Consider the following 72,089-nt stretch of genomic DNA (forward strand, 5'->3'; position numbering starts at 1 on the left):
CCACACTTTTTGTCTTTGATTTGCGGGAGAAGTCGTGTCTGGACCGTCCCGCGGACCAATACAGGTCGACGTTGGATGGCTTTCACGGTCCGAACAGTGCGATCCGAACGATTGTGGGAGGTTTGCAGGTCCGCCTTGAAGATGCCCTTGGTACTCACATCTTGCACCCCTTTTTGAACTCAATTTTAGTACCAACTGAGAAGGCAACGAAAGTTCGCTGAAAAGCAACAAGTCCATCGTTTCTCGGGAGGGATAAGTAGCGTAGATATCTTCGGGTGCGGATAAAGACGGAGGGGGAAATCCTTCTTTTGCTACTCGACCAAGTTATAAAAATAAGTGCAAATCTAGCTAGGAGGTCAAGCAAGAATGGGCAGCAGGTGATCTACTAGAGTGGAAATAGCAAGCAACCTCTCCCCTCGGCTGGCGATGGACGTCCGTTCAAGCACCAAAACGGCAACCCAAGTAGTACCAGAAACAACTAAACAAGAACACAGAAGCTACTCCGTCCAAGGCCACGTCTCCGTCCAAGAAGGACTCGTAAACCCAAACCGCGGTCATGGCTACTGCATGATGCATGCGATCGATGTCGAGCCGCAGCTTCCCAACCTGCGCTGCGCTGTGGGCGGGGTGGCATGGCATGGGTCCGTGGGAGGAATATGCCGATCTATGGAGATTAGATCCGCGTTAGTTAATGCCATCGAACCACTAAACAAGCTTATCCGTCATGTCCCTCGATGCAGCTTTGGACTTTGCCGCCGACGCTGCTGGTTGATTAATATAATTAACCAAAGGTTTGGATGCTTGGTTAGCATAATTCCGTACTGCCACTTGCTTCTAGCTAGGGCTTTGGCCTTTGGGGGAGGCTACTCTGCGATGAGGAGGTTTTGAACGAACAAGCAAAAAAGCTGTCTGGATTAATATTAGGTTCTTTCCCACGGTACCTTATATTTCTTTTTTTCTTATGCGAGAATCTAATGCATCTCATCGGTGCGTTCTACTACTTTCTTTGTTTTAAATTAGTTCACTTGATCTGAACACTAGCTTTATTCTATGTCAAATTGTTTAAGTTTGATTTGACCAAATTTAAAGAAAATATATACTACCCCCGATCCATATCAGTTGTTGCTCATTTAGCATACTAAATCAGTGACAAGTAATATGGATCATAGGAGTATTAACATCTACAACACACCAAATTAGATTCATCATAAAGTAATATATTTGTAATGTTTAAATTTGATGTTGTACATAACACATCATCCCATCAAACATGCTTAGCTAAGAGGTTCCTATGTGACACAGAAAAGAAGATAAATCAAGTTAGCACTATTAATCATTTTAATGCTACGATGTCACGTAGATATTAACATGTTTTCTATGGACGTATTTTGAAAACGAACATGCAAATATCCATACGTAAGAATGGAAATATATGTAAAACATAGAAAATGTAGTTAATCCTGCAGTAAAGGAGGATATCTTTTCAAAAGGGCAAATACAATCAACTACCACTAAGGATTTCATCTTTGGATCGGAAGCAAGCAAGAGGTGGAATAGCATCAAATATAGTGAAGTTTGGTTTAGGACAACACAACTTTAAACAATTTGAAATGGAGAGAGAGTAGCATCCAATCTTCCACGATTCATAGAACAAAGATCAAGGTACATCCTGAAACAAGAACACCAAATTAAAAGGCCACAAATAGGGCGGTCTTTCAAGCGACGACAAAGCGCAACAATTTATATTCTACCTATAGTTTAAGTTTTGTTTGAAGTTCCTTATAGTCTAAGTTGATCAACTTGACGGATAGCGTCACTCCACATGCTACACACCTGCCCCTTATCATCTTCAATTCCTCGAGGTTATCAACCAAATCGAATAGGGGACAAGCACCAAACTTCAACACCATGAAACACATATCATATAGTTGTGACACATAACTTAATAAATAGCTTCTTTACCTGAGTAGGTAAAATATTGATATGCAAGGAGTAAAGCCATAGTTGATAACCTTGAAGAACACGACGTTTACTTTAGAGAGGTTCTACGATACAAACCCATAGAAAAGCTTGCAACTTCTGGGACAAAATATGGGTTACGTTTATATATGCTTCAATGTTTTCTCATATACTTAATTTAGTAAATCAATAAAATGAGATCATTTGCTCCAAGAAAGAAAAACACCCACATAGGTGAAGGTCTCTTGACCGACAGTCGGCAGCTATGAACCCCATAACTAGGATACATCAAGATCTTTCAACACACGTGAGAGTTGTTCTATAGAGCCCACGTTGTCAATGGATAACGTCGAAATATGTGGCAGGAGGTTGTTGAGCAGCATGTTGGATTGGCCATGCAATTACGCAACAATATTTACAAAGTTACTTTGACCGAGTCAAATGGCCATGCATGTCATATATCTCAATGCCAAAATCGAACGATGACTAGAGGTAGAGTCGCGGTGTCATTCTTCTCCTAAATTTTAGGGGACTGGGGAACGTTTTCTGGGAGGGAGGTCCCAGGGAACGAACTCGTAGCCGTTTGATCGAGATCACGCGGATGGCAATCTTTTTTAAGAAATTACTGGCATTTTTTGCGGTACATGACCATTTTCTCGTTCGATCGTGGTAATTTATGTGCGACTTTAGTTAAAATTGTACGGCAATTTGAGCGTTTGCTGGGAAAACACTCCCAGGGAACGCCCCTAGCTATTGATGTCCATTTTTTTTAACAAAGTACAACACAGATGCTCACATACACGTCCAATTCTGTTGGATAGATGTCCACCTATGAAAACACCGGATTATTCCTCGAAATGTACTAAACACATACTAGAGTAATAAAAAACGTACCACAGCATAAAATTGGAGTAGTATGGTTTCTGCCAAAGTTTAACACCCCAAAAGACAAGGAAAACTACTTGAGGGGGCGAACAACCGTATCTTTGGGATTGGGATAAACATGGAGGACAAGTTCTCTTATTGATCGTCGAATTAAAAAGAAGGACCAAGCTAGCTAAAGGCAGGAAGGAAGTCAGCAAGAACGGGCGGGCACGCGGGGGAAGATCAGTAGTGATCTAGAGTGGAACCGGCCAGCGATGATCGTAGTCGTACGTGCCCTAACAGCGCAGTGCCCGTCCGTTTAAGCACCAAAAACGGCAACCTGGGAAACTTAACCGAATGAAACTGATAACTGGATAAGGCTACTAGATATTTTGCAAGGAGCCAATGGTTTTTAGACAGCGCTCCATCAGCTCCAAATCAGGCCACGTCTTCGTAAACTACTCAAAGGTCAATCGACTTTTAGACCAGTCTTACCAACTACTACTAGTAAAGCCGTTTTGGTATACTTTTTTTTTATGCATAACATGGTCATTTTTTTAGTTCATAACACTGTCACTTCATTACTCAATATCAATAAAATAGGGTACAAGTACAATTAAAGGATCCCATGGAATTATCTGAGTTATCTGTTGAAGTCTATGATGCCCTTGAAGTAAAAAAAAAGTGTGTCGAGTACAAGCTAACACCAAGTTATTTCGTGTTGTTCTACCATGATTATGAGTACTAAAATTATTTACCAACATCTTAAAGTGCTAAATATTACAATAAAAATAAGGCTTGTAAAGTGATTTGACAATTTTATGAGGTGGCAGACGGAGTGACATATTGGTTAGCCTATGAGGTCGGAAACGAGGGTGCGAATAGTGGCAAAGCAACGGGTGGCCAACATGGTCGATGTGCTGTATGTCTAGAGTGGCAAGGTGGAGGACGAGTCGGGAAACGACATCGACTGCTATGGGTTAGAGTGATAGAAACCCTATACGAGAGATTGCTTGGACACATAGACGGCTTGGGCTGGCACTTTCGGTGTAATTACAAAAAAGAAAATCAGGATAATGACCATTTATGAAATATTTTATTTTCGTGAAGCTTGAGTACCAGGGGTGCACCCCTCGTAACCATTAAGGATATACAAGGCCAACTACTAGGAGAAAGGAATTTCCCATTCTACGCTTACGGTGTAGAATAGTAGTCAAAATCTAGGACCCGAATATCTAGTGAACGTCAGATTTTTAGACATGGCAAATCAATTTTTCATGGCAAATTATATTCGTTGAGGATGGCAAGTTTAGTTCGCGAGCATGGCAAATCCGTCTCAGTTCATTGATTACCAGAAAATTGCCGTGCTTGCAAACTAAATTTGACATCCTCGCGCCAAAATAATTGCCATAAAAACATGCGGTTTGCTATGCCTGAAAATCCGACATTTGATTTTTAGCATTTCCGGAAATCTATTGGTCGCGAGGGGGACAACGTGTTGGCCGGCCCAACTTTGGGTGGACAACCTAGTTATCTAGGCAGGTTTCTTTCGGTCAAACGTGATTTTTGCTAGTCATTATTTTCCCACCGGTTTTAGGTGGGTGTTTCTTTCGTTTTTTAGTTTCCCCCCATTCTCGTTTCTGGGGTTTCTTCGCTTTTGTTCTTCAAGTTTTCAACGTGTTTTCCTGTCTAAGATTTTTTTATTCAGTTTTCCCTTTGTTTTCCCCTTTTTGGGTTTTAAATTTAGGAACTTTTACAAATTCAAATACCTTTTAAGTTCATGAATTTTCTAAATGTTTCGAATATTTTTAATTCATAAACATTTTTTGAATCTCATGAACACTTTTAAAATTCGTGCACATTTACTTAAATTTTTGAACAATTTATTATATATGTGAACATCTTTTAAATCTTGAACGTCTATTCGGTACATATATTTTTATAAATTTTTTTGAATATTTATTTAAATTCATGAACACTTTTTAAATATGTGATTATTTTAATTCATAACTATTTTTAAAAGTTGTAAATATTTTCTTACAATAATATATATCCTAAATATATATAAAAACAAAGATAGTTGTTTTTTCAAATAGCCGGGAGCTGCTGGATTGAACAAACAAGGGCACAAGGCTAAAACAGGACTTTCTCGGAGCTAGGGGCAAAAATCAGTTATCTTTGGCTTGTAATTCAACGAGCCCATAAACTACGAAAATATGACTTTCTCGTGGCTGTGGGCAAAATTCAGTTATTTTTGGCTTGTGATTCTACGAGCCCAAAAACTACGAAATCATTAGTTAAGGATTACCATTTGCAAAGGTCTTCCCAACTTCCTAGACACTGACAAGTGGTGAATTGTATGCATGTCACTTATTGCAATCTGGGAGCTTTCCCCTTTTGTCGTAGATTCATTTATTCAAAATATTTTATCTCTTGAACCACACGTTCAAATATTGAATCATTTTCACTGTTGGATTTTCTCACGTCGAGATTTTTGAAACTAGATCCCATGTTAAAGCTTTTGATGAGATTTTTTTCATGGGAAATTCCAAAATCGAGAAAATCAAATTCAAAAACGAAATAAAAAACGAAAAATCCTGGTTCACGCAAGAAAAAAATATACCGAAAAAGGAAAAAGCCGAAGTCCGGAAGCACGATTGCAGTTTTTATTCTTTATTGGAAGCGCAGGCTGTGCTTTCCTTTTCTTTCGGCGAAGCACGGATTGTGCCTTTCACATAAGCTCATATTGTGCTTCTCACGGAAGCACAACTGTATTTTCTTTTCTATTCGAAAAACACACTCACAGAAGCAAATATGTGCTTCTCATGTAAGCAATTTTTTTCTTTTTTCGAGAAGCACACCGGGGAAGTAAAATTGTGCTTTTCATGGAAGAACAATCTTTTTCGAGAAACACAGATGTGCTTCGCAAAAAAAAACTCTAAAACTAGAGAAAACCAGGCAAAAACCTTGGTTGATGTGCTCCTTGGCCAAAAAAATGACTTACGGGAAACCCCAAGTGGGTAACTTTTGGTTAGTTAGTTGCTCTCCAGAAACTACTACGTACTTTTCCTTAGACAATCTCGCGAAGTTTTTATTCAACTGTCACCAAGTTTACAATGATGAACAAAAATTCATCGGGGTGGCCTAATTAAACATGACGGCCAACCCCTAAATATAAAGCATGCTTCATCAAATTGTGAGTCTTGAAATTCGAGCTCCTTAATTCATCTACAAAATTGCAAATCCCCGCAAACTAAAAAACAAAATACTATAGTGTATACAAAAGTTCAAAAGAGCTGCCCCAACACGAACGAGCCCAGTAAGGCCCAACTGAAGGCGAACCCTGGACATCGAGGAGAGGTGGACCAGGGGCGCCGCAATATCCCCGGGGAGACGCGCCGTTCCCAAGCTCCGGCGACCGCGCCGCCGGCGCCGCTGAATCACCTCTCCTCCCAGCGGTAAGCAAAGTAATAATGCCCGCGCCCTCTTCTCTCCCCTCCCTCCTTCCCCCATCTCGCCTGCTCGCTTGCGCTCTTGCCGGCGCTGCTGGCTTGCTGCCGTTGCAGTTTGCTGTTCTATTTAGCTTTCTGTCGACTTGTGTCGTTGTTTGGCTAGGGAGCGGAGAGTGGGAATGAATGACATCTCGGGGCAGTGGCATGGCAGGCAGCAAGCTTCTGTTGGGGGATTGGGAGTGGGACTGGGACTGACATCGGTCGCACATCTTAAAATTATTCAAGTCTTCAGTACTCCCCGGCCCGAAAATACTTGTCGAGAAATGAATAAAAGTAGATGTATTTATGACTAAAATATGTCTAGATACATCCATTTCTCCGACAAGTATTTCCGAACGGAGGGGTACATGCTCAATGCTGCATTTTTCTTTAATTATTTGTATATACCCGCAGTATCTCCGTAAGGTTGTTTCTAGAAATTGCCGTATCCCTATATCCGTATCTCCGTGTCCCTGCTACTACCCGGCATACTTTCATGAGTTTTAGGTGGCTGCATTCATGAATGATAAATCAACCCAATTTTCAAACAGTGATTTTCAGAAAAGATGCATCAAACCATACTTGTTCTCCACGTGAGCGACCAGTCAGTAACCAAGTCTGGAAGTATAGAGCAGGCTTGATTGTTCACTGATTGGTCACTCTTGTGGAGAACAATCGCTTGATGCATCTTCTCCAGAAAATCACCTCTGAAAATTAGGTTGTAGCCACCTAAGCTTCATCAAAGTATGCTTGCTAAATTGTAAACCTTGCTAATGTCTTGCAGTTTCTCTAAATTACTTCGAGTCTCGTTCTCATCTTAGAATCTGTACTTTATTTATGCAATTATTACAGGTTTCTTCTGTTATCCTGAAATCAGGCTGTATTCAATATTTTTGTTCTCCCGCTCGCAGGCTGTGTAGTCCACCCAGTAGATTGTGAATTGCAATTCACGAGAGGCGCATTGGCCACAATGGCTCTAACGCTTCTCCGAGGGATCAGAACACCAACCTTACTTAGAGCAAATTTCAGCCTGCTCTGTACCACCCAACGCCATCCACTAGCTCACTTCACAACTAGGGCTGAGAGTGTGCAGACCACTGAGCCCAAAGCAGTGCCCAAATCAATTCAACAGGCTACCAAGGAGGCGGCGGAGCAGAAGATACAAGGTTTTGAATCTGTTATCGGCATCGAGACCCATGTCCAGCTCTCTACCATCACAAAGGCATTTTGCTCCTGCCCAAACAACTATGGCTCCCAGCCGAACAGCACTGTTTGCCCCACCTGCATGGGCCACCCGGGGACATTGCCGGTTCTGAATGCAAAGGTTGTTGAATGTGCAGTGAAAATGAGCCTCGCTCTCAACTGCAAGATCTCCATGACATCCAAGTTTGATCGGAAGCAGTATTTCTACCCAGACCTACCCAAGGGGTACCAGATTTCGCAGTTTGACATTCCAATTGCTGAGAAGGGTTACCTTGATGTGGATATTCCAGTTGAGTTTGGTGGTGGTCACAGGCGATTTGGTGTCACAAGGGTTCATATGGAAGAAGATGCTGGCAAGCTGCTTCACTCTGAATCCGGAAGTTACTCTCAGGTTCTCCTGGTTATTCCTGGCTAAATGCCTGTTTTCCATTAAAGTTTCGTACTCTTATCAAATTCTCATGGTATTCTGTTATGCTGCAAAATCATGGAAAAAGTTGACATCCATCAGTGCAACAGTACATTTTCTAGGCCATTGCATTTATAAATGCTAAAGATGAGGAGTCATGGAATTAATTTAAGACAAACTATCTGTAACATCTTGCTATGAACTCAGAAGATCAAACAACACAGGGGATTGGGTTTCTTATGCAATTTTGCTACAGGTGGCATATATGTAGTGGGTATCATACATTCATACTTATCTATAGTTATGTGGTCATTTGGTTTATCCCTGCCTGTCATACAGAATGTAAGTACCAGTGTAATATCCAACTGAAATTCAAATGTGACACAACTTCACGAGGCAAGAGAAGGTGAACTGCACTTAATATATCAGCGTCTTTATCTCTTTGTGGCTTTGCTCAAAAGCTAACAGACACTGCACTTAATATCAGATCAGCATCAGCGTCTTTATATCTTTGTGGCTTTGGTCAAAAAGCTAAGAGACTTTCTTTCTCAAACCTAATACAAGAAGTTGGAGACAAGAAATAAAAAAAAAGTGAATTCAGCATCAAACAGTCATGTATATTGGCTAATCACACTAGTAACTACATATTTAAGGCTTAACAAGTATTTACATTCTCGTTGTCTAGGTTGACTTAAATAGAGCCGGTGTACCTTTGCTTGAGATTGTCTCAGAGCCAGATATGAGGTCAGGGATAGAGGCTGCCGAGTATGGTGCTGAGATACAAAGGCTTGTTAGGTACCTGGGAGTGGGCAATGGTAACATGGATGAAGGTTCCCTTCGCTGTGATGTAAATGTATCTGTTCGACCAATTGGACAATCGGAATTTGGTACAAAGGTAATGACCAAAACTTTAAAAGTTCCCAACTGATTGTTATTCTATATTCCATGTCAAGAACATCTTCATCAGGCTTACGATCTGATGACTCGTCAATACACAAACTTATTCAGGACCTCATATTAATATGTTAGGCCATTAAGGCCTGATTAGTTTTGACAAATTTATCAGTTTAAATGATGATTCCCCTTTATCCTTAGAAATATGATAGATGTGCCTCGATTTTTTTTCCAATACTGCATATAATTGACATTGCATGTTTACATAAGGAAGTTATTTGGTTAGCCATTCAGTGGGTGCATGAAATATTTTTGAACTTTCAGTGGTTTGGTTCTCTGTATAGAGGCTTGGACAGAAGTCCTTCATGTATGCTTGTCAATTGTGCTTGTGAAAATTGTAGACGTTTTCGTGTATATCCGAGTTACTTTCTTTGCCTTCAATAACATCGGGGCTGTTTGGTTCCTAGTCACACCTTGCCACACTTTGCCACACCTCAAGTTAGGCAAGTTTGACCAAGTTAGGTGCATGTTTGGTTCTAGCCACACCTAAGGAAAGATTCTATTTTTGAGAAATAAGCCCCACGTATACACAAAAAGTGTGGCAAGATTCCCTTGGGCAAGCCAAAGTGTGGCTAAGAATTTGAGCACCTAGGTAAGGCAGGTGTGGCAAACTGTGGCAAAATTAGTCACCAGCCAAACAGGCCGATCATGTCTTAAGAAAGTTACCAGAGTCATGGACTTCAGCTGTGTTAAGACCATTGGCACTAACCATGGAATCTTAGCAACAATGGACATTACGAAGGAGCCATTTTCCGAGAGCAAGCAGTTCCCTAGATCATTAGTTATTGATGTATCATTATAGTAAGATGGCAAAAAATTCCTCATTGTTTGTTCACTGTTACTGTATATGGCAATGTGGCATGACATTCTTCTTTCACCTCTAATTTCTGGCAGGTTGAAATAAAGAATATGAACTCATTTTCCGCAATAAGTAGGGCAATAGACTATGAGATCTCCAGACAGATTCTTCTTTACAAAGAAAGCCAGGCTGATCAAATTGTACAAGAAACCCGTCTTTGGGATGAGTCCTCTCAGGTTGTTATCTGATGTTGGTCGTTACCTTGTGCTTTCTATTTAACTTTTCCTAGAGTTTCTAAATCCATTTCTTTATCTATATTCTCAGAAAACTTTTACAATGCGAAAAAAGGAGGGACTCGCCGACTATAGATATTTTCCTGAGCCTGATCTCCCTGAAGTTGTTCTCACTGGTGAGTACATTGATGAAATTCGTAATTTGATGCCCGAGCTTCCAGAGGCAAAGCGTAGGCGCTATGAGAACATAGGACTCAGCATGCAAGATGTTATTTTCCTTGCTAATGACGATAAGGTAATCATCCTCGGTACTTCCATTTTCCCTTGTCATGGATGTGCATGTTTTGCGGAAGTATATTTGGAAGCTCCTATTTTATTCAATCAGGCTTGCTTGAGGTTCATATATTTTGTTGGATCACATGATCACCTAATGTCTTGTGTCATACATTGAAAAGTTCCTCCAGTTTCTTCTCTCCTTTCCTGACAACCCATTTCTCTATTATTTACTGCAGCTTTGGCGATCTGATCTGTGTATGTTCATCCCAGGTTGCTCATTTCTTTGATTCCACGCTCGAGCATGGCACTGATGCAAAGCTAGCTGCCAACTGGATCATGGGTGATATTACTGCTTATCTGAAGGATGAAAAGCTTTCTATTGATGAAAGTAAATTAACACCTCTGGAGCTTTCTGAAATGATTGCATACATAAAGAATGGAACTATCAGTGGGAAAATTGCCAAGGAGGTAACATTGCTTAACTAAATTCTTTTATCTATGCAAGTTAAAGCATGTTATGTGCAGTCTCTTCATTTTAGTTGCGCTACGCTGCTGCTGCACTGATTCTGGAGGACAGTACTTGATACTTGACAGTTTCTTTTGTACTCCCTCTTTTCTTTTTGCAGGGTCTATTTGATTGATTAAGACTCTTAATATTTTGTTTATGTGATACAAAATCCTAATAGTAAGTACCAAATACGAATCTAATGATATCAATTTTATGTTATATAAATTACATACTAATGAAGTATTTATTGGTCAAAGCCTTGTCTTGACCAATCAAAATATGCCCTACAAAAAGAAATGGCTGAAGGTTTCCGTAGTAGGATACTACGATTACTATGGTAGAAATAAGTTTTCAAATAGGAAAGGAGAGCAATTTCTGGTCTTTCCCCTTCTGCCTAGTACCAAAAGTGTTTGCAGGTTGCACAAGAATGAACTTTATCTTCAGTTATTCTGAAATATTTTGCATGCCTCGTGTTCTGTTACGAATATGCATTCCTCTCAGGCTTTGCCATTAGTCATAGCATTCTAAAATTGTAATACCTTCTTCCTGATTCTGCCTCTTGCAGATTGTTGTTGACCTCATTGCCAAAGGCGGAACTGTTAAGTCTGTGATAGAGGAGAAGGATTTGGTTCAGGTAAATGTGGTCACATTGGTTACTATTTGGACTTGTAGTAGTTTGAATGTTTAAAATATATAATTAATGCTGCGGCCCTGCCATTGGTTTCAAGTGTGTTGCCAACTTTTGGCTTGTAACTTCCATCGAGGAACAACCAGACAACGAGTACCTTGTTAATGAAATTGAAAGCTGAAAATTGGGCAAAAAGATTAGGTGACCTTTTGATTTCATCAGTTTTTTACACTTTTTCTGATATGTTGTGATGAGATAATTAATAGTTGTGCACAATGTAGCTGATGCTATGTCAGTGCTTTTAGTGTGTGCTTGGGTTTTCCAACTAACATTTACTACTGGGAAATGGCAGATTGCAGATCCAGCAGCAATTGAGGCCATGGTAGACCAAGTACTCACTGACAATCCGAAGCAACTTGAGCAGTATCGGGCTGGGAAAACCAAGTTGCAGGGATATTTTGCTGGCCAGGTTAGTTATTTTTGAATGTGTAGCTGTGTTCCTCTTGGTTAACCTTCGTATATGTTTCCCCTTGGGTAGCCTTCGCATATGTTTCCGCACTCACGAGAGCTGACCATATTTTGGTTCCAGGTGATGAAAGCATCAAAGGGTAAAGCAAGCCCTGTTTTATTGAACAAAATCCTGGGGGAGAAGCTGAAGGGAAGCTGTTGAGGTTTTTTTTTGGCGCATCAAGTGGTCCTTGATGACTGGAGCATCGAACGAAATCAAAACCGTGCAGCGGGAACTACATTTTGGGGGGCGAAAATATCTCCGATTCTAGTTTTTGTAGGCGTGGTCCTTGCTTTGAATTTGGGATGGATCTCGTTCCCCCTTGTTTAGAGCACGGATTTCGTAAGAAAAATAATAATCCAGTTAACATAATACTGTTTGAACTGATAATAAGAATGGAGTTGTGTGGTGTACAGATGAATTATCTGCGTAGACTTACATGTTACTATATGCCATTTTTCTATTTATTGTTTTACATCCTAGAACTTCAAATGTGAGCATTTGCATTTCGGTTGTACGCAGCTGTAAACTCTCTTTTTTTTCGGAATTTAGACCACTGCATCACCAATATTTCTTGACTGAAATAGGCTGACCTTTGTGGCAACATCCTTCAAAATTTTGCAAATGCACGGCCGGTAGGGCTGTAAGGTGTATGTGACAAATTGTACATTTAAATGAGACCAGTCAGGACTAGCCCTTCGCGTTTTATTTTTATAGAAGCAACCGTGAGCGCACAGCGGAAAAATTGTACATTTTGCTTCAGTGATTCACAAAAAGGCTGATCACTTGCTTGTCAACATCTGAATGGCGTGAACTCTTGGTATGGAGGCAATTACAGCATGCTCAACTGCAGTGTGTTGCCAAAGAAGAATAAATTGGTACATACTCCCTCAATTTGAACTACCAGACCGTCATATATTTAGGAACAGAGGGAGTAGATGAACTAAAGGTACACTACAGCATTGGCCTCTAGCCTTGGGGTTGGGGCATGCCGTCGCCTTCCTCCGGCGCCATCACCCTACGTCCTACTATGAAACCTCCTTTTGGGGCCCTATGTTTCATGCACATTGGGCGGCGCACAAATAGTTGTGGCTTCTTGATATACCACCACAAATTTTGAGTTAAACTATTGGGACATTCATGTACAGTGGAACACAAAAGAGGCGGAGAACACAACAATGCAGAGGCATTATCAAGAGTTAAACATATTCATTCCTTGATATATGGCACTGCATACCTCTATGTATAACTGAAGTAGTCAAATCTTATGGCACTGATGCCAAGCGCAAGGAGCTAATTACATAAATCTCTATCAGTACCTCCTCACGTCCAAATTATACTTTCAAACATGTCATTTTGCTTTTGAGAAAAAACATGGCATTTTCAGATGCAAAAGAAAATGGTCATAGCCAGTAACACTCCACTTGGACAGGATCTCATCACTTCCTTTCATATATATGAACTGGGAGGCCACTCCTGGGAAAGAGCTACTCATGAGAAATTGAAATTCTTGTTCCACTGGGGAGGCCTCAAGATGTGATCATTTTTGTCAAAGCATGCTATGTTTACCAGCTCAACAAATCTGAACATACACCTTACCCAGGTCTACCCCTGCCACTACCTGATTTTGTTTGGACCTTGTTGAAGGATCAACTGTTTTTCAGAACACTAGTTGTGGTAGATAGATTCACAAAATATGTTCACTTTCTCTTTATGGAACACCTTACCACGGTGAAGCAAGTTGCTGGAGTTTTCTCAGAGAATACCTTCAAACTACATGGCCTTCCTTCTGGTGTAGTCATTGATAGAGATAATATTCACCAACCACCTCTAGAAACTACTCTTCAGATCCTAGGGAGCCAAACTCCATTTCAGCACTTCATATCATCCCAAACAGATGGACAAACTGAAAGGGTGGGTGAACGGGTGCTTGGAAAATTACTTGAAGTGCATGGCTTTTGACAAACCCAAGAAATGGCATTCATGGTTGGCATTAGTTGAGGGATGGAACAACAAAAGTTTTCGCACTTCTATGAAAATGACACCTTTCTAAGCATTGCATGGGTTCCCACCTCCTATGGTAGCCGAATCTAACCTACCCGATTCTATCAATGATGATACCCACACATTACTACTACAAAACATGCGCCTAGCATCTCAAAACTATCAAGGACAACTAGTTGACAGGAGAGGGTGAAATACTATGCTGACAAAAGCATAAAAGAAAGGGACACACTTCCCTCGGCGTTCACAGGAAATTGGAACTACACTCAAGGTTTTATGGCCCATTCGGAATATTTGGGGAAAAAGTGTGGAACATATCTTGCACATTGCTTCTCCCTGAAGGATGCCAATTACACCCAACCTTCCATGTCAGTCAACTCAAGAAACATATTGGATCATATGTTGTGGCCTACACGCTCACCTCCCTCTAGAGGATGCTCAAGGGGTAATCAAGATGGAGCCACAAGCAGTGGCTGACAGGATAGTCAAGATGGAGACACAAGCAGTGGTTGATAGGAAATTAATTCCTAGACCACAAGGAGATATAAGCATCTCTGTGGTGAGTGAGGTGGTTGGTTAGCTGGGTCAGTAGATCAGTAGAACATACAAAGCATTCGCACACATTGCCTATCAAAATCTTACAGCTTCAAGTGCATGCCAGATGAAATCTGCACCTTCTGATGGGCAAGTAAACATGAAATCTTATCCTCGGAAAATAGTCAGCAACAGGGATCACATCGATGCGCTCATCACTTGCTCTAGTTTAAAACAAGGCCCAAACTCAGGGGCTGCAAGTTCAACTCCAAGAAATACAGCCACCATCAATTTTACATGTGCTATTTACACAAGGGTATAGTACTTGTGTTTTGTATGCTACCTAGTTCGAAACTGATATCTTTATGAAGACGACAACATGCAGTACCAAGATATAGAGAACAAAAGCGGACCTAAGAATCATGAGCCTTTTCTGGCCTTCTGTTCTAAAACCACCGGATTGGCCGGGTCTCCGGGCAGCTTTGGAGCCAGAATCTTCATCCCCGCTCAGAAGCCCTCCGCCGAACCGGTTCCGTGCTGCACCTGCTTCGCTGGAGCCGCTGTGAAGATTTCTCTGTATACTGTTCAACCTTTCCAGATCCTTTTCTTTGGCATGTATATCAGTGATGAGCCTTTCAGCTTGAGCCTAGGAAGTAGAAGACCAAAAGTATGTTCTAAGATATTAGGAGGGAAGAACCATGAGAAATTAACAAGATACTGCAGTTGGTAGACTGAAGAATATGAGCTCACTTGTTTAGCTGTCAACTGTTCAATGAGGCTATGTAATTGTTTCTCCAGTACCTTCTCCCTCTGGGCTGCACATGTGAGAGAGGACAACCAATTTGTACAAGACGATGTAACAGCAGGAATAATTTTTCGGTGGATATAACTGGGCATCACTTCTTAAGAAAGGAAAACCACTTAACTAGTTGTCTTTGTCACTACATCCTATGAGGATCTATTAGGTTATAATTAAAGCCTGTTCAGATTTTTATGGCTACATTAAATAACGGTGTTATCAAGTGTTTATTTTAAAACAGAGATATAAAATCCCAGCCATTTTATATCCACAAATGGATCATCTATCATCGCCACACTGAACAAAGCTCTAACACTGACAAGTACCACCATCCTTTAAGCATCATAGATTCAGATCCATGGACCTTGCAAACAGGTTAGCTGGTTGACCACCTCACAAAGTACAATGCCACAACTAAAAAAGTTCTAATCCAGCAGAAAGAAATTTGGAACCCAGCTCATCAAAATTGAACACTTCGATCACATAAGGTACATGTTTGCATGAGGCAATAATAAAACTATCTTTGTTGCACACAATTTGGTGCTTCTCATCTCAGTTTAAAAAAAGGCGCTTCCACAGATACACATGTAGCTTTAGGTGTGTTGTTTACTCTTTATTAAAAGGCACTAGCCTAAGTAACACTTGATTTAGGCATTGTGTCGTTTTGCACAATCATACATTACCAGGGATAGGTTATAAAGTATGCAAGGTAACAGCTTCAACAATCTATGCTGCCTATACTTGTGCAAGTAAAGATGAATAAAATAGAGCTGGTTAATATTCACGGGTAATGTACCAGGACTTGGATTTTTCAAAGATTCTTCTTCAACCGAGGACCATACTTTCTCCAATCTTTGTATCTTGTCTTCCAATAATTTCTGTTTAGGTGAAAAAGTCATTGACAACCGAACATGCTATTTTGATCCACAAAAGATGCTATAAAATGTCATACCAACTCCCCCTTCTTCTCTTCCAAGTCTTTAGACTTGAGATTCATCAACGATTCAGCTTCTAGCAGAGCATTTCCAGTAGCTTCCGAAGCAGCCATTGATGCTTTATGTTGAGCAGCCTCTTGCTCCATGATAGCATTGTCAACCTTTGCCTTTAAATCCAGCTCTGCAATTTCCATTTCCTGCAAATTATATTACGGTGTTATCTGTTGTGCCAGCTCCTGCACATTTTGGCTGAAACAGGGAAAACACATTCGAGAGGAGCCTGTTCATGAAGGTCCTGCTGGAACATTATTGGTTGGGAAGTGGAGATAAGAATAATTAATTTGAGTTAGATTGGATTGCTCAGGATAAAGCTCAAGACTTAGATTGTACTGCTAGAGATAGAGTTTGAAGAAGATTAAATTGCCAAAGGTAAGTTCAAGTCTTAATGGATAAGTCAGAGTCGGGCCTATAGGAAGGCTATGCATTGTATCTAATGAGATCAAGTAATAAACGATTAACTCCCACCCATGTAAAGTGGTGGATCAAGGTTCACAACAAATATGATACAATAAAGGAAGATTGTTAAATGCCAAGAATTAGAGAGGGAGAATAATTGCACTAGAGAGGCAAGGTCGAAGGCTCACTACTCCGGTATTCTTCTTTAATATCAAAAGAGTACACACTAGTCATTTATCCATAGGATGGCTCTTGATTTGAACCACATGTTGGATCCTAATTTAAACTGTCAGCCCTACTCTTTGAAATCCTATCTCCAAGATAGCAATCCTAACTATCTATTTTTTAAGAGAGAGCTGCTGCCTTGTTTGATGCTACCATATGGTCCTTGGCCCATATCACCTACAAAGGAGACTCCGGAAGGGACAAGAAAAACAGAGAGAAAATGACACAAGGGTAGAACAAGTACTTAAAAGTACAATCATATGACAATGTACCTTCAAATTACTCTGGAGCACAGCAGCCTCCATCTGCTTCTCCTGAATTTTCTGGCGGCAATCGGATATCGCCTTCTCATAGGCGGTATTTTCCTCTTGAATTTTCACCTCTCTATGCAGTGCCTACAAAAGGTGGTCAATTTACATTACAGATATCCATTGAGGAACGCGAAATTTACAAAACCATCACATCGGTTCCACTGTGAGTGGGGAACCTTGACCATAGATATCCAAAGTGATAAGAGCAGGTTAAAGAAATGATCATCACATTATCACTGTTATTATCAGCAGACCCAAACTATGAAATAGAAAATGAGATAAATGTAATCATAACAAGTATGGCTCAATCAGATTCATAATAATGGAATTAACAGCTACAGATGTTCATATACGGATTGCCCTTGTTAATCACGTACTCAAATGGGTTGTGCTAGGACGCGCTATTCTCCAGTCGAAGGTTATTCGCATAAAATCCATGTATGCAACATTGGATCTGCACGGACGCCAGAAACTGGAGTGCGGAAGAAGGACGAGCTACCTGCTCTTTGGTGGAGGAGTGGGCGTTGAGCTGGAGTGCGAGGGCGGCAGAGGAGGCGAGCGAGTGGGCGTGCAGGTGCGGCAGCCGCTGCGCCACGTTCGGCGGGGGCACGCGGGCGCGCAGGTCCTGGATCGCGCGCCGCAGCGACGATGCCCGCGCGTCCAGGTTGGCGGCGCGGAGCCGCTGCTCCGGGGTCATGGCCGCGGCGCGCTCGCGCTCGGCGGCGGCCTCGTCGTCGCTGTCGCCGGCGCCGCCGACCACGTCGGCCGCCCACGCCAGGATCCCCGCCATGGCTCCGCTCCTCCTCTGTTCTGTTCGAGGGGACGCGAAATCGGATGGACTAGAGGCTACTGTTTTTTCTCTTGCAGGTTATCGTAGTTGATTGTTCCATTTTGACTTTATTTGGGTTGGCTTGAGTTTTAACTATTTTTAGTGGTATTTTTTCATTCGTATTTTGTGTTGGGCTATCGTTGGAGACGGTATTTGTTCTGGAAGAAGAGTGAACTTGTACTAGCGTGGTTAGATCATCTACAGCCAAGCGTCTCAAACCCGTCTCATATGTCCGGGGCGAGCCGCCCGGTCACTGTTTGGTCACGATTTTTTGATCCAGATGCCCCCCTCAAACGCCCAGGCTGACCGACATCCCTCATATCCAACCCAAATATGGGGCGGATATGGGGCGCCCGAGCGTGCCCGCCACGTCGGACCTGGCCCACGTTAGCCCACCCGACCTCACATAAATTTCTCCCCATCCGCTCGCCGGACCAAACCCTAACCACTTCACTCCACTCCCCTCCGCCACCCAAATTCATCTCCGATGACTTCCGACCGTCTCCGGCATGGCAGGTAGCCGATCCGAGTCCTTCACCTCTAGATCCGTCGACCCCGAGCTCATCCCACGCGGCCCCGAGGAGGGGATAGCCGTCCGGCTTGCGCTCTGCCGCGCTCGAGAGGAGGCCCGTGCACGGCTGCGCTCGGACTCCTTCCGTCGGGAATCCATTACGTCCGCCAAATGACGCATGAATTCGGCGCTGGGCTAGCCGTAGCTGCCTCGCCGGAGGCCATGCGGTTCGTCTGGCGTCTGAACGCGCTGGCAAATGCGCAACCCCTCCGTTGGCACGTCGAGCATCGGACACACCATGGGCCTCGTCCGACGAGGCCATGGCACGACGTGCCCGCCATGCACGACACCGGTCGCGGGAGGCGACGGCAGCCCTCGCGGTGGTGAACGTTGGCGAGGCGGAGTCGCATTCTCTAGCGCTCCGTATGGCGCATCAGTCCGGGCGCCGGAACTGCATCGTGGTGGACGTCTGCGGCTCGTCCCAGGACGGATCAGTCATCGATCTGATGTCCACCGGCACCGTTAGGGTTCCAGGCTCCAACGAGGAAGAGTATGGCATGGAAGGCGACGACGCCTTGAGTCCCGTGAGTCGGCTCTTGTCCCATGCCCTACTCTACCTTGCCGGCGACCCGGACCAACACTCTGAGGAGCACAGCCGGCCGTCGGACATGGCCAGGGCGGAGCCGGGCGAGCGTAGAGTGGAACCGGACGAAGCTCCTCCTAAAGATCGCTGTGTTGCATGTAATAATATGGATTTGAGGTATCCGGATGTGGGATGCATTTTTTGAGGCGTGACAGGTCACTGTCCACGGACGTGTCCGCTGGCGTTTGAAGGATCAGATTTGCTAAGTTCGGCTGTAGATGCTCTTGTGTTCGGCTTTGATGGATGATTGTGTGAGCCCCTTGAGGGATTATATTTCACATTGAAACAGTGGAATTGCTAGTACAAAACTCGCACGGCCGTGTGAAGCTCGCCCTCGCTCACCTCGGCCCACTGCTTCGCTCGCTCGCTTAGTTTTTTTTCCTGCTCACTCCAATGCTTACTTAGAAGAGATAGACTATCGATTTTTTTATTTGAAAAAAATTGCTAAATCAAAATATGTTCATAATTTTTTAAAATATTGGATTAAGAAACTTTCCAAATGATAAAAAACATGATTTTATATATTGTTTGCAAATTTAAAATATTCAGTGATTTTAAATAGTCCTCACGAATTAAAGAATTTAGACTAAAAATGTTCGTGGACTTTTAAAATATTAACAAATTTAAAACATGGGAGTGGGTCCATATACAAGTAACAGCCCATACATAACTTTATAAGCGAGATCACAACCGACTCAAAAACCACGACGCACCAGAAGCATCGAAATCTTGGGAGCTTAGTAACTGTATAGATAGATTCATCCACTGAAATTGAAGTAATTTCGCCTTTTATTAAGTTTTTAGGGAGGGAACATATCAAGTTTTTTTAGAGTACCCATAGGCTAGCTTTATTTGTACTCCATTTTGTAAATTTTTAGGAGGAGGTATTTAAATTAATGACACGGCAGCATAACTCGGATATCAGTTTTATTATGTTTTTTGAGCTTCATGCTGCGAAACCCATTTGGAGCCGTTTGACTTAAGCTACCTAACTTTGAAGTTGTTGCCACATGTCTTTGTCTAACAATACCATATGTCCAATGAAACAGAATCGAGTGGAATGAAACATGATCATCCCAAAAATTCGGCTCGTCCAAGTGTTTGGTTCATAAAGCTAAATAAATAGATAATGGATGAAGTTTCAACTGTGAGGGTAATTCCACCAAGATATGGAACCGTCATAACACCAAAACCTTAGAACTTGTTATTTTTGCCCTCACGTAGCCTCGGTTGTGTCCCTAGCCAAGCATTTGGTCATCTCCAATCCAATTTGTCTTGCAATTGTTTACATGCCAACTTTAAGTTCTATGATATCTCCTCGCGGCGAGACGGTTGAGAGGTTTCAAGATTTTTGTGACCTTTCTATTGAAATGCAATTAGTAAGTGGAGAGGGCAGAGACTCTCATCATTGAGGAGAAGAGAAATCTAAAGCCCCCAAACATAATCCCCATGAAGAGGAAGCTAAAAATGGAGTTATCACTAGTAGAAAAAGAGGCTTCCATACGCCCCCATTAGTCCCTAAAATAATCGAACCGCGACAAAAGGGGTCTTTAGTCGCGGTTCGGGAGGAGACCCGCGACCAACTATCTGGGCCCAGCGCGCTCGGTCGACAGCTGGCGGACGGGAGGGGCTTTAGTCCCGGTTGGCCTAGCCAACCGGGACTAAAGGTCCTCAGGCTGGCCCGAAGGCCTTTAGTCGCGGTTGGCCAGGCCAACCGGGACTAAAGGCCCATCCCTATATATAGGACTCAGCTCACTTCACTTAGCCACAATTCAGAAGGGGGGTGGTGGGTTTGCTTTTGGTTCCTCCTATGCACACAAGGTGTTCGATGAAATGCCCGAGAGCATGAAACAAACATGATATGAAGTGTCCGAGCCACACTTGAGCTTTCTCATTTATTTTTCCTTCGCGATCGCGGTTAGCAACTTGAACCTTTCATGTGTCATTGATAAAATATGCATGTGTGTAGTTCATTGTTTAATTTGTATTATTTCTAGCTAGTTAGTTTAACAAATGCATGATGGTTAATTATATACTTTATATAATAAAAATGCAGATGAATCGGCAATGGATGTACGGTCCCCGACTCTCCGGCGAGTTCACTACGGGTTTGAAAGATTTCCTCGTAGTGGCAAATGCGAACAAGCAGCGAGGTTTTATTATCTGTCCATGTGTTGTCTGTAAGAATCAGAAGGGTTACTCCTCCTCAAGAGACGTTCACATGCACCTGCTTCGGCATGGTTTCATGCGAAGCTATAATTGTTGGACCAAAGCATGGAGAAAGAGGGGTTAGAATGGAAGAAGATGAAGAAGGGGATGATATCGATGACAACTATCATGATCATTTCGGTGATACTTTCATGGAGGATGATGCTGAAGGTGGGGAAGGGTTAGGTGAAGGTGAAGAAGAGGCACATGATGAGCCCGCTGATGATCTTGGTCGGACCATTGCTGATGCACGGAGACGCTGCGAAACTGACAAGGAGAGGGAGAATTTGGATCGCATGTTAGAGGATCACAAAAAGTCGTTGTATCCAGGATGCGATAATAGTCTGAAAAAGCTGGGCTGCACACTGGATTTGCTAAAATGGAAGGCACAGGAAGGTGTAGCTGACTCATCATTTGAAAATTTGCTGAAAATGTTGAAGAATATGTTTCCGAAGAATAACGAGTTGCCTGCCAGTACGTACGAAGCAAAGAAGGTTGTCTGCCCTCTAGGTTTAGAGGTTCTGAAGATACATGCATGCATTAACGACTGCATCCTCTACCGCGGTGAATACGAGAATTTGAATGAATGCCCTGTATGCACTGCATTGCGTTATAAGATCAGAGGCGATGACCCTGGTGACGATGTTGAGGGCGAGAAACCCAGGAAGAGGGTTCCTACCAAGGTGATGTGGTATGCTCCTATAATACCACGGTTGAAACGTCTGTTCAGGAACAAAAAGCATGCCAAGTCGTTGCGATGGCACAAAGAGGACCGTAAGTCCGACGGGGAGTTGAGACACACCGCTGATGGAACGCAATGGAGAAAGATCGACAGAGTGTTCAAAGATTTTGCAGCTGACGCAAGGAACATAAGATTTGGTCTAAGTACTGATGGCATGAATTCTTTTGGTGAGCAGAGCTCCAGCCATAGCACCTGGCCCGTGACTCTATGCATCTACAACCTTCCTCCTTGGTTGTGCATGAAGCGGAAGTTCATTATGATGCCAGTGCTCATCCAAGGTCCAAAGCAACCCGGGAATGACATCGATGTGTACCTAAGGCCATTAGTTGATGAACTTTTACAGTTGTGGGGCAGACCTGGTGTACGTGTCTGGGATGAGCACAAAGAAGAGGAATTTGACCTACGAGCGTTGCTTTTTGTAACCATCAACGATTGGCCCGCTCTCAGTAACCTTTCGGGACAGACAAATAAGGGATACAATGCATGCACGCACTGCTTACATGAGACTGAAAGTGTACGTTTGGGTAATTGTAAGAAGAACGTGTACCTGGGTCATCGTCGATTTCTTCCCCGAAATCATAACGTAAGAAAGAAAGGCAAGCATTTCAACGGCAAGGCAGATCACCGGCCGAAGCCTGCAGAACGTACTGGTGCTGAGATATTTGATATGGTCAAGGATTTGAAAGTCATCTTTGGAAAGGGTCCTGGCGGACAATCAGTTCCGCGGGGAGTTGACGGGCACGCACCCATGTGGAAGAAGAAATCTATATTTTGGGAGCTAGAATATTGGAAAGTCCTAGATGTCCGCTCTGCAATCGACGTGATGCATGTTACGAAGAATATTTGCGTGAACCTGCTAAGCTTCTTGGGCGTGTATGGGAAGACAAATGATACAAAGGAAGCACGGCAGGACCAGCAACTTTTGAAAGACCCAGATGACCGGCATCCGGAATGGTTTCAAGGTCGTGCCAGCTACGCTCTTACCAAAGAAGAGAAGGTCATTTTTTTTGAATGCCTGAGCAGTATGAAGGTCCCGTCTGGCTTCTCGTCGAATATAAAGGGAATAATAAACATGGCGGACAAAAAGTTCCAAAACCTGAAGTCTCACGACTGCGACGTGATTATGACGCAATTGCTTCCGATTGCTTTGAGGGGGCTCCTACCGGAAAATGTTCGAGTAGCCATTGTGAAGCTATGTGCATTCCTCAATGCAATCTCTCAAAAGGTAATCAATCCAGAAGATCTACCACGGTTACAGAACGATGTGGTCCAATGCCTTGTCAGTTTCGAGTTGGTGTTCCCACCATCCTTCTTCGATATTATGACGCACCTCCTGCTCCACCTAGTCGAAGAGATTTCCATTCTCGGTCCTGTATTTCTACACAATATGTTCCCCTTTGAGAGGTTCATGGGAGTATTAAAGAAATATGTTCGTAACCGTGCTAGGCCAGAAGGAAGCATTGTCAAGGGCTATGGGAATGAGGAGGTAATTGAGTTCTGTATTGACTATGTTCCTGACCTTAAGCCGATTGGTATTCCTCAATCGCGGCACGAGGGGAGACTAAGTGGAAAAGGCACGATCGGAAGGAAATCAACGATATGTATGGACGGTCATTCTATGACTGAAGCACACCACACAGTTCTGCAAAATTCTAGCTTGGTGGCTCCGTACTTCGAGCAACACAAGAATATTTTACGCTCGGACAACCCGGGGAAGCCTGAATCCTGGATTAGAAAGGCCCACATGGAGACTTTCGGCAGTTGGTTGCGAAAACATTTAATGAATGACAATGATGTTGGAGATCAGCTGTACATGTTGGCCAAGACACCATCTTCGACTATAACGACTTTCCAAGGGTACGAGATAAATGGGAATACATTTTACACCATCGCCCAAGATAAAAAGAGCACCAACCAAAACAGTGGTGTCCGCTTTGATGCAGCAACCGAGAATGGGAAAAAGGTCACATATTATGGTTACATAGAGGAGATATGGGAACTTGACTATGGACCCTCCTTTAAGGTCCCTTTGTTGCGGTGCAAATGGTTCAAGCTAACAGGAGGTGGGGTAAAGGTGGACGAGCAATACGGAATGACAATGGTGGATTTCAACAATCTTGGTTACCTTGACGAACAATTCGTCCTTGCCAAAGATGTCGCTCAGGTTTTTTATTTGAAGGACATGAGTAGCAAACCGAGGAAACGGAAAGATAAGAAAACGATCAGTACATCATGCGATGATCCAAAGCACCACATTGTTCTTTCAGGGAAAAGAAACATCGTGGGAGTGGAGGACAAGACAGACATGTCAGAAGATTATAATATGTTTGGTGAAATTCCGCCCTTCAAAGTGAACACTGACCCAAGCATTAAGTTAAATGACGAGGATGCTCCATGGATACGGCACAATCGTAAGCAAGCAGGGACACAAGGGAAGAATTGATGTGTAATAATTTATTGTACCAAACTTTGTTGAATGGATCATGTGAATTAAAACGTACGATGGCGAATCCGGATGATTTGTATTTGGTCGATGAACTGAATGATGTATCAAACCTTTTGCCAAACCTTCAAGGGATCGATGAACTGAATTTTTTGATATATTATTTGTATTTTTAAGATTTTAAAATGAATTAGTTTTATTTTTCTGAATTTTTTGATATATTATTTGTATTTTTAAGATTTTAAAATGAATTAATTTTATTTTCTTGAATTTTTTGATATATTATTTCTATTTCTAAGATTTTAAAATGAATTAGTTTTATTTTTCTGAATTTTTTGATATATTATTTGTATTTTTAAGATTTTAAAATGAATTAGTTTTATTTTTCTGAATTTTTTGATACATTATTTGTATTTTTAAGATTTTAAAATGAATTAGTTTTATTTTTCTGAATTTTTTGATATATTATTTGTATTTTTAAGATTTTAAAATGAATTAGTTTTATTTTATTGAATTTTTTGATATATTATTTGTATTTTTAAGATTTTAAAATGAATTAGTTTTATTTTTTTGAATTTTTTGATATATTATTTGTATTTTTAAGATTTTAAAATGAATTAGTTTTATTTTATATGAAAAAGGACCTTTAGTCGCGGTTCGTGACACGAACCGCGACTAAAGGCTCTTTCCGCGCTGGAACGAAAGCGGCGCGAAAGAACCTTTAGTCCCGGTTGGGGAGACCAACCGCGACTAAAGGGTCCCCAACCGGGACTAAAGGGTACCTTTAGTCGCGGTTGGTGTCCCCAACCGGGACTAATGCTTTGTCTATATATACAGCACTTAGTAAATTTTCCCCCACCTCCCATTCTCCTCTCGACGCCGACGTCCTGCCCCGACGCCGATCGACGCCGACGCCGCCAGGCTACTGCCCCGACGCCGATCGACGCCGACGCCCTGCCCCGACGCCGACGCCCTGCCCCCAGTGAGCTCCGACGCCCTGCACTGCCGCCCTGCCCCTGCGCGCCGCCGCCGCCGCCCTGCCCCTGCGCGCCGCCGCCGCCGCCCTTGCCCTGCACTGCCGCCGCCGCCCCTGCCCTGCCCTGCGCGCCGCCGCTGCCCCTGCCCCTGCCCCTGCCGCCGCCGCCGCCCGAAGGAAGAAGAAAGGAAGAAGAAAAGGAAAAAGAAAAGGAAGAAGAAAAGGAAAAACAAAATAAGAAAAGGAAGAAGAAAATGAAAAAGAAAAGGAAGAAGAAAAGGAAAAACAAAATAAGAAATGGAAAAAGAAAAGGAAGAAGAAAAGGAAAAAGAAAAGGAAGAAGAAAAGGAAGAAGAAAAGTAAGAAGAAAAGGAAGAAGAAAAGGAAAAAGAAAAGGAAGAAGAAAAGGAAGAAGAAAAGGAAAAAGAAAAGGAAGAAGAAAAGGAAAAACAAAATAAGAAAAGGAAAAAGAAAAGAAAAAACAAAATACTTGGCAGTGCTCAAACAAAAACTTCTATGCAAATTAGTGCTCAATAATCTTATTTTTTAATTCCTCCTCCTCTATGTCCCCTTAATCTTATTTTTTAATTCCTTTATACTTAATTAATTTTTACTACATGCAAGAGTAACATATGGCGGACGATAGAGCCGAGCCGCTTAGGGATCCGGAGGCTGAACGTTATTTAATGGGCATCATAAACAACGAGATTCCTTATGTGCCGGGCTCAGAATATGAGCAAGAAGAGGATGTAGTCTCTTCTTTTCTGAACCTTGACGGTGGAACAGACATTGTCGATGATCAAGAAGGTGAAGGAACGGACATTGTCGACGGAGGTCAACCGTCAACAAACGACGATCTCGAATTGCAAGTAGCAACCACCTCCGGCGAGGTATATATATACATTGAGCCTCTCGTGATACAAACTTACTGAAATGTGAATACATATGTATTAACGCGCGCGACTCTCTTTCTTTTTTTAGCCCTCGGCCGGATCGAGTACGACAAAGCGTGGCAAATCCAAGGCGATGAAAACAGGAGAAACATATGCCATTGATTTTGTCAGTGAAACCGGCAAGCCCCTACAGCACACCTCAAAGTTTATCAACCAATGCGGAGTCGTTGTTAGAGACAACGTCCCGATCACCATCCAGGAATGGAAGGAGCCAAAGAAGGCACGTCTTGGTTTCAGTTTTGTCGACAAGAGAACGAAAAAGGATTGCTGGAGAAAGCTTATGGAACATTTCATTCTACCTCCGGAATACAACAAAGTCGATGAATTCGGTAACGAGGTTCCGGGTGGACGTGAGAGGAGGAGGCTAGTTAAAGAGTTCGCTCTTCAGAAGATGGGCGAAGCATTCTGGAACTTCAAGAAAAATTTAACCCGTGACTATGTCAACAAGGGCAAGACTCCGGATTTCAATGGACAACATGAGAAACTGAAAGATGATTGGCCAGAATTTGTGAGGCAAAACAAATCGGAGCATTTCAAGGAAATATCGAAAAAATAAGGATAATGCGAGTAAGAAAAAGTTCCATCATATTATGGGGCCAGGAGGATACCGCCTTTCGGAGCCTAAGTGGCAGAAGATGGAGGAGGACCTGAGGGTGCGAGGAATCCCTCTAGGTACAGAGGGATGGGACCCAAGGGCCAAAAGCTGGTGGTACGGGCATGGGGGATCGCTAGACCCGGAGACAGGGGTGTGTGTTCACCGGAAGAAAAAGTTTGCTCCCACCGAAGCCCTTATTGACGCAATGACCCAAGCTCAAGAGGGCTTGATCAAATTCAACAGAGAGAAAGACGCACTGACAACAGCCCTCGGGAATGATGAACACGGAGGACGTGTACGAGGCAAAGGCAGAATTCTGTGGAAAGTAGGGTTTTCCCAGGACAATGACCCGTACTGTTACAGAAGCCGTAAGAGAAAGACGGACCGGGATGCAGATCTTTTGGCGAAGTTTGCATCGGAACTCCATGAGTTGAAGCAGACCGTGCATGAACTAGTAAAACAAATTTGGCTGCAGGGCCACATGAAGATCATGAAGCGGATCGCGGAAGCCAGCAGCGGAGAAGCAGCGTGGCTTCCACGGATGCCCCGCCTGGTGCTAATGCACCGATGATCGAGATTCGTGCACCGGAGCCTCACTACCCCGTGGATGATGTAAAGGAGATGAAAGAATGTGATCTGCATTATCCCGTGGGGAACGTTTCCACGAAGGTAGCTACCGGCAGTGCTTTACCCTGTACACCTGGAGCACTCCACCACAACAACCCCATTGCATATGGCTATGCTCGTGTCACGGTGGAAGACATAGTCCAAGAGTTTGAGGACCTGGAGATTGACAAAGCTACACCCGAAGGGGAGAGAAGACTTGGAGATGTCAAGCGCCAGATCATTCTATGGAAAAAGAAGTACATAGTGTTTCCAGGCGAGGCGCCAAGGCTAACAAGTCCACCCCCCTCCGATGGTGGTGGTAGCGGTGGTGGCGGTGGCGGTGGTCGTGGTGGTTCACCTACACCTCCTTCACGCCATTCGACGCCGTCCCCCGATCCACAACCTCCGGCGGGTAAGCAGCCGCCGCCCCCCAATCCTCCTCCGGCGGGTACGACGCCCCCCAATCCTCCTCCGGCGGGTACGACGCCCCCCAATCCACCTCCGGCGAAGAAGCAGAAGCAGGCGGACAGCAAGGAAACCCGCTCCTGGACTATTAACCCGGACCCTTATGTACCTAAGACCACAAGGGTACCGGAGCCATCACTGAAGCCTCTCCTCCCAAGGCCTTGGGAACTTAGTGAAGCTGAAACCAAATTGGCCGCGTCTGCTCATTATGAGAAATGGAAGGCGGATATGAAGGCGATAAAAGAGCCTGAGCCCAAGCAAGTATTCACTGAGAAGCAAAAGAAGTGGGCTAAGGATTTTTTGACGACACCGTCCCAAGCCGAGCTGAATATGCCTGACGACTATGGACATGAACTTCGTAGGCAAGCAAAAATATTGAAGGAGGAGAAAGAAGAAAGTAAAAAAAGCGGGAAACAAGTTGACCAGCTCGGGATGCAGAATAAACAATCAATCCCCCCGCTCATAGTGAAAGCCGGTCCAGAAGAGGACCCCGAGATCATAGCAGCTGCGGCAGCACTTGGATTGACTGTAGCGAGTGCCATGAAACAAGCGTCTGAGATGGGTTTGACTCTTCGTGCCTTCTTAGGCCTTGAGGATGCGCCAGTATGTGAGATAGCATTACAATATGTGCGGAATGGGCCTCTCGTCGAGCCTGCGCGGGAAAAGAGTCTACCACCACAAATGCGAAATCTGCTACGTTGGTACAAGCAATTCATAACATGGGCCGACAAAGAATATGTTTATGCGGATGTTACAGAGGAGCATCACACCAAACGGTACTCTGTACAAGTTCATATGAGTGAATTGTTCCAGCTGTTCAATCTGCGCGAGCTCGACAAATCTATGCTGAGTTGCTACGTTCTGTAAGTGATTTATTTCTACCTCATCTCGTTCTTCAATGCCTGCACTATATATATATATATATATATATATATATATTGTCCTAACTATATTGTTGCGTACGCTATTATGCAGATTGAAGATTTGGGAATGCAAAATAAGAAACATCCATGATGTTGGGTTCATTGACCCACATATCGTTAATGGACATGTGTTACAAAATCACCCCGAAGATGTGGAGAAAGACTTGTACAAGTTTCTTAGAAAGCATCAACTCAAAAGTCATATTATATTTCCTTACCATTTTGGGTGAGTGTTTCTCTCTTGTGCCCATTCTCTTTTGTTTACTCCATGCATGGTATGTCTAATCGATGAGTTATGCATGACTGTGCATGTAACGTGTCCGCAGGTTCCACTGGATTCTGCTAAATATTGAACTTCACACCTCCAGAGTTCTAATCATGGACTCTATGGATTCAGATCCAAAGCGTTGGGCTGACATGAGAAAAATGCTGCAAAAGTAATTATTTTCAATCATTTGAGCTCTATATCGATCGGTCTCTTTCGTTCATTTCCTAATATCAAGTAACTAATAACTCCCTTGTTCATTTAATTTTCTTTGCCCTGTAGGGTTTGGAGACGGTTCTCAGAAGAAATTGTCAGTGAATTCAAACATGAGCTAGATTTTAGAAGGTTAGTTAATGTGGATAAGCAGCCACTGGGGACCAATCTATGTGGATACTATGTTTGTGAGAACATCCGGAGACACACCTCTGAGCGGAAGGCATCGGATAGCGTGCGGAAGGCGACGGATAACTTGCGGAGGAGGCTTAGTCCAGAAGCTCGCTTCCGACCAATTCAAGATGAATTAGCAGGATTTTTCATGAGGGAAGTCATCAATCCTAAAGGAGAACACTATACCGAGGACGAAGAAATTTATATGCATACCCGAGATTGAAACTTGTTCGAAGTTGTATATGGTCATCCATCCTAATTGTGTATGGAAACTTGTTCGAAGTTGTATATGGTCACCCGAGATTGAATATATATTATATATTCCTCTTGAATTCTTCTTGTTTGAAATTTCATATGCATGTATATAGTAGCGTAGAATATGTGTACTGAAACTTCATCAAAATTAAAATAAAACACAAAATAAAATATAAAAGAAATAAAACACTACAAATTAAAAAGAAACCAGGTTTAGGGGGGCTAAAACCCTAAACCTGCGGAGGAGGCCTTTAGTCCCGGTTAGCCACGAGAACCGGGACTAAAGGTCCTCCACCCCGACGGACTCCTGGCGCCCACGTGGACGGGCCTTTAGTCGTGGTTCGTAAGAGGCGCGACTAAAGGGGGGGGCCTTTAGTCGCGCATATTTAGTCCCGGTTGCACATCCGGGATTAATGGCCTTTGCGAACCGGGACTAAAGGCCTATTCTCTACCAGTGTATTGAAAAATATCGATACGATTTTGGTGGAAACCCAACTCGGGGAGCATCACATCTGTAGAAGTTCTATTCAACACGATCATACGCCTTGGTCAGGTCGAGCTTGAAAGCCATAACACCATCCTGGACTATCTTCTTATGCTTGACATAATGCGTCATTTCATATGCCACTAATACATTGTAAGAAATGAGCCTGCTAAGGACAAAGGCACTCTGGTTGGGGAGATGATCTCATTTAGATATTTCTTTAGTCTAGCACTCAACACCTTGAAATGATCTTGCAAGGCACATTGTAGAGGCTTGTATGCTTGATTTCTACCTTCGGGGTCAAGACCATATTAGTTTCATTTTAGCCCAAGGTAGCAGCATCGTTCGGTACTTGAAGCACCTATATTTTGATTCGGGTACCACCAAAATCATGAAAACATTTGTAAAAAAGTGTCAGCATACCTTTAATCACAAGGGCCTTGAGGTCGTCGACGCCCATTGGCGCCACATGAACTTCCTCGCCTATGAAAGGTTGGCGCATGGCCTTGTTTGTATCTAGGTTCATGTGTGGCTGAACATGAGCTAAGCCCTCTGACTAAAGCAGACCCTAGTAGTAGTTAGTACATAGCTTATTCATATATGAATATGATTGCACACATGTGCCATCTTCACTTTTAGGCATGTGATTTTGTTAAGTTTCTTCGGTTCTAGGCAGCACATATGGAAGTACTTTGTGTTCAACCCCCTCCCCCGGCTTCAACCACTCCACATGCCTCCCGTAAGTACCATTTTGATTCTTAAGAGGGTCAAGTGTGAATCTAACACCTGTCCTCTATGGGTTCGGTTTGCGGAGATGGAGTAGCTAAGGCATTGGGCAAGTTCCTTGTTAGCAACACGAGTTCACTTCTCCAAATCACCCAAATAGCCATACTCCAATGGTCTGGACTAGCAGCCACATATTTTGGTCCATTAGTTGTATCTCTTGCAGACCCTCTTCTTGGAGTCGTCGCGCCTCAAAGAGTAATGAGTGGATTGTTGCTAGCGTGTCTGTAAGGGCATTTTATCCCTTAGTTGGTTTTGGTGATTGATGACAATGCTTTTGCGGACTAATCATGTGCATCAAATATTTCAGATATATTGACTAGGCACAAGATGATTGGGTTCCCCTCAAAGGCTATAGAAGACGGCGTTTCTCTTCGGTTCTTTTCGATGGTATTGAGTCGTAGGGAAGCCGTACTATTAAGAGGGGGTCCGCTTTGGAAAGGTTGGGTGGATTCATCACATACACATCGTCGCTTGCACCTCCTTTCCTCTTGCCTTTGGAGCATCCTAAGTTTTCCGTGTCTATGCAATTATAGCTTTTGTCTGCCGAACTAGGAAGTGCGGTAGTATCGCTCGTCAGAGCGGTAGTACCGCAGGACCTTGCGGTAGTACCGCCCACTGGTGCGGTAGTACCGCAAGGCCCCACGGTAGTACCGCTTCTAGTGAGCGGTAGTACTGTGGTCCCTGCTTAGTTCCGCAACTACGCGGCTGTAAGGGGCGGATGTAATTTTTTACATCCGCACCTAGCGCGGTAGTACCGCGGCTGGCTTACGGTACTACCGCGTCGGGTTTTTGCATCGACTCCAACTCTGCGGAAGTAGCCACGGATGTAATTTTTTATATCCGTGCCTTCCCATCCCTGGACAGCCCCTGCCTTGCGGTACTACCGCAAGGGGGTGCGGTAGTACCGCGCCAGCAGTACTACCGCCCTCTGCCGTAGTGCTGTGCGGCTGTTCTGGTCTCTGCTGCGTGGGCGGTAGTACCGCGGGGCTCTGCGGTAGTACCGCGTGCCCCTGCGGTAGTACCGCGCCTCAGGTGCGGTAGTACCGCGCTGCGCAGGCTGAGTTGGTGGATAACGGTTGGATTTGTTCTCCCACTATATAAGGGGTGTCTTCCTCCTCTAGTTGACCACCTCTTCCACCTCCAAGCTCCATTGTTGCTCTAAGCTCCATTTTTGCCCGATCTCCTTCCCTAGCCAATCAAACTTGTTGATTCTCTAGGGATTGGTTGAGGAGGCCCCGATCTATACTTCCACCAAGAGATATTTGAATCCCCCCACTAATCCCTTGTGAATCTTGTTACTCTTGGGTGTTGAGCACCCTAGACGGTTGAGGTCACCGTGGAGCCATAGTCCATTGTGGTGAAGCTTCGTGGTGTCGTTGGGAGCCTCCAATTAAGTTGTGGAGATTGCCCCAACCTTGTTTGTAAAGGTTCGGTCGCCGCCTTCAAGGGCACCAATAGTGGAATCACGGCATCTCGCATTGTGTGAGGGCGTGAGGAGAATACGGTGGCCCTAGTGGCTTCTTGGGGAGCATTGTGCCTCCACACCGCTCCAATGGAGACATACTTCCTCTCAAAGGGAAGGAACTTCGGTAACACATCCTCGTCTTCACCGGCTCCACTCTTGGTTATCTCGTGCCTTTACTTGTGCAAGTTTATTAGTGCCTTATCTCTTGCTTGCGTGTATGCTTATTGTTGTTGCATCATATAGTTGCTCACCTAGTTGCATATCTAGACAACCTACTTTGATGCAAAGTTTAAATTGGTAAAGAAAAGCTAAAAATTGTTAGTTGCCTATTCACCCCCCTTCAGTCAACTATATCGATCCTTTCAGTGTCCATATTATCTTCTTATGTGATAACAATAATCGGTTGATCATCCAGATGGCGAGGTTCCCGATTAATTACCTCATAAAGGGGAAAACAAGACCACAAAGTACTTGATGCCGGGGTTAGCCAATCCCTTTATGGACGTAAATATTATGGCCATGGTTGTGGTTATCCCGTGTGTTAATATTTCGTGACAAACCTAGATTCTTTAAAGTGATCAGAAACGCTTGTGGTACTTTTAATCAAGATGTTTTGCTACACTTGCATGATTTAGTTGAAATATGTGACATGCATCGATTTAAAGATGTCCATGTTAATATTGTCAAGCTTAGATTTTTTTCTTTCTCATTAAGAGCAAGAGCTAAAAAATGATTATTTGCCTAGTGGTAGTATTAATTCTTGGAAGGCATGTAAGGAAGCTTTTATTGTAAAACAATATCCTCTTGCTAATATAATACAAATGATAACCCAAGTTATGAACTTTAAGCAAAATGATCATGAACATTTAGCTCAATCTTGAAAAAGAATGAAAATTATGCTTAGACATTGCCCAAACATGAATGGTTAATGTTGCACACCTTTTCTTATGTTGGATTGAACCATATATCTAGAAATTTGTTAGATTCGTATGTAGGTGGCACCTCTATGAGCATGACTCAAGCTCAAGCAAAGCAATTTTTTGGACAATATGATGACAAACCAGGTATGGGTGCTATATGTATATGATCTTTATGGGACTTTTGTGTGGTGTGTTAAATTCTTCGCACACATACCCAATCTTCCTGACAATGTTTTTATGTACTATTTGATAATGATTTTTTTAGTTTTTTGGCAATACTATTTTTTGTTAGCAACATCAGATATGCAAGCAAAACCTAAAGCAATGTTGTTCATACCAAACTAAGTGTCCATACCAAACTTTAGCGCTATATATCTTGCCCCTAAAAAGTATTTTGTGTTGTTGGTGCTTTAATTATTCTAGCACATGGTCCCTCCCGCCCTTGGAGCCATCTACACACCCCCACGATCCGGACGTCGGCACCATCTTTAGGGTGTCTACCACCTGGAACCTAGTCTGCGGCAGCATTTGCAAGTTTTGGATCGGCCATTGGTTCGAGGGAAGACCTGTGACCAAGATCGCCCAATTTATCTTCACGCTTGCCCTCGGCATCGCCACAAGACCCGTACCATCCAGGAGGGCCTCCACCTACGCTCCTGGGTGCAGGATAACCAAGGGGCGCTGGGCCCAGCGGCCATGGTCGAATACATTGACCTCTAGCGGCAACTGCACCACATCAACCTCTCTGACGCGCCTGATACCTTAAGCTGGCGTTGTATCACATTGGCCATGTACTTAGCTAACTCGTGCTATGAGACGCTCTTCTTTGACGCTTGCGAATACCCACACTAAAAATTGACCGGAAGCCTTGGGCGCTGCTGCGCATCAAGTTCTTTCTATGGCTATCTATGCATGACTTTTGTTGGACGGGTGACCGCCTCACTCTCCACGGACTCCCTCATGAAACTACTTGTGCCCTATGGAATCAAGAGCCTGGAACCATGCAACATCTACTAGCAAGCTGCTCCTTCTCCAGGCAGGTCTGGCACAAGATTCTTGGATGGGCCAGGTCAATGGTTGACTTAACACTTGGCGACACGGCTTTCCAGTCCTAGTGGGCTACATCATGCGATCACACACCGGCATCGACTCGCAAGGGATTGGTCTCATCCTCACTCCTTGGTGGCTTTGGAAGCACCGTAACGGTTGCATCTTCGACGGCGACTGACCATCGGTCTCTACATCTCCACAACCATCAAAGACGAGGCGTGCCTCTGGGCTAAGGCCGGCGCCACCGGGCTCAAGAACATCCTACCCGAGACTTTTTTCTATTTGCTTCTCCACTCGCTAGCATGCCTTTATGTGCACATGGCTTGGTGAGCGTTTGTAACCCCAAGATGTCATTCTTCTATCAATGAAAAGATATGCAACATTTGCATATTTGCGAAAAAATCATTATTTGGTAGGGTGATGAAGCCAACATTTGAGAAAGGACTCATGAATGCGATCATCTTAGATAACTTGGGAAAACTTCTTTTGAGAGGAGAAAGACCTAGGAAGATTCTTACATTCTTCTCAGTAATAGTAACATTTCTGAATTCGTATACATTTTTTTAAGGGAATTCGTATACATTCCCAAGTTTCTAATGTAACTTTTGTTCCAACAAATTGCAAAATACAAACTTTTGAGGGATTTTCGATGATATAACACACTTACAATTTTATGCATGCCCCCCCCCCCCGCACACTCACGTATTGGTGATAGTAAGGATAGTTTTGGAACGTTCATCAGATACATTTTTTGTTGTGAACAATCATCGGCTTCTAACGAACAGTTCACACCAAATTATTAAGAAAATGAAAAGTCTAACGCCCACACGTGTGGGCGTTTGCATCTCGCCCACACACGTGGATCCGCGTCCGTTTGTTAGCGCACGAATCTTGGCATGTTTCTAGTGCCACGTAGGACTGGGCTGGTGTGTGGGCATTCACCCGGTCGCCCACACGGCCGTTTCACCACACGGGAGGGGCTGGTGTGTGGGTGTTCAACAGTTCGCCCACACGCCACTTTCCACTCACGCACAAGGGTTGGTGTGTGGGCATTTGCCATCTCGCCCACACGCCCGTCTCATCTCCCACACCCAAGTTGCCACTTGCCATGTGTTTTGCAGTGTACATGGCAACTGCCCTAGTGTGCTTTATAAGCAGGTGACAACTCTTTCTCTCTTTTTTTACCCGAACATGTCAGTTGCCATGTATTTTTGCAGGGTACACGGCAACTGTGTTGGAAATATGCCCTAGAGGCAATAATAAATAGGTTATTATTATATTTCCTTGTTCATGATAATCGTTTATTATCCATGCTAGAATTGTATTGATAGGAAACTCAGATACATGTGTGGATACATAGACAACACCATGTCCCTAGTAAGCCTCTAGTTGACTAGCTCGTTGATCAATAGATGGTTACGGTTTCCTGACCATGGACATTGGATGTCGTTGATAACGGGATCACATCATTAGGAGAATGATGTGATGGACAAGACCCCAATCCTAAGCCTAGCACAAGATCGTGTAGTTCGTTTGCTCAGAGCTTTTCTAATGTCAAGTATCATTTCCTTAGACCATGAGATTGTGCAACTCCCGGATACCGTAGGAATGCTTTGGGTGTACCAAACGTCACAACGTAACTGGGTGGCTATAAAGGTGCACTACAGGTATCTCCGAAAGTGTCTGTTGGGTTGGCACGAATCGAGACTGGGATTTGTCACTCCGTGTAAACGGAGAGGTATCTCTGGGCCCACTCGGTAGGACATCATCATAATGTGCACAATGTGACCAAGGAGTTGATCACGGGATGATGTGAGTTACGGAACGAGTAAAGAGACTTGCCGGTAACGAGATTGAACAAGGTATCGGGATACCGACGATCGAATCTCGGGCAAGTAGCATACCGATAGACAAAGGGAATTGAATACGGGATTGATTGAATCCTCGACATCGTGGTTCATCCGATGAGATCATCGTGGAACATGTGGGAACCAACATGGGTATCCAGATCCCGCTGTTGGTTATTGACCGGAGAACGTCTCGGTCATGTCTGCATGGTTCCCGAACCCGTAGGGTCTACACACTTAAGGTTCGATGACGCTAGGGTTATAGGGAATAGATATACGTGGTTACTGAATGTTGTTCGGAGTCCCGGATGAGATCCCGGACGTCACGAGGAGTTCCGGAATGGTCCGGAGGTAAAGATTTATATATGGGAAGTCCTGTTTTGGTCACCGGAAAAGTTTCGGGTGATATCGGTAATGTACCGGGACCACCGGGAGGGTCCCGGGGGTCCACCAAGTGGGGCCACCAGCCCCAGAAGGCTGCGTGGGCTAAGTGTGGGAGGGGACCAGCCCCAGGTGGGCTGGTGCGCCCCCCACCAAAGCCCAAGGCGCAGGGAGAGTGGGAGGGGGCAAACCCTAGGTCCAGATGGGCCTTAAGGCCCACCCTAGTGGCGCCCCCCTCTCTTCCCCCCTTGGCCGCCCCCCTAGATGGGATCTAGGGCTGGCCGCCACCCCTTGGGGTGGGAACCCTAGAGGGGGCGCAGCCCCCCCCCCTATATATAGTTGAGGTCTAGGGCTGCCCAACACATGAGTTTTCCTGTCTCTCTTGGCGCAGCCCTACCTCTCCTCCTCCTCCTCTCCCGCGGTGCTTGGCGAAGCCTTGCAGGATTGCCACGCTCCTCCACCACCACCACGCCGTCGTGCTGCTGCTGGATGGAGTCTTCCCCAACCTCTCCCTCTCTCCTTGCTGGATCAAGGCGTGGGAGACGTCACCGGGCTGCACGTGTGTTGAACGCGGAGGCGCCGTGGTTCGGCGCTTAGATCGGAATCAACCGCGATCTGAATCGCTACGAGTACGACTCCTTCATCCGCGTTCTTGCAACGCTTCCGCATCGCGATCTACAAGGGTATGTAGATGCACTCCCCTTCCCCTCGTTGCTAGATTACTCCATAGATTGATCTTGGTGATGCGTAGAAAATTTTGAATTTCTGCTACGTTCCCCAACAGTGGCATCATGAGCTAGGTCTATGCGTAGTTTCTATGCACGAGTAGAACACAAAGTAGTTGTGAGCGTAGATGTTGCCAATTCTTCTTGCCGCTACTAGTCTTATCTTGTTTCGGCGGCATTGTGGGATGAAGCGGCCCGGACCGACCTTACACGTACACTTACGTGAGACAGGTTCTACCGACTGACATGCACTAGTTGCATAAGGTGGCTAGCGGGTGTCTGTCTCTCCCACTTTAGTCAGAACGGATTCGACGAAAAGGGTCCTTATGAAGGGTAAATAGAAATTGGCATATCACGTTGTGGTTTTACGTAGGTAAGAAACGTTCTTGCTAGAAACCTATACAAGCCACGTAAAAACTTGCAACAACAATTAGAGGACGTCTAACTTGTTTTTGCAGCATGTGCTAAGTGATGCGATATGGCCAGAAGATGTGATGAATGATATATGTGATGTATGAGATTGATCATATTCTTGTAATAGGAATCACGACTTGCATGTCGATGAGTATGACAACCGGCAGGAGCCATAGGAGTTGTCTTTATTTTTTGTATGACCTGCGTGTCATTAAATAACGCCATGTAAATTACTTTACTTTATTGCTAGGCGCGTTAGCCATAGAAGTAGAAGTAATCGTTGGCATGACAACTTCATGAAGACACAATGATGGAGATCATGATGATGGAGATCATGGTGTCATGCCGGTGACAAAGATGATCATGGTACCCCGAAGATGGAGATCAAAGGAGCAAAATGATATTGGCCATATCATGTCACTATTTGATTGCATGTGATGTTTATCATGTTATGCATCTTATTTGCTTAGAACGACGGTAGCATAAATAAGATGATCCCTCACTAAAAATTTCAAGAGACGTGTTCCCCCTAACTGTGCACCGTTGCGAAGGTTCGTTGTTTCGAAGCATCACGTGATGATCGGGTGTGATAGATTCTAACGTTCGAATACAACGGGTGTTGACGAGCCTAGCATGTACAGACATGGCCTCGGAACACATGCGAAACACTTAGGTTGACTTGACGAGCCTAGCATGTACAGACATGGCCTCGGAACACAAGAGACCGCAAGGTCGAACATGAGTCGTATAGTAGATACGATCAACATGGAGATGTTCACCGATGATGACTAGTCCGTCTCACGTGATGATCGGACACGGCCTAGTTTGACTCGGATCATGTATCACTTAGATGACTAGAGGGATGTCTAGCTGAGTGGGAGTTCATTAAATAATCAGATGAACTTCATTATCATGAACATAGTCAAAAGGTCTTTGCAAATTATGTCATGCGCTTTAGTTCTACTGTTTAAGATATGTTCCTAGAGAAAATTTAGTTGAAAGTTGGTAGTAGCAATTATGCGGACTGGGTCCGTAAACTGAGGATTGTCCTCATTGCTGCACAGAAGGCTTATGTCCTTAATGCACCGCTCGGTGTGCTGAACCTCAGCGTCGTCTGTAGATGTTGCGAAACATCTGACATACACGTTTTGATGACTACGTGATAGTTCAGTGCGTATTGCTAACGGTTTAGAATTGTGGCACCAAAGACGGTTTTGAAACGTCGCAGAACATATGAGATGTTCCGAAGACTGAAATTGGGATTTCGGACTAGTGCCCACGTCAAGAGGTATGAGACCTCTGACAAGTTTCTTAAGCCTGCAAACTAAGGGAGAAAAGCTCAATCGTTGAGCATGTGCTCAGATTGTCTGAGTACTACAATCACTTGAATCGAGTGGGAGTTAATCTTCCAGATGAGATAGTGATGGTTCTCCATAGTCACTGCCACCAAGCTATTAGAGCTTCGTGATGAACTATAACATATCAGGGATAGATATGATGATCCTTGAGCAACTCGCGATGTTTGACACCGCGAAAGTAGAAATCAAGAAGGAGCATCAATTGTTGATGGTTAGTAAAACCACTAGTTTAAGAAGGGCAAGGGCAAAAGGGATACTTCATGAAATAGCAAGTCATTTGCTGCTCTAGTGAAGAATCCCAAGATTGAACCCAAACCCGAGACTAAGTGCTTCTGTAATGAGGGGAACAGTCACTGAAGCAGTACTACCCTAGATACTTGGTAGATGAGAAGGCACGCAAGGTCGACAGAAGTATATTGGATATACGTTATATGAATGTGTACTTTACTAGTACTCCTAGCAGCACTAGGGTATTAGATACCGGTTCGGTTGCTAAGTGTTAGTAACTCAAAATAAAAGCTGCGGAATAAACGGAGACTAGCTAAAGGTGAGATGACGATATGTGTTGGAAGTGTTTCCAAGGTTGATGTGATCAAGCATCGCATGCTCCCTCTACCATCGAGATTTGGTGTTTGCGTTGAGCATGATTGGATTATGTTTATCGCAATACGGTTATTCATTTAAGGAGAATAATGGTTACTCTGTTTATTTGAATAATACCTTCAATGGTCTTGCACCTAAAATGAATCTCGATCATAGTGATACACATGTTCGTGCCAAAAGATATAAAATAGTAATGATAGTTCCACATACTTGTGGCACTGCCATTTGAGTCATATTGGTATAGAACGCATGAAGAAGCTCCATGTAGATGGATCTTTGGACTCACTCGTTTTTTGAAAAGATTGAGACATGCGAACCATGTCTATTGGTATATATGCATGAAGAAACTCCATGCAGATGGATCGTTTGGACTCACTTGATTTTGAATCACTTGAGACATGCAAATCATACCACATGGGCAAGATGACTGAAAGTCCTCGTTTTCAGTAAGATGGAACAAGAGAGCAACTTATTGGAAGTAATACATTTTGATGTATGCAGTCCAATGAGTGCTGAGGCATGTAGTGGATATCGTTATGTTCTTACTTCACAGATGATTTGAGTAGATGCTGAGTGTATTTACTTGATGAAACACAAGTCTGAATTATTGAAAGGTTCAAGTAATTTCAGAGTGAAGTTGAAGATCGTCGTGACAAGAGGATAAAATGTCTGTGATATGATCATAGAGATGAGTATCTGAGTTACGAGTTTGGCACACAATCGAGACATTGTGGAAAGTGTTTCACAATTAATACCGCCTGGAACACCATAGTGTGATGGTGTGTCCGGACATCATAGCTGCACCCTATTGGATATGGTGCATACCATGATGTTTCTTATCGAATTACCACTATCGTTTATGGGTTAGGCATTAGAGACAACCGCATTCACTTTAAAAGGGGCACCACGCAATTCCGTTGAGGCGACACCGTTTAGAGAAACCTAAGTTGTCGTTTCTCAAAAGTTTGGGGTTGCGATGCTTATGTGAAAAAGTTTCAGGCTGATAAGCTCGAACCTAAAGCGGATAAATGCATCTTCATAGAAAACCCAAAACAGTTGGGTATACCTCCTATTTCAGATCTGGAAGCAAAAGTAATTGCTTCTAGAGACAGGTCCTTTCTCGAGGAAAAGTTTCTCTCGAAAGAATTGAGTGGGAGGATGGTGGAGACTTGATAAGGTTATTGAACCATCACTTCGACTAGTGTATAGCAGGGCACAAGAAGTTGTTTCCTGTGGCACCTACACCAATTGAAGTGGAAGCTTATGATAGTGATCATGAAACTTCGGATCAAGTCACTACCAAACCTCGTAGGACGACGAGGATGCGTGCTACTTCAGAGTGGTACGTGATAATGTCCTGAAAGTCATGTTGTTAGACAACAATGAACCTACGAGCTATGGAGAAGCGATGGTGGGCCCATATTCCGACAAATGGTTAGAAGCCATGAAATCCGAGATAAATGGATCTTTAAAGAAGACGGACATGGACGGTAATGTTACCGTCTATGAAGCTCGGCTTGTGGCTAAGAGTATTTCCACAAGTTCAAGGAGTTGACTACGATGAGATTTTTCTCATCTGTAGCGATGCTTAAGTCCGTCGGAATCATGTTAGCATTAGCTGCATTTATGAAATCTGGCAGATGGATGTCAAAACAAGTTTCCTTACCAGTTTTCGTAAGGAAAGGTTGTATGTGATACAATCAGAAGGGTTTTGTCGATCCTAAGGATGCTAAAAGGTATGCTAGCTCCAGCGATCCTTCCAAGGACTAGAGCAAGCATCTCGGAGTCAGAATATACGCTTTGATGGAGTGATCAAAGTTTTTGGGTTTATACAAAGTTTGTTAGAAACTTGTATTTACAATAAAGTGAGTGGGAGCGCTACAACATTTCTGATAAGTATATGTGAATGACATATTGTTGATCCAAAATGATGTAAAATTTCTGGAAAGCATAAAGGGTTGTTTGAAAGGAGTTTTTCAAAGGAAGACCTGGATAAAGCTGCTTACATATTGGGCATCAAGATCTATAGAGATAGACCAAGACGCCTGATGATACTTTCAAAGAACGCACACCTTGACATGATTTTGAAAGAGTTCAAAATAGATCAGCAAAGAAGGAGTTCTTGGCTGTGTTACAAGGTGTGAGTATTGAGTAAGACTCAAGACCTGACCACAGCAGAAGAGAGAGAAAGGACGAAGGTCGTCCCCTATGCTTCAGACGTAGGCTCTACAGTATGCTATGTTGTGTACCGCACATGAAGTGTGCCTTGCCATGAGTTGGTCAAGGGGTACAATAGTGATCCAGGAATGGATCACATGACAGCGGTTGAACTTATCCTTAGTATATAGTGGACTAAGGAATTTTCTCGATTATGGAGGTGAAAAGGAGTTCGTCGTAAAGGGTTACGTCGATGCGAACTTTGACACTAATCCGGATGACTCTGAGTAGTAAACCGGATTCGTATAGTAGAGCAGTTATTTGAAATGGCTCCAAGTAGCGCGTGGTAGCATCCACAAGATGACATAGATATTCGTAAAGCACACACGGATCTGAAAGGTTAAGACCCGTTGACTAATAACCTCTCTCACAAGCATAACATGATCAAACCAGAATTCATTGAGTGTTAATCACATAGTGATGTGAACTAGATTGTTGACTCTAGTAAACTCTTTGGATGTTGGTCACATGGTGATGTGACCTATGAGTGTTAATCACATGGTGATGTGAACTAGATTATTGACTCTAGTGCAAGTGGGAGACTGTTGGAAATATGCCCTAGAGGCAATAATAAATAGGTTATTATTATATTTCCTTGTTCATGATAATCGTTTATTATCCATGCTAGAATTGTATTGATAGGAAACTCAGATACATGTGTGGATACATAGACAACACCATGTCCCTAGTAAGCCTCTAGTTGACTAGCTCGTTGATCAATAGATGGTTACGGTTTCCTGACCATGGACATTGGATGTCGTTGATAACGGGATCACATCATTAGGAGAATGATGTGATGGACAAGACCCCAATCCTAAGCCTAGCACAAGATCGTGTAGTTCGTTTGCTCAGAGCTTTTCTAATGTCAAGTATCATTTCCTTAGACCATGAGATTGTGCAACTCCCGGATACCGTAGGAATGCTTTGGGTGTACCAAACGTCACAACGTAACTGGGTGGCTATAAAGGTGCACTACAGGTATCTCCGAAAGTGTCTGTTGGGTTGGCACGAATCGAGACTGAGATTTGTCACTCCGTGTAAACGGAGAGGTATCTCTGGGCCCACTCGGTAGGACATCATCATAATGTGCACAATGTGACCAAGGAGTTGATCACGAGATGATGTGAGTTACGGAACGAGTAAAGAGACTTGCCGGTAACGAGATTGAACAAGGTATCGGGATACCGACGATCGAATCTCGGGCAAGTAGCATACCGATAGACAAAGGGAATTGAATACGGGATTGATTGAATCCCAGACATCGTGGTTCATCCGATGAGATCATCGTGGAACATGTGGGAGCCAACATGGGTATCCAGATCCCGCTGTTGGTTATTGACCGGAGAACGTCTCGGTCATGTCTGCATGGTTCCCGAACCCGTAGGGTCTACACACTTAAGGTTCGATGACGCTAGGGTTATAGGGAATAGATATACGTGGTTACCGAATGTTGTTCGGAGTCCCGGATGAGATCCCGGACGTCACGAGGAGTTCCGGAATGGTCCGGAGGTAAAGATTTATATATGGGAAGTCCTGTTTTGGTCACCGGAAAAGTTTCGGGTGATATCGGTAATGTACCGGGACCACCGGGAGGGTCCCGGTGGTCCACCAAATGGGGCCACCAGCCCCAGAAGGCTGCGTGGCTAAGTGTGGGAGGGGACCAGCCCCAGGTGGGCTGGTGCGCCCCCCACCAAAGCCCAAGGCGCAGGGAGAGTGGGAGGGGGCAAACCCTAGGTCCAGATGGGCCTTAAGGCCCACCCTAGTGGCGCCCCCCTCTCTTCCCCCCTTGGCCGCCCCCCTAGATGGGATCTAGGGCTGGCCGCCACCCCTTGGGGTGGGAACCCTAGAGGGGGCGCAGCCCCCTCCCCCCTATATATAGTTGAGGTCTAGGGCTGCCCAACACATGAGTTTTCCTGTCTCTCTTGGCGCAGCCCTACCTCTCCTCCTCCTCCTCTCCCGCGGTGCTTGGCGAAGCCCTGCAGGATTGCCCCGCTCCTCCACCACCACCACGCCGTCGTGCTGCTGCTGGACGGGGTCTTCCCCAACCTCTCCCTCGCTCCTTGCTGGATCAAGGCGTGGGAGACGTCACCGGGCTGCACGTGTGTTGAACGCGGAGGCGCCGTGGTTCGGCGCTTAGATCGGAATCAACCGCGATCTGAATCGCTACGAGTACGACTCCTTCATCCGCGTTCTTGCAACGCTTCCGCATCGCGATCTACAAGGGTATGTAGATGCACTCCCCTTCCCCTCGTTGCTAGATTACTCCATAGATTGATCTTGGTGATGCGTAGAAAATTTTGAATTTCTGCTACGTTCCCCAACAAACTGCCCTAGTGTGCTTATAAGCAGATGGCAACTCTCTCTTTTTTACCCGAACATGTTGTTTTTCCATGTCTTTTTGTAGCACTACACGGCAACTGCCTAGTGTTAGTAGGTGGCAACTCCTGAGGTTTTCAAATCATGGCAACTGTAGTAAACCAGACCATACATGGCAACTGCCTAGTGGTAAACCAGACCATACATGGCAACAGCCGCAGTTGCCCAAAAATGGCATCTGGAACTTTTGACATTAGATGGCAACTGCAGTTGAGCAACCATGACAACTGTAGTTGTCCGACATGGCAACCGTAGTTTAGCGACATGGCAACTGCAGTTAAACGAACATGGACGAGGGTCTGGACCACGGCAACTGCGAGCGCGCGGTGACTGTCACGCGGGGCGTGTGGGACCACGAGGCACGAGGCCTGACGTACGGGGCGTGTGGGCGTTATCTATTTCGCCCACACGCACGCGTGTGAGAGGGACCGGTAGGAAAAAAAAAGATACGTGGGCATTACTTGTTTTGCCCACACGTAGGTGTGTGAGCTGTTCCTCTTATACACCACACACAAATGTGTGGGCAGACTCCTAACGCCCACACGTGTGGCACTTATCGGTGTCCTAAAGAAATTCTTCAGAAAGAAACCATTGCTCAATGGGTCCATCAAGCGGAAGCAGAGAGCAAGCCCTTGACGAATCCTCGGGGCCGGCAGACAAGCGCCAACGGCGTGGCCATTGGCATGCTTAGGCCGCCACCTTCGGCCATGTCAATGGCACGGCCTCCCCCGGCATCCCACTCGAAGCACTGCACGAGCGCCGCCAGCGTGAAGCCAAGAAGGTGCATGGCCAGCCCTTCCGCCGGGCACCGCCTCCGGCCGAGCCCGAACGGCAGCATGGGCGCGGCCTTGGCCATGTCGGCGTCCAAGAACCGCTCCGGCCGGAACTCCCCGGGGGAGTCCCAGGCGTCGGCGTCCCGGTTGATCGCCCACGTGTTCACGAGGATCATCGTGCCGCGCCGGACCCTGTAGCCGCCCACCGTGCAGTCCTCCATGGCCTCGTGCGCCGGGATGAGCGGGCCGACGGGGCACAGCCGGAGGCTCTCCTTCACGACGCAGTGCAGGTAGGGCAGGTTGGCCATGTCCGACTCCTCGACCAGCCGCCCCGCGCCGACGTTGGCGTCTATCTCGTCCCTCGCCTTCTGCAGCATCTCCGGGTGCTTCAGCAGCAGCGCCATCGTCCACTCGACGGTCAGCGCCGTCGTGGTCAGTCCCGGTGGTGAACATCACCTGGATTGGAATTGGGCATGAGATTAGTTGTTAGCAAAACATGATGCTACCACCAAGACGATGCTACTCACCAAGACGATGCCCTTGACGACGTTGTCGGTGTAGTACTCGGGATCGGTTTCCTGCAGCGCCAACAGCTCGTCGATGACGCTGGTCGTGTCTCCGTCGCCGCCAGCGTTGCCGCGCCTCCGTCTGTGGTCGTCGACGAGGCCTGCCACGAACGCATCACGCTTCGTCTGCAGCCTCGCGTACGCGGCGTCGATGCCGCGCAGACGGTCGACCCACCGCAGCGCCGGGAAGAAGTCCCCGACGCTGGGCGCGCCGACCACCACGTACGACTCCTCGACGAACTCCTGGAACCTGCACACGTCGCCGGCGTGCCCGTGTGCCGTCACGGCGCGCATCATCACGTTAAGCACCAGCTCGAAGATCCTAGGGCGGAGGGTGACCGTGACCCCCGCCGCGCCGCCGGCCGCCGCGTCGTGGAGCAGATTATCCACGAGGGACGTGACCTCGGCACGGCGGTCGGCCGCGCGTTCCTCGAGGCGGGGCGCCGAGAAGATATTGCCGGCGAGGAACCGGCGGAGGCCGATCGAGTAGGCGCTGTGGGAGGCCCAGGTGATCGCCGTGTAGTTGTACCCCAGGTGCTTCCCCACGAGCAGCCGCGGCCGTGCCGCCAGGGCGGCGTCGTGCACCGTGAAGCACTCCTCGGCGGCGGCGTGCGTGGACACGAGGAGCGCCGGGCGCGCCCCGAGCCTCAGCGACACGAGCGGCGCCAGGGCCCCGCCGCGGCCGTGCACCGAGGCGGCCAGCGTGGCCAGCGAGCGGTGCAGCGGCTTCTTGATCAGGTGGAGGTGGCCCAGCAGCGGGAGCGACGGTGGGCTCGGTGCGGTTCCACCATCCCTCGGCCCACGCGACGAAACAAAGTCGCGACGAGACCGGTGAGCAGGACGAGAAGGAGCAGCAGAACGCCGGCACTGTTCATGCCCGTGGCCGCATCCATGGCTAGCATTGGCATTTCCCTTGAGAAGAAGCTTCAGCGGTTGCTCTCTATATATACTGGGAGCGCGGACCTTATTTATGGCTCTTTTGATTCAAAAGAAATTTCACAGGATTTTTGGAAGCTCAGAATCTTTAAGAATATTTTCTATGCTGGTCGCTTTGAATCATATAGGAATAGGAGGTTCACTTCAACCTCTTTTTACAATTGCTTTGTTTTTCATGTCGCATCAAACACTATGCTAATCCCACGGGATTCAAGATGGCATGTCACTTTAATTCTCTATTTTTCATGTTCCTGCATTTTGAGAATCCTGTAAATTAAGGAGGGCTTTACTGTGTGAACGAAACTACTCCACGCACGACATGGAGTGACACGATCTTTGGACGACAAAAAATCAGATGGTTGGGGCGGCACTTTGCCTATTCATGGATGGTGTGATCGATAGGCTCGTTCAGGGACCGGGTAAAGGTTGTCGTCTGCATAGCATCAGTCCTATGTGAATAGAATCGTCAAAAATAAGGTTGCCCGCAAGAGTCCTTATTGTCAGTAACCGTTTTTTCCTTTCAAGAAAAGGTTTTAGTTTTTCACATATTTTAGTTTTCCACTAAAAGCCACCATTATTGCACTAAAAACTATATTGTGTTCCAGCATTGTTGTTCTTCCTCTCATGATTTAAAAGATAGATTTATTCATAAATAAAATTGCCATAGTAAATTTATGTTCCATTATGGCCAATTGTATAAAATCTTACGAAACACGCATGATACTATAAAGATTCTTACTATGTGAAGAGAACCATCCGTTCATCACTCGTCAGCTAAAATCCAGACAAAACTAGAACTATATAAGTCAAGAAACTAGAAAAAATTATTCATTTTTTTATGGAGAGAGAGAGAGAGAGATTATTGGCATGGTACTTACAGTAATTTATAGGACTCACTCGTGCTCTAGTCTTTTCTCAACCTCAACGGACTAAACTAGTAGAAATAGATTTTTATTATTTGTTCCCTAAAGAAACAAGTTTCTGTTTGTCATATTTTCTGCTAATTCTCACCATTGTTGCAGAAAAATTATGAAGTGTTCCAGCATTATTATTGCTCCACTCATGGTTTTAAAATTATAGGTCTATTGATAAATAAAATTGCCGTAGTAATTCTATTATTGCTAAATGTTGAAAAACTTACCAAACATGCATGATATTTCATAAAGATTATTACTATGTGAAGAGAATCGTCACTCTTTGGCTCAAATCCAAACAAAACTAGAACTCTAAAAGTTAACGTATAGAAACAAAAAAAATAACCAAAATAAATGGCGGACATGTAATCTCGTCGGTGTTCCTTTTTCTAGGGGGGGGGGGGGGGGGAGGGGGGAGTGTGTTATTATTGGTGTGGCACTTATAGAACTCGCTCGTGCTCTAGTCTTTCTGAATCTCGACTGACTTAACTAGTAGAAATAGGTTTGTTTGTTCTCTCCAAAAATAGGTTTTTGTTTGTCATATTATTATTATTCTACTAATACCCACCATTGTTGTAGCAAGATAAATATGAAGTGTTCTAGCATTATTGTTGCTCTAAAATTATAGATCTATTGATAAATAGTTGCCTTGGTAAATTTAGGTTCCATTATTGCCAACTTCAGACAAACTTACCAAACACGCATGATAATTCATAAATATTCTTAGGTGAAGATAATCGTTGGTTTGTCACTTGTCATCTCAAATCCAGACAAAACCAGAACTCAAAAAGTCCATGTACAAAAACTAAAAAAATAACCAAAAAAACAGGAAGCCCTGTAATCCCGGTGGTATTCAATTTTCTGAGAGAGAGAGAGACTCGTTATCGGCATGGCACTTATAGTAATTTATAGGACTCACTCGCGCTCCAGTCTATTCTGAACCTCGACAGATTAACCTTGTAGAAATAGGTTTTGTTTCTTCCCTAAAAAATAGGTTATTTTTGTCATATTTTTTTCCTGCTAATACTCACCATTGTTGCAGGAAAAAATATGAAGTGTTCCAACATTATTATTGCTCCACTCATTGTTTTAAATTGATAGGTCTATTGATAAATATAATTCCCTAGTAAATGTATATTCCATTATTGCCAATTGTAGAAAAACTTGCCAAACACGCATGATATTTCATAAAGATTCTTACAGAGCGAAGAGAGTCATCACTCGCCAGCTCAAATCCAAACAAAACTAGAACTCTAAAAGTCAAAGTACAAAAACTAGAAAATAAACAAACTTAATCAGACAAACATGTAATCCCGTCGGGGTTCCTTTTTTTAGGGGGAGAGAGTGTGTGTGTATGTGTCATTATTGATGTGGCACTATAGTAATTTAAAGGACTCACTCGCACTCCGGTCTTTTTGAACCTCGATGGAGTAAACTAGTGGAAATAGGTTTTTATTTTTTCCCTACAAAAATAGGTTTCTGTTTGTCATAATAACATTATTCAGCTAATACCCGCCATTGTTGTAGCTAAAAATATGAGGTGTCCCAGCATTATTATTGATCCACTCATGGTTTTGGAATCAGAGGTCTATTGATAAATAAATTGCTCTAATAAATTTATATTACATTATCCGAACTTTAGAAAAACTTATCAACACGCATGATACTTCATAAATACTCTTACTGTGGGAATAGAATCATCAGTTCATCACTCTCAACTCAAATCCAGACAAAATTTGAACTCTAAAACTCAACGTACAGAAACTAACAAAATAACCAAAATAAATCAGGAAGCAGAGACAGAGAGCCTCATTATTGGCATGGCACTTATAGTAGATCATAGGACTCACTTACACTCCAGTCTTTTCTGAACCTCGATGACTAAACTAGTAATAGGTTTTCGTTTGTTTCCTAAAAAATAGTTTTTTTTTCATGTTATTAGTTTTCTGCTAATACTCACCATTGTTGCGGGAAAAAGTGAAGTGCTCCAACATTATTATTGCTCCACTCATGGTTATTCAATTATAGATCCATTGATAAATAAAATTGTCCTAGTAAATTTATATTCTATTATTGCCAATTGTAGAAAAACTTACCAAACACGCATGATATTTCATAAAGATTCTTATAGTAATTCACAGGAATCACTCGCACTCCAGTCTTTCTGAACCTCGACGGACTAAACTAGTAGAAATAGGGTTTTGTTTGTTCTCCACAAAATAGGTTTTTGTTTGTCATATTATTATTATTATTTTAATACCCAGTTACCCACCATTGTTGTAGGAAAAAATATGAAAGTGTTCCAGCATTATTACTACTCTACTCATGGTTTTTAAATTATAGGTCTATTGATAAATAAAATTGCCATAGTAAATTTATATTCCACTATTGCCAATTTTAGGAAAACTTACAAAACAAGCATGATACTTCATAAAGATTCTTGCTATGTGAAGAGAATCATCACTCGTCGGCTCAAATCCAGGCAATACTAGATCTCTAAAAGTCAATGCACAGAAACTGGAAAAATAACCAAAATAAATTAAGAAGCCTTGTAATCTCGTCGGAATTCGAATTTTTATGGAGAGAGTCATTATTGGCGTGGCACTTATAGTAATTTATAAGACTCACTCACGGTCTAGTCTTTTCTGAACCTCAATGGACTAAACTATCAGAAATAGGTTTTTGTTTGTTCCTTCAAAAAATAGGTTTTGGTTTGTCATATTGTTATTTTTCTACGAATACCCACCGGTGTTGCATGACAAAATATGAAGTGTTCCAGCATTAATATTGCTCCACTCATTGTTTTTAAATTATAAGTATATTGGTAAATAAAATTGCCCTAGTAAATTGATATTCCAATATCAATTTTAGAAAAAACTTACCAAACACACATGATACTTCATAACAGATTCTTACTATGTGAATAGAATCATCATTCGTCAACTCAAATCCAAACAAAAACTCTAAAAGTCAATGTACAGAAACTTGAAAATAACCATAAAAAAGCAGGCAGCCCTGCAATCCGGTCGGTGTTTGATTTTTTTATGGAGAGAGAGCCATTATTGGTGTGGCACTTATAGTAATTTATAGGACTCACTCGTGCTCCAGTCTTTCTGAACCTTGGCTGACTAAACTAGCAGAAATAGGTTTTTGCTTGTTCCTTCAAAAAATAGGCTTTGGTTTGTCATATTATTATTTTTCTACGAATACCCACCAGTGTTGCATGAAAAAATATGAAGTGTTCTAGCATTAATATTGCTCCACTCATTGTTTTTAAATTATAAGTATATTGGTAAATAAAATTGCCCTAGTAAATTGATATTCCAATATCAATTTTAGAAAAAACTTACCAAACACACATGATACTTCATAAAAGATTCTTACTATATGAATAGAATCATCACTCGTCAGCTCAAATTCAAACAAAACTAGAACTCTAAAAGTTAATGTACAGAAACTTGAAAATAACCATAAAAAAGTAGGCAGCCCTGCAATCCGGCCGGTGTTTGATTTTTTTATGGAGAGAGAGCCATTATTGGTGTGGCACTTATAGTAATTTATAGGACTCACTCGCGCTCCAGTCTTTCTGAACCTCGACGGACCAAACTAGTATAACTCTAAAAGTCCAGTCTATGAAAACGGCAGAGAAGCTATCAAAAAACTAAAACAAATCAGGCAGCCACTCCCATCGATGTTCAAATTTTGTTTTGAAGAGAGATGCATTATTGGCTTGGATATTATAATTCTTGAGACTTACTCGCGCTCTAGTCTTTTCAAACCCCCCACAAGAGAAAATGTTCCAGCACTATTATATTGTTCCACTCGTAGCATATAATTGGTTAAAAAAATGCCCTAGTTAATTTATCTTTCTTGTTCCATTAAGACATCTATAAATATATCTGGTTGTTGCCAATTTCCGGAAAAACATGCCCCCGGGACCATTGGAACGTGGAAGAGGCACCCCATGTGGACATTTGTAATCACAAAGTCAAATGCAAGCTGAATGGATGCGTATGAATGGAAACCACCTCAAGGCTTAACTACCTACCGATCAATCATCACAATTTTCTACTAATTGCCAGCGATTATACTATCTCACACGAGTTGGATGGGCATCGTCTCGATTGATTCCCATCCGCGCTCGCGGCTCGTGTGATCCGGTGCACGCTCGCGACGGAGGGCCAAGTGCTGCCCCGGCGCCTCGACGTCAAGCCTCGCGGTTGATCGCTGAGTTGCGAGAGTTGAGCTCATTTGAAGCCCATATTGGAAGCGCGAAATTTTTTAATCCAATCCGCGAAGACCCGCCTACCTCACCAACTTCGAGCTTTGGATGGGTTGCACCTGGCTCTTTCCTGCGCGCTCCGATGTTGAGGAAGTGAGAGCCGAGAGTCCACGAATGATGCTCCGACGATCTCATAAATCTCCCAAGCTGAGATAGAAAGGGGATGGTGCCTAAAGGGATACCGTTGGCGAAGAGGATGACACTGTGATTTTACCCGGGTCCTGGCCTCCGGGTGGGTAAAGACCATACGTTTAGATGTGGAGTTTCTGCTCCACAGCTTAATTACACTCCCATTAATAGTAAAATAGAAAAAAACTGAAAAAAAAGTTGGCAACAAATATTGTTGAATGTTCTATGGACGTGCGAATTTTCGTGAATTGAAAACATTCCTAATGCTCTAGGCGAAACAACAAAAACAATGCTTCAAATAGACTAATTTTGAAAGTATTTTGCAGTGCCGATTTTGTTGTTTTTTCAAACCTCCACGAATGTGATTTCATCATGAAAATTTGCACAACGGAAACCAACTAAGCAATGTTTGTTGTATAAAAAAGATTTTTTTTTCATTTTTTTTCATTTTACTATTCACGAAGGAGCATTTAAGCTCGGGATTAGAAGAGCACTTTCCCCATACAGAGCACCATGTTTTAATTTATCTTTAACAAAATTCCAATCATGTGTCACTGACATAATGACATATGAGGCCTAGTGCCACCTCTAATTGACCCATACGGCTCTAGGGGTGTCACGCCTGATGTCAATAATAAAGGATACTTACCATGTGCAACACACACTCTTGTGGTGTTATCGGTGCATCTGCCGTCCAAATCATTCTATGAGTGTTCAAAAACTCTAAAAAGTAGATGATACATCATGCATTGTTGCGGGAATTGCTTGCAATATATTTCAATGAGGTATGGTCATATGAATATATGGATGTCAATAATATAAGAATTTTTTTGAGCTTATGATAATTTAACAATTAAAACTGAAAATACATATGATTATTGTATAGTTATAAAATACTCCCTCTATTTTTATTTACTCTTCACATTAGATTTGACTGAAATCAAACTTTGTAAAGTTTGACCAAGTTTATAAAAAACAATATAAACATTTACCATAGCAAATATATATGATGTGAAAGTACTTTCAATAATGAATCTAATGGTATTGATTTGTTATTCTATATGTTAATATTTTTATTTATAAACTTTGTTAAAGTTTACAAAGCTTGACTTTGACCAAAGCTAATACACAGACTAAATATTGAATGTGTAAATAGCATAATATAATTTAAACATTTAAGCTTTTCGCATGCATGGTTGCATGTTGAGGTGACATGTGAGATAAATATGTTAACGATAATCAACCACTTAGTTGTATAGAATAATTTAGCAAATAATTAATACTAAATCAGTGATGCTTATTTTGAGACGGAAGGAGTATATATAACATTATCTACCATGTCACAAAACATCAAAAGTAATTTGAATCAGAGCTTGAGAAACAAAAATAACAAATTCAATAGTTAACATGTTAATGGGACAACTTTATAGCCAAAACTCAAATGAGTATTATTCGTAACATGATTTGACTTTTTTGTTTCAAGGTCTAAACTGAATCTAATATTTTGTGACACATTGGGTATATGTTTTGCGTACATACAAATTTTTGTTTCAGATGTTAAAAACACTTGTCAGTGTATTTTGGACAAGATAGCACAAGGGTATTTATAGTCCAAACGACAGGTATGTATATGGCCGACATGAAACCCGAACCCATTGCTCTTCATAAATGTGTAGTCCAAAAAGGCTTGTATTATCGCCACTTTAATCACAATCAAACAACCTTAATTCCAGATGAATTTGGAGTTTGCTAATCACATGTGTCATGCGGTCACATGAAACAACCTTGGAAGCAAGTCAGGATGAAACAACCTTGGAAGCATGTCTCCCACAAAAGAAAAAGAAGATGATAAACTAAACGTGGAGGCAAAATCTGTATAAAGATGTGACCAATCTAAATATCATGAAAAATCAAGTTACTGTAAAAGGGAAATCCAAGAATTTTGTTTTTGCTTTGTGTCAGGTCAACGAGAAAATTAGTAATTAGTAATTTTAGAAGCAAACTTATCATAAGCCAAAAAAAACAAATCAAGTCAGAAATATGCATGAAAGAAAAATGTGTATAATACCGAAAAGAAATCAAGTCAGTATAAGTATACCAAACAAACTGTGAAGGCCAAGAGCATCTAGAGTAAATTGGGCTATTTCGTGTTTTCAACAGCATTCCTAAGGAGAAAAACACCCCTTTCATATATGGGAGGATATATTCATTCATGCATTGTCAAAATCAGATAAGCTTGTTGCGCAACGCAAACGTTGCGATCGTTGTAAGCTTCAAAGAATTGTGATATTCAAACTCAAGAACTGTTCAGCAACTGAAGCAACGACAATCTTTCCCTCCAGGATTACGCCTTTCACCGCCGACACCAAGGGTGCTAGGTGCTCGACATCTCCAGATTGACAGAATAAACTACTCAGTCCATGTAGCGCCTAACTTCTTTGACATAAAACTGTATCGGTCCGCAGCCTCATCAATCTGAAATTGAACCCAGGGCATGCAATAAATAAGTGAACAAGTGAAAACTAAAATGCAACTCAAGGATTTGGGAAGAGGTTTGCACAAACCAATTTCTTAGTCGGCCTGCCAGCTCCACGCCCTGACTTGCGGTCAATGCGACCAATTATTGGGTTGGTCTGCGGGCTGTTCTCAATGCTAGTGCACAAGACATGCTGCATTGTCTGTGAATAGCAAGCAAAGCAAAAGGTGTAAGAACAGTAAACACGCAAGGAAACACACTAGCTAATCATCAGATAATGCTTAGATATTCAAGATAGTTTGCAACATCCGCCATCAAACAACAACGCATACATGTGAAGGTTTGTAATTACAAGAACTTATAGTTAGGGTCTGATCATGGTTTCAGCAACAGTAGCACCTGCATATTGCTTGACAGTCTAGTTCCATGTGACAATGCACCAAATTTCTCACTGACACACTACAAATTACATGGTTGTAAAACTGATTTGTACTGTAAATGACAAATAAGAATGATGTCTACTACGCAACTTTATTCTTGTAGACACATATTGGGCCTCCAAGCGCAGAGTTTTGTAGGACAGTAGCAATTTTACCTCAAGTGGATGACCTAAGGTTTATCAATCCGCGGGAGGCGTAGGATGAAGATAGCCTCTCTCAAACAACCCTGCAACCAAATAACAGAGAGTCTCTTGTGTCCCCAACACACCAAATATAATGGTAATTTGTATAGGTGCAATAGTTCGGCAAAGAGATGGTAATAAAAGTGTAGTAATGATAGTAGATATTGGTTTTTGTAATAGTAACAATAAAAACAGCAAGGTAGCAAGTAATAAAAGTGAGCACAAACGGTATTGCAATGCTTGACAATGAGGCCTAGGGTCCGTACTTTCGCTAGTGCAATCTCTCAACAATGCTAATATAATTGGATCACATAACCATCCCTCCACGTGCAACGAAGAATCACTCCAAAGTTCTTATCTAGTGGAGAACATAAGAAGAAATTGTTTGTAGCTATTCTTTCTGATCGATCTATCCAAGAGTTCGTACTAAAATAACACCAAGTTATTCTTTCCGATCGATCTATCAAGAGTTCGTACTAAAATAACACCAAGTTATTCTTTCTGATCGATCTATCAAGAGTTCGTACTAAAATAACACTAAAGCAAATTACGATTCATAATACTCAATCCAACACAAAGAACCTCAAAGAGTGCCCCAAGATTTCTACCGGAGAAACAAAAGACGAGAACGTGCATCAACCCCTATGCATAGATTACCCCAATGTCACCTCGGGAATCCGCGAGTTGAGTGCCAAAACACATATCAAGTGAATCAATATGATACCCCATTGTCACCACGGGTATTCATAGCAAGACATACATCAAGTGCTCTCAAATCCATAAAAGTATTCAATCTGATTAAACGAAACCTCAAAGGGAAAACTCAATTCATCACAATAAGATAGAGAGGGAGAAACACCATATGATCCAACTATATTAACAGTACAAACCCTCAGCCCCGAGGGTGGACTACTCCCTCCTCATCATGTGGCCGTCGGGATGATGAAGATGGCCACCGGTGATGATTTCCCCCTCCGGCAGGGTGCCGGAACGGGGTCTAGATTGGTTTTTCGTGGCTACAGAGGCTTGCAGCGGCGGAACTTCTAATCTAGGGTTACCCCGAGGGTTTTGGAATATTTGACGATTTATTGGGCGAAGAGGGGGTACGGGAGGCCACCGAGGTGGGCATAACCCACCGGAGCGCGCCTGGGGGCCTAGGTGTGCCCTGGTGGGTTGTGCCCCCCTCGGGGCACCCCCAGGTGCTGTTCTGGCTTATTGAATGTCTTCTGGTCCATAAAAAATCCACAAAAAGTTTCGCGGTGTTTGGACTCCGTTTGATATTGATTTCTGCGATGTAAAAAACAAGCAAAAAACAACAACTGGCACTGGGCACTGGGTCAATAGGTTAGTCCCAACAAATGATATAAAGTTGCTATAAAATGATTGTAAAACATCCAAGAATGATAATATAAGAGCATGAATACTTCATAAATTATAGATACGTTGGAGACGTATCAACATCCCCAAGCTTAATTCCTACTCGTCCTCGAATAGGTAAATGATAAAAGAAGTAATTTATGAAGTGTGAATGCTAGCAAAGTGCACAAGTTTGATCAATGACAATTTCAATCACTTTTCGTAGCATCATAACAGCAATTCTTTCCTATAAAGCTTCTCATGTTAAAGTAGCAACCAATTCACATGTTAAGGTTCAAACAATGAATTCTCTTGAAACTCAACAACCTATGTTCTCAGTCACCAAGCAATTGTAATTCAACTTATTCAACAGAGTTTAAGTAAGAGCTCCACATACTCAACCATCATATAGTCTTCTATGATTGCTAACACTCACCGCATACACATGACCAAAATGTTTCAAACGGACACATAGAAAGATAAGGGCTTATAATTTCGCCTCCCAACGTATTCACCTCAAGGGTGATGTCAACAATAATAACTCATGCTACCCACATCTAACTGGATATATGTGCCTAGATCTTTCCTCACCAAATGATGCTTGCCAAAAGAGAAAAATAAAAAGGAATAGAGAGAAAAACTTTGACTCTTGCATGAAAATAAATACATAAAAGTAAAAGGTAGGCCCTTCGCAGAGGGAAGCAGAGGTTGCCATGCGCTTATTTGTTTGTATGCTCAGCCCCTTAGTGCAAAAGAACGTCACGTTATATTGCCCCTTATGACAGCAACCTTTATTATGCAGTGTGTCGCTTTTATTCTTTGCCATCACAAGTTCGTACAACGCTCAATTTTCTCTTACACTAAATGTTCTAACACATTTAGAAGCAATTTTTATTGCCTTATTTCACCGATGACAACTTACTTGAAGGATCTTGATCAATCCTTAGGTAGGTATGGTGGACTCTTGAAAATAATATTTGAGTTTAAGGGTTTTGGGGTGCACAAGTAGTATCTCTACTTGGTGCGGAATTTTTGGCTAGCAAAGATGGGGGGCAAGCACCACATGTTGAAGGATCTGTGACAAGATAACTTCTATGTGAATATGAAAAAACATAAACCATTACGTTGTCTTCCTTGTCCAACGTCAACAATTTTGGCATATAATATTTTGATGGGGGCTCACAATCACAAAAGATTTCCAAGATAGTGTATTTGCATGTGAAAGTTCTTTTCCTTATAGTAATCATTCAGGAATTGCTTGTATGACCAATATTGTGATTGTCAAGCTTCAAAAGATTTCACTTTCTAAACCCAATGTGAAGCTGCTACTAGGCATGATATGAACATATAATTTCAACTTCATGATATTCAATTCATTCAACAATTTACTCGTAGGATATAAGTGAAGCACAAGAGTAAATGACAAGGTACTCCAAAAAGATATAAGTGAAGATCAAGCGAGTAGTTAAGTAAATAGGTAGCTATTTGAGGACTCTATCTTATTTTAAAACTTTCAGATCTAAGTATTTTATTAAAACATCAAGCAAAACAAGACAAAATGACATTCCAAGAATAGCACAACTCAAGTGAAGAAGCAAAAACTTAGGCTCAACCGATACTAACCGATAATTGTTGAAGAAGAAAGGTGGGATGCCTACCGGGGCATCCCCAGGCTTAGATGCTTGAGACTTCTTGAAATATTATCTTGGGGTGCCTTGGGCATCCCCAAGCTTGAGCTTTTGTGTCTCCTTAATTCCTCTCATATCACGGCTTTCCTAAATCTCAAAAACTTCATCCACACAAAACTCAACAAGAACTCGTAAGATAAGTTAGTATAAATCAACGCAAAACCTTATCATTCTCTACTGTGGCAAATCACCAAAATTATTATTCAACATTGCATACTAAATTCCTCCGCATATTTAATACCCCTATCCTCAAATAGAATCATTAAACAAGCAAACATATGCAAACAATGCAAACATAAGAGCAATCTGCCAAAACAGTACAGTCTATAAAGAATGCAAGAGTATCAATACTTCTTTAACTCTAAAATTATGAAAATTGACCACACTGTAGAAAACTTATCAGAGCTTATTGTGCAAAAAGTTTTTATCGCATTCTGACTTTTCTCGAGAATTTTTGCAACAATGATAAACTTTCTGTTTTCAGACAGCCATATATAGACTTGCAAAATAACCATGGCAAAGGCTATACTTGACTTTTTTATTGAAATAAAATATGAAAAACATTATTCTGAATAACAGCAAGCAAATCCTAGTAAAATAAAATGATGCACCAAGCAGAACTTATCGCATGTGACGAATCAAAATATAGCTCCAAGTGAGGTTACCGATAATGTTGGAGACGAAAGAGGGGATGCCTTCCGGGGCATCCCCAAGCTTACTTGCTTGGATCTTCCTTGGATATTAACTTGTGGATCCTTGGGCATCCACAAGCTTAGGGTCTTGTCACTCCTTATTCCCCTCATATCGTTGTCTCACCCAAAACTTGAAAACTTCAATCACACCAAACTTAACGGAACTTCGTGAGATAGGTTAGTATGATGAAGAGCAAACCATTCACTTTGGTACTGTCAAAGTTCATAATTGTTCTCACACAATGATTACTGTACCCTATCATTTCTACAATTTATATTGAGCAATATAAGCCATAGAAACTAGAAAACAAGCAAACTATGCATTGAAAACAGAATCTGTCAAAAACAGAACAGTCTGTAGTAATCTGTACTCCAACCATATTTCTGCTACTCTAAAAATTCTGAAAACTTAGGACAACCTGGGAAATTTGTATGTCAATCTTGTGCAAAAAGAATCAGGATTTTATCACGCTTCTGTAAAAAATGAAAATTATTTTACTGGGCGCAAACGTTTCTATTTTTCAACAAGATCAAATCAACTATCACCATAGGCCATCCCAAAGGTCTTACTTGGCACTTCATTGAAACAAAAGCAATAAAACATGATTAACATAGTAGCTTAATCATGTTAACACACAAAAACAGTAGGGGTAAATGTTGGGTTGTCTCCCAACAAGCGCTTTTCTTTAATGCCTTTTAGCTAGGCATGATGATTTCAATGTTGCTCACATAAAAGATAAGAATTGAAACATAAAGAGAGCATCATGAATCACATGACAAGCACATTTAAGCCTAACCCACTTCCTATGCATAGGGATTTTGTGAGCAAACAACTTGTGGGAACAATAATCAACTAGCTTAGGAAGGCAAAACAAGCAAAACTTCAAGATTTTCAACATAAAGAGAGGAAACTTGATATTATTGTGATATGTAAAAGCATATGTTCCTCTCTCATAATAATTTTCAGTAGCATCATGAATGAATTCAACAATATAGATATCACATAAAGCATTCTTTTCATGATCCGCAAGCATTGAAATTTTGTTACTCTCCACATAAGTAAATTTATTCTCATCAATAGTAGTGGGAGCAAACTCAACAAAATAACTATCATGAGATTGAAAATTAAAATCATGATGACAAGTTTCATGATTATCATTATTAAATATAGCATGCATGGCATCACCATAATCATCGTAGATAGCAACTTTGTTGTCACAATCAATTGAAACCTCTTCCAAAATAGTGGATTCATCACTAAATAAAGTCATGACCTCTCCAAATCCACTTCCATCAATATAATCATCATAAATAGGAGGCATGCTATCATTATAACAAATTTGCACATCAAATCTTGGGGGACTAAAAATATAATCTTCATCAAACATAGCACCCCCAAGCTTATGGCTTTGCATATCGTTAGCATCATGGATATTCAAAGAGTTCATACAAACAACATTGCAATCAAGCTCATAATTCAAAGATTTTTTGTCAAACATTTTATAGAATTCTTCTTCTATCAATTGAGAACAATTTTCCTTTCCATCATTCTCGCAAAAGACATTATAAAGATGAATAATATGATGTAACCTCAATTCCATTTTTTTGTAGTTTTCTTTTATAAACCAAACTAGTGATAAAATAAGAAACTAAAAGTTTCAATTGCAAGATCTAAAGATATACCTTCAAGCACTCACCTCCTCGGCAACGGCACCAAAAAAGAGCTTGATGTCTACTACGCAACTTTATTCTTGTAGACATGTGTTGGGCCTCCAAGCGTAGAGTTTTGTAGGATAGTAGCAATTTTCCTTCAAGTGGATGAACTAAGGTTTATCAATCCGTGGGAGGCGTAGGTTGAAGATAGTATCTCTCAAACAACCCTACAACCAAATAACAAAGAGTCTCTTGTGTCCCCAACACACCAAATACAATGATAATTTGTATAGGTGCACTAGTTCGGCGAAGAGATGGTAATAAAAGTGTAGTAATGATAGTAGATATTGGTTTTTGTAATAGTAACAATAAAAAACAGCAAGGTAGCAAGTACCAAAAGTGGGCACAAACGGTATTGCAATGCTTAAAAATGAGGCCTAGGGTCCGTACTTTCGCTAGTGCAATCTCTCAACAATGCTAATGTAATTGGATCACATAACCATCCCTCAACATGCAATGAAGAATCACTCCAAAGTTCTTATCTAGCGGAGAACATAAGAAGAAATTGTTTGTAGCTATTCTTTCTGATCGATCTATCCAAGAGTTCGTACTAAAATAATACCAAGTTATTCTTTCCTATCGATCTATCAAGAGTTCGTACTAAAATAACACCATGTTATTTCTTTCCGATCGATCTATCAAGAGTTCGCACTAAATTAACACCAAAGAAAATTCCGATTTATAATACTCAATCCAACACAAAGAACCTCAAAGAGTGCCCCCAGATTTCTACCAGAGAAACAAAATATGAGAACGTGCATCAACCCCTATGCATAGATTACCCCAATGTCACCTTAGGAATCCGTGAGTTGAGTGGCAAAACACATATCAAGTGAATCAATATGATACCCCATTGTCACCATGGGTATTCATAGCAAGACATACATCAAGTGCTCTCAAAAAAGTATTCAATCCGATTAAACAAAATTTCAAAGGGAAAACTCAATTCATCACAACAAGATAGAGAGGGAGAAACACCATATGATCCAACTGTATTAACAAATACCGTGATACATCAAGATCGTGCCATCTCAAGAACACGAGAGTGAGAGATTAAACACATAGCTACTGGTACAAACCCTCAGCCCCGGGGGTGGACTACTCCCTCCTCACATTGGTGGCCGCCGGGATGATGAAGATGGCCACCAGTGATGATTTCCCCCTCCGGCAGGGTGCCGGAACGGGGTCTAGATTGGTTTTTCGTGGCTACAGAGGCTTGCAATGGTGGAACTTCTGATCTAGGGTTACCCCGAGGGTTTTTGGAATATTTGATGATTTATAGGGCGAAGAGGGGGTACGGGAGCCCACCGAGGTGGGCACAACCCACCGGGGCGCACCTGGGGGCCCAGGCGTGCCCTGGTGGGTTGTGCCCCCCTCGTGGCACCCCCAAGTGCTACTCTGGCCCATTGGATGTCTTCTGGTCCATAAAAAATCCAGAAAAAGTTTCGGGGTGTTTGGACTCCGTTTGATATTGATTTCCTGCGATGTAAAAAACAAGCAAAAAACAACAAGTGGCACTGGGCACTGGGTCAATAGGTTAGTCCCAAAAAATGATATAAAGTTGCTATGAAATGATTGTAAAGCATCCAAGAATGATAATATAACAACATGAATACTTCATAAATTATAGATACGTTGGAGACGTATCAAGGAACCACAACAAATTGTCTTCATTTGCATTTTCCACTGAAAAAATTATCATTAAACTACAGAACAACAATACAACCAAAGGACAATCTACATTTCTTCAAAATATGATGGTAACCTAACCTCTATGATTCAAAAGTACAGAACACCCAAAGATCCTATTAAGGGCACCCAAAACTATCAGAAAACGAGTCGAAGTAGGGATCATGCACCGCTGTTAATGTGAGGTGAGTTGTACCATTAATCGGAAATTGGAGGGATAGTTCTATTGTTGGTTAGGTTTATTTATTTTTAGATATATTCCTATACTCTATCAAAACCTGGTGTGAGAACCTATGCAATAATTTTTTCCGAGTAATATTCAATTAATCTTAGCATATTTTCCACTATCTAATGGGAGCAAGTGTGGTCTGATTCCATCAAATCTCTCCTACTTAAAAAGCTTGAAAGGTTTTGATGGTGTTATGGCCTAGGGGTGCCTCGCCTTGCTGGTTACCAGCCCAAGGCCCCCTAGGTCAGTTCCGCCCTGGGCCACATAGGAGAAGACTCTGGAAACCTTGCCATTCAAGACAAGGAAGCCAGGGCCATGGAGGACTCCCCTCCACCGACGTATCCGACTAGGTTGTGTAACCCTAGGGGCCACGGTATGTTATATAAGCTGGGGCCGAGCTAGTCGATAGATCATCATACAATCCTTCAATTTTACCTGTACTTTGTACACCCCAATCGCAGTATACACGGAGGAAGATTTGGGTTTACCTCTATCGGAGGGTTCGAACCTGGGTAAAATCGTCTCATGTTTCTCCTCCAACCTAATCACCACTGGGATACCCTACCAAGGGATCTGCCGGAATCATCTCCGACAATGGTGGCCCATTGAGATCTTGCGTGGTGAACCACGCAAGATCTGAATGGGCCACCACTGATTCAGTGATCCCATCAAACCTCTGCGTTCACCATGCAAGATCTGAATGGGCCACCACTGTCGGAGATTTCAGCGATCCCATCAAACCTCCGCGTTCACCATGCTAGATCTGAATGGGCCACCATTGTCGGAGATGGTTCCGGCAGATCCCTCAGTAGGGTACCCTAACATGGTGATTAGGTCGGAGGGGAAACATGAGACGACTTTACCCAGGTTCAGGCCCTATGATAGAGGTGCTCCTGCTCTGTGTATATTGCGATTGGGTGTACAAAGTACAGGTAAAACCAAAGGATTATATGATCCATCAACTAGCTCGGCCCCGGCTTATATAAGATACTGCGACCCCTAGGGTTACACAACCTAGTCGGCTTAGTCCGTGAAGAGGAGTCCATTGGAGGACTACTCCGGCTTCCTTGCATTGAACGGCAAGGCTTCAAGACTCTTCTCCTATGAGGCACATGGGCTGGACTGATGGCCCAGAGCAGAACCAACCTAGGGGCCCTCGGGCCGGTAACCAGCAAGGAGAGGCACCCCTGGGCCTTAACACCATCATAAGGTATTCAAAGGAGCTCTCAAGGTTGCTAGGATTGAGCGTCTCGTTCTTGCTACTGTCTATAAGTATTATTTCTGTAATTATGTCTCTAGCTCAGCTCGTTCATTGCATGTATATATAATTACCCTCACTATATTATGCATATTGAAGATCGTCGAGTGCAAAAGAGGACAAAACTATGACATTGGGTTCATTAGCCCAAATACCGTAAATGAATGGACGGTACAAAATAGAGTTGAAGATACTGAGGAAAACTTGCTAAAAGCATTCCTTTGACATCAAAACAAAAGGGAAATACTCTTTCCTTACAACTTCAAGTGAGTGTTACTGTCTTGTGCATATTCGGTTTCGCTTAGTCGAGGTTTAGTACTATAATTAATGAGTTATGCATGCGCAGGTTCCACTTTATTTTGATATCCGTTAAGCTTGACGGGGGAGTAGTAACTGTCTTAGACTCGAGACGTAAAGATCCTAAGGATTATGCGGACATGAGTGAAATGCTCCAGAAGTAAGTTCATTTGTTCATTTCCTGATATCAAGTAATCGTTTTCTTTGCCGGGCAGGGTTTGGAAAAAGTTCACCAGAATGGTTCCGGGTCTCAAGAAGGAGCTGCAATTTACACACCCAAAAGTAAGTAGTACTTGCTAGTTCCGCGCATCTCTCATTGATTCTTGTTTCATCAATACCATTATCATGCTTGATTATCAGTTTGATAGAGCTCTATTCTCGTAAAGTGATTGTGGCAGGCAGGCGGGAATAATTTATGTGGATACTACGTTTGCGAGTTCATGCGCCACTTGACCTCTAAGCGGGGCTACTCTGACAAACAATTTGAAGTATGTAAACAATATTCACAATTTTATTTTATTACGATCAATTGTGTTGAGTTTCATTCATATATATGTATTGACCCCCTTCTTTAAATTAGATGTGGTAGATGCAGGATGAACTCCTACCACATGATCGCATATGAGCAATTCAAGAGGAATTGGCGGGATTCTTTCTTGACCACGTCATACATGAAAAGGGAGAATACCATATGGAAATTCAAATGGATTTTCGGTAGATGATGTCAGGGATCGTAAGAGATGTTATATTGTATATATGTAGTAGCTTCAGATAGATGTACGGAAACTTGTTGTTCGACCAAGCACGAAGAAAGAGGTCACTTCTCTCTATATATGTTCATGATGATCTTGTGTAATTAATGGTTCCTTCATTTGCTTACTAGCTAGCGTCGAGTTCTCTCTATATGTAGTAGCTAGCATGGACCAAGCACGAAGAAAGAGAGGTCACTTCTCTCTATATGTATTAGCTAGATAACACAATATGAAACCCCTAAACCCTCCAAAACCCCTAAACCCCCCTCCTTTCAAAAAAGGGTTTTTTACATTTGTGCCCCTGGTTCCTTAGCCATACTCATTCATACGCTCTTATTTTTTTCTCACTTTTCCCCACTCCCTTGCCCGAAACCCTCAGAACTGGTCACAAACGGTGGATGACGTCGGGTCAGTGCTTTGACCGTTAACTCTGACGAGTGGGGCCGCGCTGACTGTGTCGCTTGTTGGACCTGATGAGTGGGGTCGCGTCGGACGGTGCCGTTGTTCGCCCGTTGGACTGTGGTTAGACTGTTGGGCCGTGCGCGCGCCGCAATGACAGAAGCCTGTTATGCATGCACGACATGTCCAGGTAGCCTGCTATGCATGCACGTAGCTAGCCTACCTGCACGCACCGCTGCCTGCCACCACGATGCGCTGACCGACCTCTTTCTGCACACGAGCCGCCGCGGACGCTGACCGGCCTCTTTTTCACGCGAGCCGCCACGGACGCAGGGACGGTTGCTGTTGCTAGTTCGTCTCATCTCGCATGCGTGTCTCCTCGATGTAGAGCATTGTTTCACACTTTTCGATCCACTCGCATCTATTAAATGTGGCAATTGAAACCCGTTGGCAATTAAAGTGGCATATCAATCAACGCGGCTCGTTTGAACATAGCAAATCCAAAGCGCGGCAGGTGCCACTCCCCCTCCCTTCCCCTTTCCCTATTGAAACCACCACCCCTCCACCTATTCTCCACACATCCATTTGCGCCACCCCCTTCTCTTCTTCACCCAAACCCAGAGCACTCTCAAAGCGAGGCGAGGATGTAGTACAACGGCCCCACCTTCGAGCTCCCACCGACCATGCCGGAGAGACGGTATCCGGCCGGCGTCGTCGTGGAGAGGACGCTCCACGTGTGGGCGTTCTCACGCTGGAGGGGTGCAAGGGGTTTTGCCCAGTAGTTCCTTGGTGCGGGCTTTGCCCACCTCCTGGCAGGCTCGCCGGTGATGTTTCGACTGGAGGAAGTGCGTCCAAACTCTAGGACTCCGCCGATAGGGCTCACCGTCACCTTCACCAATAGATTTGACGCGTACTACCTCCTCGGCAAGGTGTTTTGGTGTGGATGCGAATTCATCGCATTCACAACCCACAACATCTTCACAAACTTCGACTACATCTTCCCCACCCGCGACGGTATGCACAGCCTCCCCTACTACATCGGCGAGGACGACATGGAGAGGAGGAGCAGTGAAGAGGAGGCGCAGTGAATATGGTGGTGAAGGCCCGGTCTCGTGAGCTTGTCTTGCCCTAGGGTGTTAGGGCTTTTTATCTTTTATATATTTCTATCTTAATTATGTCGTTGGTTGTACCGTGAATTTTTATCTCTGTCGTGTTATCCCTAAGAACTATGTTATGCTTGCTACCCTTATTTGATATGTCATTGGTTATCTGTGTTTTGCTTGCTATTCCTATCTTATTTGAGGTGAGATATCGCTAGATGGATATGGTGCCGTACATGAGCCCTTTCGCTAAATCAATCAATGAAAGGGTATCCCTCAATGAAAACCAGCAAGTTTTGGGGTTAGCCTTGTAAAAATGGTTGGAGGGTAGCTCATTCGTCTTGTTATATTCATGGTGTGTACTTGTGTAGGTCAAGTTTAAATGGCCCATTTAGAGTAGGGTTAAGTTTTCGCACGCGCGGATAATGGACTAGTTGAAGTGTCAAAAAGGAAAGTAAAGCTAGAAAAATGAGCCATGTTGATGTTGAAAAGAAGAAGAAGAAAAGCTAATTTTTTTGAATTGTTGGTGGCCCTATTCCGTATATTGTATGAACAAAAACAACCTAATTTTTGAATAGTTTGTGGCCTATGCTATGGTTTAGGGCACCCTATGCTTTATGTAAGAAGTACGCTATGGTTGCTACTTTCTATGTTATGGATGTATGCTTGCTACGTGAGATATCGGTAGATGGATATGGTGCCGTAGCCGAGCCGTAGACATGCTCTCTAGATGGATATGGTGCCGTAGCCGAGCCCTAGACATGCTCTCTAGATGGATATGGTGGCTAATGGTGCCACCGGACTTTATTTAGACGTGGTTTCAGATGGATATCATGATCTACATAATTAAGTCTAACATGCTCTTAATAACAAAAACAAAAACAAAAAATCATGTATATAATATTTTTCTTGCAATAAAAACATGTTTATAATACCCGCATGTCAAAAAAATCAAAGTGTTGTGCCGTAGGCTATATATAGAAAGAATTGCCACTATATGTACAAATAAATTTGACATGGGCAAGTCCAACAATAAATCGATTTACCATCATGCACTATTTTTGTTCGGCATGGCAATAAATCGATTTACCATGGCAATAATCAAGGAAAAAAACAGAGCCAGCGCGTGCACTATTTTCTAGGCCTCTTTTATCTTTGTAGGCCTTCGACACTCAACGCAATGAGACGGCCCAACCAAAGCTTAGTTTCAATTTGGGCCCTAGAACTACATTTTTTTCTTCTGCGGTCGGTGTCGTCTGACGAAACTAAAAGTGTACAAAACTGACGAAACTGACATGATCCACAAATTAAGCAACACAGAGCATAGAGCACATGATCCACAAATTAAGCAACACAAAGCATAGAGCACATGATCCACAAATTTAAGCAAATCGTAGAGCACATGATCCACAAATTTAACCAAATCCTAGAGCACATGACACCACACTAATAACATCTCTAACGAGTGATGACCAGCAAGTAAGCAAATCCTAGAGCAACTACACAAAAATAAAAGGGATAAAATCCTAAAGCTATCAGATTCGCCTGCTTGTTCAATTGAATCATCTGCTTCAAGTTCTTGTTCATCTTCTTTAATTCCCCCTTCAGATCTGCATCCCCAACTGTCAGAGCAGCACTTTCAGAGACCAAATTCGTTGGTGCTAACGGCAGATTGAGCTCCCTGGTTGGGGCACCATTGAATTGAATCCGCTTAACGTAGTCATCCAGCCATTCAAAATGTGTGCATTTCTTCATGATCTGAAACGAAAACATGAACCCTAAATTCCAGATCGAAAAAGAATTAAAAGAAAATAGAAAAAGAAATCAGAGAAAAACCATGAGATCTAACCTGCCCCTCTGGCTTGCTCTCGCATTTCACGAACTCGCGCCCATAGTTGCCATTCTTGACTTCTTCAAAGTCAACCGTATCGGTGGCGCGCTGCATGGGCAGTCAGGACATCGCTCCATGGGAAGTGGGCCATACTGGGTCCATGAGGGGCGGGAGGCTGAAGTGGAGCTCGTCATATCGCCCAAAGTCACTGGAGAAGAAGAAGCAGCGGAGGAGTGGTTCCTCTCGTCGCTATAGAATAAGCAGCAGAAGAAAGGGGAGGCACAACCAACAAGTCTCGTGGATCACCTCTCGCGGATCGCCCCACGATCCAACGATGCGGAGCCATCCATGTGATCCAACGGCGCGGAGCCTGCATGCAGCCTGCCCTCGGAATTCCTTCTAGAAGACCACATCTGAGGGCTGTCGCTTGGCACTAGGGTATGATCAGACGGCTGGCGTTCGGAGCTAGGGTTAGGCGAAACCCCGCGGGGTTTAGAGGGGTTTTGAGCTGGTCAACGGGGTTTCCAAGGCTTTGACTGAGCATAACTACTTTAAAAAAAATCAAAAAAATGAAAATTCGCCGTTCGTCGTTTTATAAGACACACTAATGAGGAAAAATACTAAACTTGGTATACGTACATTTACAAAAAAAACCTAGCTAGCACGATCGAGGTCAAATTAGCACCATTAATTTAAAAAAAATCAAAAATATAAAACCTGCGCACAATGTTGTCTTCTGTGACTTGTTACCAACCAAAAATAATAAACTTTGTCTATGGACATTTTAAGGAAAAAACCTTTACACATATGAGCTATCACGTACAACGTTTCATAGAGACCAAGGAGAGGAAGTATGGTTCCCTTCGGTTTTTGAAAGTGCAACTATCCCTGGGTGGTTTTGGTAATTCCTAACAACATATAGCTCACTGAACTAATGCTATTTCAAGATGATCATTTCAGAAAGTTCAATGATTGGCATGGCATGGATTAGGAATGTGGACCCCTCAAAATGCTAAGGACACATATTGGCTCAAGCTCAAGACTCTACATTTTCATTTTAGTGATCCAAGATCACATTGAGTCCATAGGAAAAGCCAATACTATTAAAAGGGGATGAGGTGTTGCTTAATGGCTTGCTTACTCAAAATGCTTAGTGATATGCTCCAATAGCCCTCAACCGCTTTCTCATATCCACATATGTCCCAAACCAAAAGTCAAACTCGGCCCTACCGATTTGATCTATCTGGCGCCATCGAGTTCATTTGACATAGCCACTGCCAGAAACCCTAGTCACTTCGGTCTCACCGATAGGGATCTCGGTCTCACCGAGATGGGATTGCAAACTCTCTGTTTCCCTTCGTAACGTTTCAGTCCAACCGAGATGAGCGATCGGTCCCACCGAGTTCGCAATGCAAACTCTTTGTTTCCCTTTCGTAACGTTTCGGTCTCACCAAAATGAGCGAATCGGTCCCACCGAGTTTGCCTGACCAACTCTTTGTTTGCCTATTACAGAAATTGGTCCTACCGAGTTTATGTGATCGGTCTCACCGAGATTACGTTATGCCCTAACCCTAATGAAATCGGTCCCACCGAGTTGACATGTCGGTCCCACCGAAAAGCCTAACGTTCACATTTTGAACTAAATTAGTCTGACCGAGTTTTATGATTCGGTCCCACCGAGTTTGGTAAATTGTGTGTAACGGTTAGATTTTGCATGGAGGCTATAAATACCCCTCCACCCACTCTTCATTCATGGTGAGAGCCATCAGAACGTGCCTACACTTCCAGCATACATTTTCTGAGAGAGAACCACCTACTCATGTGTTGAGACCAAGATATTCCATTCCAACCACAAGAATCTTGATCTCTAGCCTTCCCCAAGTTGCTTTCCACTCAAATCATCTTTCCACCAAATCCAAATCTGTGAGAGAGAGTTGAGTGTTGGGGAGACTATCATTTGAAGCACAAGAGCAAGGAGTTCATCATCAACACACCATCTATTACCTTTTGGAGAGTGGTGTCTCCCAGATTGGTTAGGTGTCACTTGGGAGCCTCCGACAAGATTGTGGAGTTGAACCAAGGAGTTTGTACGGGCAAGGAGATCGCGTACTTCGTGAAGATCTATCCTAGTGAGGCAAGTCCTTCGTGGGCGATGGCCATGGTGGGATAGGTAAGGTTGCTTCTTCGTGGACCCTTCATGGATGAAGCCCTCCGTGGACTCGCGCAGCCGTTACCCTTCGTGGGTTGAAGTCATCAACGTGGATGTACGATAGCATCACCTATCGGAACCACGCCAAAAATCTCCGTGTCTACATTGCATTTGCTCCCTTCAAACTCCTCCCTTTACCTTCATATGCAAGTGTTTTACATTCCGCTGCTATACTCTTAGATTTGCATGTGTAGGTTGATTGCTTGACTTGTGCTAAGTTGCTAAAATCCGCTAAGACTTAAAATTGGGAAAAGGCTAGATTTTTATTTGGTCAAGTAGTCTAATCACCCTAGGAGAGTATAGCGTCTAGTGGTATCAGAGCTTTGGTCTCCATTTGCCTTGATTTCCATAGCTTTTGGTGATCATAGCCTTGGTTTCTCAACCTAGGAGAGTATGGTGTCTAGCGAGGGAAATTATCACTGTAGAGGTCCTTACTTTGATGGTACTAATTTTGCTAGTTGGAAGCATAAGATGAAAATGCATATTCTTGGACATAACCCCACCATTTGGGCTATTGTGTGTATTGGCTTGCAAGGTGAATTCTTTGATGGGAGGGAACCGAACCGTGAAGCTACCGCAGAAGAGTTGAAGATGCTGCAATACAATGCTCAAGCTTGCGATATCCTCTTCAACGGATTGTGCCCCGAAGAATTTAACAAAATCAGTCGTCTTGAGAATGCAAAGGAAATTTGGGATACTTCGATTGATATGCAGGAGGGTACCGACTCCGTCAAGGAATCCAAATTGGATGTGCTTCAAAGTCAGCTTGACAAGTTCAAAATGAAGGATGGTGAAGGTGTCGCTGAAATGTACTCTAGGCTTGCTCTCATCACAAATGAGATTGCCGGCTTAGGAAGTGAAGAGATGACCGATAGATTCATCATCAAGAAGATCCTAAGAGCCCTGGATGGAAAATATGATACCGTGTGCACATTGATCCAAATGATGCCCAACTACAAAGATCTCAAGCCAACGGAAGTCATTGGAAGAATTGTTGCTCATGAGATGTCACTCAAGGATAAGGAAGAGCTTCACAACAAGTCAAGTGGTGCTTACAAAGCCTCATGTGATGCTCCTACATCATCAAGTAAGAAACAAATCTTCAATGAGGAATTGAGCCTACTGGTGAAGAACTTCAACAAGTTCTACAAGAGTAGAAGCAAAGAAAGAAGTTCCAAGTCAAGGTCCTACAATGACAAAAGATCTTCGAGTCGTGAGCGTAATTGCTACAATTGTGGAAGAGCTAAACACTACTCCAATGAGTGTACGCCCCCCTACAAAAGAAGAGAAGATTCACCCAAAAGGAGAAGTAGAAGAGAAGAATCACCACCAAGAGAGAGAGGAGGAGTAGAGATGATCGTTATGAACGAAGAACCTCTCGGAGAAGCAAGGATTTGGAAAGGAAGGACAAATCATCAAAGAGCTACACAAAACGAAGACATCAAGCTCATGTTGGTGAATGGGTATCCGGCTCCGACTCCAACCATCACTCTGAAAGAAGTTATCACTCCGACTCCAAATATACTCAAGATGAAGGTGTTGCCGGTCTAGCACTTGTGTCAACCAACTCCTATGACATATTTGACTCACCAAATGAAGGAACTGGAAGATGCTTCATGGCTAAAGGCCCAAAGGTATCACACCCCGAGTATGTTGAT

General features: G+C 43.1%; 2 protein-coding genes and 1 pseudogene across 3 annotated transcripts; 1 reads left to right on the plus strand and 2 right to left on the minus strand.

Moving 5' to 3' along the window:
• The first annotated feature begins 6,142 nt into the window (after nt 1-6,142).
• LOC109777065 (glutamyl-tRNA(Gln) amidotransferase subunit B, chloroplastic/mitochondrial) lies at nt 6,143-12,314 on the plus strand. 2 transcript variants are annotated; one of them, XM_020335719.4, is made up of 9 exons: nt 6,143-6,281; nt 7,226-7,908; nt 8,609-8,818; nt 9,772-9,912; nt 10,001-10,204; nt 10,456-10,653; nt 11,259-11,327; nt 11,674-11,790; nt 11,911-12,314. In XM_020335719.4, exons 2-9 carry the CDS (start codon nt 7,285-7,287, stop codon nt 11,989-11,991), a joined length of 1,644 nt encoding a protein of 547 aa, XP_020191308.1. In that variant the 5' UTR covers nt 6,143-6,281; nt 7,226-7,284; the 3' UTR covers nt 11,992-12,314. The 2 variants fall into 2 exon arrangements, with proteins under 2 accessions (XP_020191308.1, XP_020191309.1); XM_020335720.4 differs by having other exon boundaries at nt 6,148-6,290.
• A 2,200-nt stretch (nt 12,315-14,514) lies between these two features.
• LOC109777063 (uncharacterized) lies at nt 14,515-17,953 on the minus strand. The gene is made up of 6 exons (XM_020335718.3): nt 17,593-17,953; nt 17,055-17,177; nt 16,119-16,298; nt 15,963-16,044; nt 15,118-15,182; nt 14,515-15,013 (listed from the first exon to the last, which is right to left on the minus strand). Exons 1-6 carry the CDS (start codon nt 17,881-17,883, stop codon nt 14,711-14,713), a joined length of 1,044 nt encoding a protein of 347 aa, XP_020191307.1. The 5' UTR covers nt 17,884-17,953; the 3' UTR covers nt 14,515-14,710.
• A 27,003-nt stretch (nt 17,954-44,956) lies between these two features.
• LOC109735051 (cytochrome P450 81Q32-like) lies at nt 44,957-48,054 on the minus strand (annotated as a pseudogene).
• Between the last annotated feature and the right edge of the window lie 24,035 nt (nt 48,055-72,089).

Source organism: Aegilops tauschii, chromosome 6, assembly GCF_002575655.3.
Source record: "Aegilops tauschii subsp. strangulata cultivar AL8/78 chromosome 6, Aet v6.0, whole genome shotgun sequence".
NCBI lineage: Eukaryota > Viridiplantae > Streptophyta > Magnoliopsida > Poales > Poaceae > Aegilops > Aegilops tauschii.

Excerpts from the sequence above, each read along its gene's own strand:
- LOC109777063 (XM_020335718.3), bottom strand. The coding sequence starts at position 17,883 with ATGGCGGGGATCCTGGCGTGGGCGGCCGACGTGGTCGGCGGCGCCGGC. Across the intron at positions 16,045-16,118 it reads AAGAGAAGAAGGGGGAGTTG|AAATTATTGGAAGACAAGAT; the intron begins GTATGACATTTT and ends TCACCTAAACAG. Across the intron at positions 15,183-15,962 it reads TTTGAAAAATCCAAGTCCTG|CCCAGAGGGAGAAGGTACTG; the intron begins GTACATTACCCG and ends TCACATGTGCAG.
- LOC109777065 (XM_020335719.4), top strand. The coding sequence starts at position 7,285 with ATGGCTCTAACGCTTCTCCGAGGGATCAGAACACCAACCTTACTTAGA. Across the intron at positions 8,819-9,771 it reads AATCGGAATTTGGTACAAAG|GTTGAAATAAAGAATATGAA; the intron begins GTAATGACCAAA and ends AATTTCTGGCAG. Across the intron at positions 10,654-11,258 it reads GTGGGAAAATTGCCAAGGAG|ATTGTTGTTGACCTCATTGC; the intron begins GTAACATTGCTT and ends TGCCTCTTGCAG.